The sequence below is a fragment of the Heterodontus francisci genome, chromosome 29 (genome assembly GCF_036365525.1).
Source record: "Heterodontus francisci isolate sHetFra1 chromosome 29, sHetFra1.hap1, whole genome shotgun sequence".
In the NCBI taxonomy this organism is placed as follows: Eukaryota; Metazoa; Chordata; class Chondrichthyes; order Heterodontiformes; family Heterodontidae; genus Heterodontus; species Heterodontus francisci.
Genome location: NC_090399.1, coordinates 13,838,181 through 13,899,128, shown reverse-complemented (window position 1 = coordinate 13,899,128; position 60,948 = coordinate 13,838,181). Strand labels below are relative to the sequence as shown.

The window sequence follows — 60,948 nt, the reverse complement described above, 5'->3', positions numbered from 1 at the left end:
GTAGAACACTTAATTTCAATAGATTAGCATCTAATTCATTGCGATTTAATGGGTGGGGGGTTGGATTATGCGGATGGCACTTATGTGCCTTCAGGTTCGCAACTGTTAAAAGAAGGTGGCAGCAAAGCAAGGCTTCGGTCTCGCGATGGGGAGACAGCCATGAGCAGTACTGCATTGGGGAGAGGGGGTTGCGGAGGCCATTATAGGGATGGGGTCTCGGGCTCTGCAAGTGGGGGAGGGGGCGGGTGGAGGGGACTTGGGTGGCTGTATCTGTTGAACAAATTGTTGGTTGGCATGTATGTTTGCCAATACTGCTGGATGAGAGGGTTGGCCATCTACAAGGGTGGGCACTGAGGGCCATCAGGGATTCTGCCGGGTGAAGTGACAAAACCTCAATTGCCAGGGCAGGGTTGTCTCTGCGTAGTCAGAGCTCTGTAGACCCACTGGTCACCTGGCATCATTCTCATATACCCTGTCGTTTCGGATCCGCATGGCATGATGTGGTGCCTCTGACAAAGGGAGGTCCAAGAGGCAGCAGCCGGCCATGCCAAGAAGGGCGCATCCGTGCCAGTGAGTGTACTGGACTTGCATCAGCTATTTGCAAAAGTCGGGGTGGCATTGTCAGCGAAGACTACGTCTCTCCATCACTGACATATGCGCCCTGCTGCAGGACGAGTTATTAGAACATTACAGAGCAGTACAGGCCCTTCGGCCCTCGATGTTGCGCCGACCTGTGAAACCATCTGACCTACACTATTCCATTTTCATCCATATGTCTATCCAATGACCACTTAAATGCCCTTAAAGTTGGCGAGTCTACTACTGTTGCAGGCAGGGCGTTCCACGCCCCTACTACTCTCTGAGTAAAGAAACGACCTCTAACATCTGTCCTATATCTATCACCCCTCAACTTAAAGCTATGTCCCCTCGTGTTTGCCATCACCATCCGAGGAAAAAGACTCTCACTATCCACCCTATCTAACCCTCTGATTATCTTATATGTCTCTATTAAGTCACCTCTCCTCCTCCTTCTCTCCAACGAAAACAACCTCAAGTCCCTCAGCCTTTCCTCGTAAGACCTTCCCTCCATACCAGGCAACATCCTAGTAAATCTCCTCTGCACCCTTTCCAAAGCTTCCACATCCTTCCTATAACGCGGTGACCAGAACTGCACGCAATACTCCAGGTGCGGTCTCACCAGAGTTTTGTACAGCTGCAGCATGACCTCGTGGCTCCGAAACTCGATCCCCCTACTAATAAAAGCTAACACACCATATGCCTTCTTAACAGCCCTATTAACCTGGGTAGCAACTTTCAGGGATTTATGTACCTGGACACCAAGATCTCTCTGTTCATCTACACTACCAAGAATCTTCCCATTAGCCCAGTACTCTGCATTCCTGTTACTCCTTCCAAAGTGAATCACCTCACACTTTTCCGCATTAAACTCCATTTGCCATCTCTCAGCCCAGCTCTGCAGCCTATCTATGTCCCTCTGTAACCTACAACATCCTTCGGCACTATCCACAACTCCACCGACCTTCGTGTCATCCGCAAATTTACTAACCCACCCTTCTACACCCTCTTCCAGGTCATTTATAAAAATGACAAACAGCAGTGGCCCCAAATAAGATCCTTGCGGTACACCACTAGTAACTAAACTTCAGGATGAACATTATGATCTATGGGAGCTCAGGGTCAGCCTGTGGCAATGGCCCTGAAGATCACATAAACTGTTATGCATCTGGATCATTCCAAGGATCATAGAAAATAGGAGGAGGAGTAGGCCATTTGGCCCTTCGAGCCTGCTCCACCATTCATTATGATCATGGCGGTAGCCTGTTCCGGCTTTCGCCCCATACCCTTTGATCCCTTTAGACCCAAGAGCTATATCTAACTCCTTCTTGAAAACATGCAATGTTTTGGCCTCAACTGCTTTCTGTGGTAGCGTATTCCACAGGCTCACCACTCTCTGGGTGAAGAAATTTCTCATCTCAGTCCTGAAAAGTTTACCCTGTATCCTTAGACTATGACCCCTGGTTCTGGACTCCCCCACCATCGGGAACATCCTTCATGCATCTTCCCTGTCAAATCCTGTTAGAATTTTAGAGGTTTCTATGAGATCCCCCCTCACTCTTCTGAACTCCAGCGAATATAATCCAAACTGATTCAATCTCTCCTCATATGTCAGTCCTGTCATCCCAGGAATCAGTCTGGTAAACCTTCGCTGCACTCCCTCTATAGCAAGAACATCCTTCCTCAGATAAGGAGACCAAAACTGCACAGAATATTCCAGCTGTGGCCTCACCAAGGCCCTGTATAATTGCAGCAAGACATCCCTGCTCCTGTACTCGAATCCTCTCGCTATGAAGGCCAACATACCATTTGCCTTTTTTACCGCCTGTTGCACCTGCATGCTTACCTTCAGCGACTGGTGTACGAGAACACCCAGGTCTCGCTGCATATTCCCCTCTCTCAGTTTATCACCATTCATAATCTGCCTTCCTGTTTTGCTACCAAAGTGGATAACCTCACATTTATCCACATTATACTGCATCTGCCATGCATTAGCCCACTCACTTAACTTGTCCAAATCACCCTGAAGCCTCTCTGCATCCTCCTCACAACTCACCCTCCCACCCAGTTTTGTGTCATCTGCAAATTTGGAGATATTACATTTAGTTGCCTCATCTAAATCATTAGTATATATTGTGAATAGCTGGGGTCCTAGCACCGATCCCTGCGGTACCCCACTAGTCACTGCCTGTCATTCAGAAAAAGACCCATTTATCTTTGTTTCCTGTCCACCAACCAATTTTCTATCCATCGCAATACACTACCCCCAATCCCATGCGCTTTAATTTTACATGCTAATCTCTTATGTGGGACTTTGTCGAAAGCCTTCTGAAAGTCCAAATAAACCACATCCACTGGCTGTCCCTCATCAACTCTACTAGTTACATCCTCGAAGAATTCTAGCAGATTTGTCAAGCATGATTTCCCTTTTGTAAACCCATGCTGCCTCTGTCCTATTCTACCACTGTTCTCCAAGTACTCTGCTATAAAGTCTTTGATAATGGACTTTCGAATTTTCCGCACTACTGACATCAGGCTGATTGGTCTATAATACCCTGCTTTCTCTCTACCTCCCTTTTTAAATGGTGGGGTTACATTAGCTACTCTCCAATCTGTAGGAACTGTTCCAGAGTCTATAGAATCTTGGAAGGTGACCACAAATGCATCCGCTATTTCTAGGGCCACTTCCTTAAGTACTCTGGGATGCATACCATCAGGCCCTGGGGATTTATCGGCCTTCAATCCCATCAATATCCCCAACACCATTTCTTTACTAATATTGATTTCTTTCAGTTCCTTTCTCTCACTAAGCCCTGTGTTCCCCAAAATTTCTGGTATGATATTTGTGTCCTCCTTTGTGAAGACAGAACCAAAGTATGCATTCAGTTGGTCAGCTATTTCTTTATTCCCCATAATAAATTCCCCTGTTTCTAACAGTAAGGGACCTACATTTGTCTTCACCAATCCTTTTCTTTTCACATACCTATAGAAACTTTTACAGTCAGTTTTTATGTTCCCCACAAGCATGCTCTCGTACTCTATTTCCCCCTTCTTAATCAATCCCTTGGTCCTCCTTTGCTGAATTCTAAACTGCTCCCAATCCTCAGGTCTGTTGTTTTTCCTGGCAAATTTAGATGTCTCTTCCTTGGATCTAATGCTATCTCTAATTTCCCTTGTAAGCCATGGTTTGGCTACCTTTCCTGTTTTATTTTTGCGCCAGACAGGGATAAACAATTGTTGCAGTTCATCCACGCGCTCTTTAAATGTTTTCCATTGCCTATCTACCCTCATCCCTTTAAGTAACGTTTCTCAATCTGTCATGGCCAACTCACGCCTCATACCTTCCTAGTTTTCTTTACTAAGATTCAGGACCCTTGTCCAAGAATCAACTATGTCACTCTCCATCTTAATGAAGAATTCTATCAGATAATGATCACTTGTCCCCAAGGGGTCTCGCACCATTAGATTGTCAATTATTCCTCTCTCATTACACAATACCCAGTCTAGGATGGCCTGTTCTCTAGTTGGTTCCTCAACGTATTGGTCCAGAAAACCACCCCGTATACACTCCAAGAATTCCTCCTCTACGGTATTGTGACGAATTTGATTTGCCCAATCTATATGCAGATTAAAGTCACCCATAATTACAGATGTTCCTTTATCGCATGCATCTCTAATTTCCTGTTTAATGCCATTCCCAACTTCACTACAGTTTGGGGGTATTTATACAACCCCCACTAATGTTTTTTGCCCCTTAGTGTTTCCCAGCTCTACCCATACAGATTCCACATCGTCAGAGCTAATATCCTTCCTCACTATTGCGTTAATTTCCTCTTTAACCAGCAATGCAACTCCACCGTCTTTTGCTTTTTGGCTGTCCTTCCTAAATACTGAATATCCCTGGATGTTCATTTCACATCCCTGGTCACCTTGCAGGCATGTCTCCATAATCCCGACTATATCATACCTGTTTTTATCTATTTGCGTGATTAATTCATCCACTTTATTGCGACTGCTCCGTGCGTTAAGGCACAAAGCCTTAAGGCTTGTTTTTTTAACATTACTTGTCCTCTTCCCACTATTTGGCACTGTGTCCCTGTTTGATTCTGGCCCTTGATTTTTCTGCCTATCACTTTTCTTATTTCCCTTACTGCCTTTTGTTCTTGTCTTTGATCCCCCCTCCTCTGACTCCTTGCAAAGGTTCCCAACCCCCTGCCATTTTAGTTTAAACCCTCCCCAACCACTCTTGCAAATATTCCTCCTAGGACATCAGTCCCGGTCCTGCCCAGGTGTAACCCATCCAGTTTGTACTGGTCCCACCTCCCCAGAACCAGTCCCAATGCCCCAGGAATCTAAACCACCCCACCACCCCCCCACCCCTCACACCATCTCTTCAGCCACGTATTCATCTGATATATCCTGCTATTTCTACACTGACTAGCACGTGACACTGGTAGTAATCCTGAGATCACTACCTTTGAGGTCCTACTTTTAAACTTACTTCCTAACTCCTTATATTCTGCTTTTAGGATCTCATCTTTTTTTTTACCTATGTCGTTTGTACCAATGTGTACCACGACCACTGGCTGTTCACCCTCCCCCTTCAGATCCACAGGGACATGTGGGTTCTCACAGGCAGCAGCGCACCACTGCGTCGAGGAGGTAACTGCCCTGTTCAAGACTATGTGCGCTACTGGACTGGCCCTGACAATCAGGCCAAGAGGGCCATTGAATTCGTGATTTCCCTGGGTGCAAGGTGTGATCGGCGGTATGCACGAAGCCATCAAGGCTCCAACAGACCAGCCAGCCGCCTTCATCAACAGAAAGGGCTTTCATTCCATCAACTGGTCTACAACCACTGAAAGCGTTTCCTGCAGGTGTGTGCCCTCTTCCCCGGAAGCAGCCAGGATGCCTACATACTTGGACAGTCCCAGGTGCTACAACTTTTCAGGCCACCGCTCGCCATCAGGGATGGATTCTCGGGACAAGGGGTACCCATTGAAGACATGACCTCTGACGCCTGTGAGGAACGCGCGCACTGAAGTTGAGGAGCGGTACAACAATAACCATGGCTGCACTCCAGCGACCATCGAGCAGGCCATTGGGCTGCTGAAGATGAGATTCCGTTGCCTCAATCGATGTGGTGGAGCCCTGCAGTCTGCCCCAGTGAGGGTCTCGCGTATCGTGGTGGTCTGCTGTGCTCTGCAGAATCTAGCAATGAAGAGGGGGCAGGCCTTACATGACGATGAGATGCCTGAGTAACACTCCTCCACTGACGGGGAGGACATGGAGGAGGGAGATGGGCAAGCAGCACTGGATGGTGAAGCCCTTGCACCGGAGTCCAGGCAGAATGAGCGACAGGCCCAGGAGGCAAGAGACAATCTCATAATTACCCCCTTCCAGCCACCACTGATGACCACTCATAAAGAAACCAATAAAGACTCACCTCAATGTATGTAGTCTGTCGCCTCCTTTCCATTTGTGTTCTGTGCCTAGCGCCAGCGGAAACAAGAGCTAATGCCCATGAGAGAGCCTACATTGGTATTCCAGTAAGGGGGAAGGGGGAAGTCAGCAGCTCACAATTAAGGCATGATAGAATAATCATTTTACACAATGAACGTTAGTGGCTTGAACAGAAGAACTTTATATCAAGTACCAGGTTGCAGCAAACACCTGTGAGCTCCCAAGTGTGTCTCGGTGCTTTTCTTTTCGGTTTGCGAGTGCTTCCCTGAGGTGTGAACCCAACGCTAGCTGCTGGGCTGGAGGGAGGCTGCTGATCTGGCTGCTTCTTGCATTGTGATGACTCCGGCGGCCGTCCTCTGGCTGCCTGAGGCCTGCAGGGCCCTGGCTGTCTGGCGGTTTCCCGCACTAGTGCAGGACTCTCCTTCCGGCCTCGCGGCTGCTGGAGCTGGGCTCGCTGACAGAGGGGCTGAGGAGCTGCTGCCTACACTCGGGGCACCCTGAGGGGAGCCCCCAGCTGTGGAGATCAGCCGCTCCTCCTCCCTTTCAAGGCTCACTCGAACCTCCTTGCTGCCCAGAGAAGGACGAGGAGCTGGAAAAGACTCCAGGTGCCCTTGTCCTTCTCTCGCCTTGCCACTGCTGCGTCAAGCTCATGGCCAAGGCGATGGTGTGCAGGTCTGCATGAGGGAAGCCGTGCACTCACATGCATGGTAGCAGTCATGGCGCGGATGGACTCCTCCATCGTCTGCTCATGTCACTGGACTAGTAATCTGGAGGACCAGGCTAATGCTCCTGGGGACATGGGTTCAAATCCCACCATGGCAGCCGGTGGAATTTAAATTCAATAAATAAAACAAATCTGCAATTGCAAGCTAGTTTCATTAATGGTGCCATGAAAGTGTCATCGATTGCCGTAAAAAGCCCATCTGCTTCACCAATGTCCTTTCGGGGAGGAAATCTGCCTTTCTTACCTGGTCTGGCCTACAGCAATGTGGCTGACTCTTAACTGCCCTCTGAAATAGCCTAGCAAGCCGTTCAGGGACAATGAGGGATGGGCAACCAATGATGGCCTTGCCAATGATCCCCACATCCGGCTGTTCGGACTGTCTCACTCCTGTTGTGGGCCCTCTTGTCCTGCAAAGAGGAAAGATGGAGATAGTCATACTAGGTAGAGAGACCAACATGACAGGTCTGCTACTGTCAGCCTGCATCCCCTACTGGGATATCACATGCTGCTGTCTGCTCTCAGGGGAGTTAATTGGGGAGGTGGGGGGGGGGGGGTGCGGGGTGGGCGGGGTGGTGAGTTGTGAAAGAAGGTGGCCTGTGGCCGAGATGCAGCCATGCATCTGTCAGGATGAGGTGATGCCTAACCCCCTCTTCCATCACTGTGGTAGCGCCACCCTCCCTATGCCCCGCTTCCTCCTGTGTAGCCACTTGCGATCACCAAAAAAGAGAGGGGTGAGGACCACTCACCATGGCAGAAGGTAGGAGGTCGTTGACCCTCTTGCGGGACTGCACCCAGTTCCAGAGAGTGACCCCAAGGCTGCTGACCTCCTCACCTATCTCCATCCAGGATTGCTTGGTCAGGCAGGAGGACCCCTTTCCAGTGCCGGGGAAGAGATGCTCCCGTCTTTTCTTTGCATTGCTAAACCATGAAGCCACCCAGTGTCTTGTCTCGGTTATCCTGTCAGGTCTGCCTCGGGGGGTGTTGGGAGGTCTTGGCAAAACAGTTCAGAGCTTTGAGCAGCTAGCAGCAAGTGAATGCAAGGAAGCAATGTGAGCAGGCCTGACAGGGCTTTAAATATGGAGCCAGCACCTGCTCCGGAGTTCGATGATTCTGTATCTAGCGTCTCCCCTCCCGCCCCCACTGCGTGTTTGGGGGGGGTGGGGGCTCCGCGTCTCCAGCAAGCAAAATGGCCGGCTGTCGCATGAATGCGATGGGACGGTGCCAGACCCGACCGTTGTCTCACTGAAATCAGCACGTGGATTTGATACCAAGTGCAGTCTTCAGCTAAAATGGGATAAGAGGGTGGGCATTAATCGGAGCAGAATAAACAGATGTGATCCAGTTCTCACAGAGTTTTAAAAAATTCGTTCATGGGATGTGGGCGTCACTGGCTAGGCCAGCATTTATGGCCCATCCCAAATCCTGAGAAGGTGGTGGTGAGCTGTCTTCTTGAACCGCTGCAGTCCTGGGGGTGTAGGTACACCCACAGTGCTGTTAGGAAGGGAGTTCCAGGATTTTGACCCAGCGACAGTGAAGGAACGGCGATATAGTTCCAAGTCATGATGGTGTGTGTCTTGGAGGGGAACTTGCAGGTGGTGGTGTTCCCATGCATTTGCTGCTCTTGTCCTTCCAGTTGGTAGAGGTCACGGGTTTGGAAGGTGCTGTCTAAGGAAGTTTGGTGCGTTGCTGCAGTGCATCTTATATATGGTACAGACTGCTTATATTGTGCGTCGGTGGTGGAGGGAGTGAATGTTTGTGGATGGGGTGCCAGTCAAGCGGGCTGCTTTGTTCTGGATGGTGTCGAGCTTCTCGAGTGTTGTTGGAGCTGCACCCACCCAGGCAAGTGGAGAGTATTCCATCACACTCCTGACTTGTGCCTTGTAGATGGTGAACAGGCTTTGGGGAGTCAGGAGGTGAGTTACCCATCTCAGAATTCCAAGCATCTGACCTGCTCTTGTAGCCACGTTATCTATATGGCTGGTCCGGTTCAGTTTTTGGTCGATGGTAACCCCCAGGATGTTGATGGTGGGAGATTCAGCGGTGGCTGTGCTGTTGAATGTCAGAGGGAGTTGGTTGAATTCTCTCTTGTTGGGGATGGTCATTGCCTGCCATTTGTATGGTGCGAACGTTACTTGCTGTTCTTCAGCCCTCCATTCAGTGCGAAAGCATGACCCCGAGCTTCTGGCCGCTTGCCATTTCAACACCCCCCCCCCCCCCACCCTTCGCTGCTCTCATGTCAACATTTGTGTCTTTGGCCTGCTCCAGTGTTCCAGTGAACATCAACACAAACTCGAGGAGCAGCACCCGATCTTTCGATTAGGCACTCTACATCTGTGCAGACTGAACATTGAGTTCAATAACTTCAGAGCATGACTGGCCTTTTTTTCTATTTTTCTATTTATTATTTTATTTTATTTTTTAACCATGTGCCTGTTTTTCATGTAGACAGAGCTGCTCATTATTCTGCCATTAACACTCTCTCTGAACTAATGCTTTGTCTTTCACCACAAGCATTAACACTCTCTTTGCCTTTGTCCCAGGACAGCTTTGTTATTTAATCTCTCCTGCCCTCTGCCCTATCACACACCTTCCCTTTCTTTCTCTTCCTTATCATTCCGCGCACCCCCCCCCCCCCCACCCCCCTCTCCCCTTCATTGGCTTAAAACCTAATTCTTTGCTACCCTTTGCCAGTTCTGATGAAAGGTCACTGACCTGAAACATTAACTCTGCTTGTCTCTGCACAGGTGCTGCCAGACCTGCTGAGTATTTCCAGCACTTTCTGTTTTTATAACCCACATAGCTACCCTTTCCGGCAGTACTCACTGGATAGTGATCAGGAACAGGAGTTCTATCTACTTCATCTGCACTCCAATGCTATTATTTCATAGAATTTCACAGCACAGAGGAGGCCATTTGGTCCATCGCAGCTATGCCAGCCCACTTAAAGGGATATCCACTTTGTTCCATTTCCGTCCCCTTTAAAATGTTTCTTTGCCAAATATTTATATTTATATGTTTAAGTGTTTAGCTTTTTTTCATAAGCTATTGTTCTGGACTCTGCCCTCACTGCTGTTTCTGATGGGCCACTCCACATCCAAACAACCCAGTGTGCAAAAATAAAATCTATCCTTTCTCACCAATCTTTGGAGGATGAAATTCAAGCCTCCCAGTTACAGCAGCACAAACCAGAAGGACTTTTTCCTCCTGGGTTTGCTTTATCAAAACCTCTCATATGTCCGCATCTCCTGCCGGCCTGGGAGTTGAACGTGGGAGTTTCCAGGGTGGACTAGTTGAGTTTCATGCTGGCCAAATATATTTACAAGAGGATGACTTTATGTCGCATCTCTCACAAACACAGCACGTCCTAAAGCTTTCTCACAGCCATTGAAGCACTTCTTAAAAATTGTAGGAACCACAGCTGCCAACCTACACACAGCAAGGATTCACAAATAGCTTTCGACCAGATTATCTGTTTGTTCAGGACAAATATTGGGCAGGATACCTGGAGGAACACCCTGCTCTTTCACACATAGTGTTTTTTACATCAGTTTCATTTACCATCTGAAGGACAGTGTAATGTTGCTCTCACTCCCGGCAGTGGATATCAGAGTAGCTTTTAGTGCTGGAGTGGGGTTTGAACCCACAGCTTCTCCTGAGTCATAGAGAAAACTGCTACCCACCGAACCACATAGCTCCAGCTCCATTTGCCCACTGAGCTGTTTTGTGACTGTATTGGTAGAATCCTACAGCATAGAAGGAGGGCACTCGGCCCATCGTGTCCCTGACAGTACTTTGAAATACCTATCCAAATCACTTCCTCTTCCTCTCCCCACTTTTTATAAGTCTGAAAGCATTCTGCAAATCAGAAGGGGGGAGAAAAAAAACAATCATGTATTTGAACAAAGCTCTTGGAACCCATCTGTTCTGGGTGGTAACCTGGGTTACTATCTGATCCCTGACTTTGTAAGTCTGCTCTGCGGTTGAGTGCCAGGACTTGACGTGCCATTCATTCAGGTGTCCAAGGCTACATTCCCCAAACTCCCCAATCAGCGCAGAGCCCAGGGGCGGGCAGAATCCAATCCAACCCAATTGGGAAACGTGGGGCTTTTCAACCAGCAAGCGTTCAAATCTGTCCGTCATGATGCAACGCAAAAAAAAAAGGGCAACAGCCGCTTTGATGACTAAACCAGGAGGTGTGCAGAAGTAAGAAAAGGGAGCTGAGATTCAACAGCAGTCGCTGCCCTCACACTCATGTCAGTTTCACATCTACGGGAAATCGACCTGACTTCAGTCAAGTGCTTTCATACGTTTATTTATATATGTGTGACCAGACATGACTCTTGTACTTAAAGCGTAGCAGATGACTGTGCGTCTGGATATAAGAGATTGTTCCACACTTGCTATGAAGTCAAGATTATTGAACACGTTCCGCTGCTACATAGAATCGAATCATTAGTTTGCTAAGTTTTATTTGACTTTTTATTTTTTTTTTACTGGTTCTGCCCATCTTCTCAACCGGTCTGAAACTGGAAAACTTCGACTTTGACTGAGGACTTCCGCAATCAAAAGTGAGAGTGGGACCCAGAAAGCAGAAGGCTTGTTGAAGTGGAAGTGAAAGAGAGACAAAGAGAAATCCTTTGAATTTGCCGTTGCTCTTTTCTTTTTGTTCCCTCTTCCTCCTCCCGTTCTTCCTCGATGGCTTTTCTGCTGAAGAAGAAGAAGTTTAAGTTTCTAGTCAGCCTGACCCTGGAGGAACTCTCAGCCGTGCCATTCGTTAATGGCATCCTCTTCTGTAAGATCCGCCTCCTGCACGGTGGGACCTTCAACGACCTGTCGTCCAGGTAAACAGATTCGATTGTCCTTCCTTCCCTCTCTCTCCCTCTCTTTTTAAAAAAAAATCATTTATTTTGTGCGTTTGTGCTTTCCTGTAGTTGAAAATTTGGATCGACCCAATTAAAATAAGCACATTTGCATTTATATAGCGCCGTTCTCAACCTCAGGTCGTCCCAGCGTGTTTTTGCAGACAATGAAGTACGTTTTGAGGAGTGGGCACTGTTGTAGAGACCGTGGCTGCCAATTTGCACACAGCAAGCTCCCACACACACAGCAATGTGGTAATGACCAGATAATCTTGTGGGGTTTTTTTTTGTTGAGAGATATATATTGGCCCAGGACACTGGAGAGAACTCCCCTCCCTTTTTCTTCCAAATAGTGAATTTTGGGGGCCTGAGGGCAGGGAATTGGAGCTCAGGTTGAAGATCAGGCCTGCTTGTGTTGACTGGCGGGGCAGGTTCAAGGGGCCGACGGGCCTGCTCTCTTATGTAGTGTCGCGGGATCTTTTATATCAATCCACCTGAGGGGGCAGACGGGGTCTCATTTAATGTCTCGTCCGAAAGACGGCACCTCCAATAGTGCTGCACTCTGTTAATACCGCATTGCGGAGTGTCAGCCTGGATTTTGTGCTCAAGTCCCGGACTCAAACCCTAAACCTTCTGACTCGGGCCAGAGTCTTACCAACAAGCCGTGGCTAACACCTGTAATGATAACCATTATCCAAAAGCTCGCTTCCTCTTTTTTGTTTATTCATTCGTGGGTCGTGGCCGTCACTGGCCAGGCCAGCATTTATTGCCCATCCCTAATTTCCCTTGAGAAGGTGGTGGTGAGCTGCCTTCTTGAACCGCTGCAGTCCTTGGGGTGTAGGCACACCTACAGTGCTGTTAGGAAGCGAGCTGTTTGTCACACTTTGTGCTTACCTTTTCCCATTATAATTCCTTGGGCCCACATTCACAATGGGAAATGTCTATGTAAACAGGTCACGCTGCAATTGTGCCCTCCCGCCTGTAGATTCTACATCTCCGAGATCCTCAGTCTCGACGTCAGAGGAACACTTGGGCTCTGAGCGACACTACTTCTCTCTGCTTCCCAAATTGCCTCAAGTGTTGCTATTTAACTATAAACTAATATCAAATAAAACTGGATTACACAAAATATTGTTTTAAAATGGGGACTGAATTACATCTCCAGCTTTGGTTTGATTATGCCCACCATCTAACCACATTTTGCCTGAAGACTACATTTGGTAATGGCCACAGGAGATTGACTTGTAGTAAATAATAATCCTGTCCAGATAGCACCTTGTCAGGCTCAGAGATGTCTCAGTGTTTCCTACAGTGATTGACTGTTATATATTGACAGTATCCACTCCGTACAGGTGTACGGTCCCAAAAACAATGATGGGCCATTGACCCCTGACTCTTCTTCGCCCCGCCATTGGTGGACATGCCTGCAGTTGCCAAGGCTTCAAACTCTGGGATTCCCTCCCTAAACCTCTCCACCTCTCAACGTCCCTTGTATTCCTTTATGACACAACTTAAAACCGACCTCTTTGTTCGAGCTTTTGATCATCGACTGTAATGTGTAGCTTGGTGTCAAATTTTGCCCGATTATGCTCTTGTGAAGTGTCTTGGGACATTAAAGACTCCATATAAATGCAAGTAGTTCATAGAATCATAGAACGTTTAAGGCACAGAAAGAGGCCACTTCACCCATTGTGTCTGTGTCGGCTGAAAAACAATCCACCCAGCCTAATCTCACCTTCCAGCATTTGGTCCGTAGCCCTGCAGCTTATGGCACTTGAGGTGCATATCCAGGCTTCTTTCGAATGAGTTGAGTGTCTCTGCCTCAACTACCCTTTCAGGCAGTGAGTTCCAGACCATCACCATCCTCTGGGTGAAAAACATTTTCCTCATCTCTCCTCTAATCTTTCTACCAATCACTTTAAATCTATGCCCCCTCGTCACTGACCTCTCTGCTAAGGTGAATAGTCCCTTCACCTCCACTCTATCCAGACCCCTCAAAGGTTGTATACATTTCAATCAGATCTCCCCTCAGCCTTCTCTGTTCCAAGGAGAACAACCCCAGCCTATCCAATCTTTGCTCATAGCTGCATTTTCCAGTCCCGGCAACATCCTCGTAAATCTCTTCTCTACCCTCTCTAGTGCAATTACATCCTTTCTGTAATGAGGTGACCAAAACTGCACACAGTGCTCAAGTTGTGGCCTAACCAATGAGTTTTACAGTTCCAGCATAACCTCCCTGTTCTTGTATTCTAGACCTCGCCTAATAAAGGAAAGGATTCCATATGCTTTATTAACCACCTTATCGACCGATCCTGCTACCTTCAGGGATCTGTGGATATTCATTCCAAGGTCCCTCACTTCCTCTACACCTCTCAGTATTTTCCCATTAATTGTGTATTCATTTACCTTGTTTGACCTCCCCAAATGCATCACCTTGACCTTGTTGTTTTTAGATGGTATTTTAGAGAGGAATGTTGTCCAGGACATGGGCAGATTTACCCGCTCTCCAATACTGTAACGGATCCTACAAGTACAGGTGAATAGGGCCTCATTTTAAGGCTTCATGTGGAGGAGAGCAACTCTGAAAGTTACACACTCCCTCAGAATCAATGAGGGGAGCAGAATCTAGCATAGCTTTGATAAAGGAAGAAAAATATTAGAAAGGGTTTGGAGATCGTGAATAGCTCCTTCAGTGAGCCAGCACAGGTGTGATGGGCTGAATGGTTTCCTGTGTTCTAAAAACAAGAAAGGCGTGCATTTATATAGCACCTATCATGAGCTCAGGACATCTCAAAGCTCTTTGCAATCACTGAAGCACTTTTTGAAATGCATTACCTGTTGTCAGGCAGGAGTTGCGAGAGTCAATTTGCGCACAGCAAGCTCCCACAAACTGCAATGTGATTAAAGCAGATTATCCGGTCTTTTGTGATGTTGATAGAGGAATAAAATTTGGGCAGCACACCAGAGCGAGCTGCCCCGCTCTAGGTTATGTGCCCTTGTTCTGGTCGCTACCAGTCCCACTGCTAACCTCCCCTCCCCCACGCCTCACACCCCACCAGAGGATATATGGTAGGTAGAATGAAACTATCAACTCCTTTTAATCATCTGAAAAACCTCAGTTAGATCACCCCTTAAATCAGCCAACCAAAGTATTACCATTCCTCAACAATTGTCAAATTTGCCTTTGAACTGTTCGAGGTGTGGGGGAAAGAGAGGGACCAGGTAGAGGATTCCTTAATACCATTTATTTCTCAACTACCATCATCAAAACAGATTATCTGGTCATTTCACATTGTGGGAGCTTGCTGTGCATAAATTGGCTGCTGCATTCCCTACATTACAACAGTGAGCGTACTTCAAAAATAATTTACAGTCTGTAAAGTGCTTTGGGATGTCCAGAGGTCGTGACAGGCGTTATATAAATTCTTTTTTCTTGGTTCAAACGAAACAGAGCACTAAAAGGTCCCAGGTCCAATCTACAGTCTGTTGTGAGTTAGCCTCAGGACCCTTGGGTTAGACAAATTGCAACTTCTGATCTCTGTCCAGTGATCCCACCCAACCCCAGTATTTGCTGGAAAGTTTGCATCTGTGGATGTCGGGTGAAGACAGGTTCTTGGCTGGCTGTGATGCTTTTTATGGTCGATCAGCCCACTGACACCCTCAATTCTAAGAGCATACATTACGAATGGACATAAGAAGGAGGTAACGAAGGGACCCTCCCGGAGAGCAATAAACTCCTGTTTAAAGTTCTATAAATAGGATGGTGAATGACGTGGTCAATCGGCCAATATGGATCTGCACAGGCAGTGCCAGCTGAACTCTTGCCCATCTGGATGTTTGCAGTCACTGGAGTCGGGCACAGAGTGCCTGGTGCAATAGATTCCTTGAAAGACCGTGGTCGCCATGGTGATGTGGCAGTGGTAGTTCAGAGAAGGAGAGTAAAGGTACCATCACCAAGGAAACTGTTGCTGTTCCGATCTTGGGAACACTGCATCATGGAGCGATGTGGATCTGTGGCTGCAATTCCTGACTCGGTCAATTCCTGATTCCAGCGCTGAATCTCAGTTCAGTAGACTGTGAGTGAAGCCTTAGAGACACAAGGGTCTGTAGGGCCCTTGATGGACAATAGGTGATGGGATACGAACATACGAACGTACGAATGAGGAGCAGGAGTAGACCATTCGGCCCTTCGAGCCTGCTCTGCCATTCAATAAGTTCATGGCTGAACTGATTACTCCACATTTCCACCTACCCCTGATAAGCCTCCCTTGCTCATCAAGAATCGATCTACCTCTGCCTTAAAAATATTCACAGACTCTGCTTCCAACGCCTTTTGAGGAAGGGAATTCCAAAGACTCACGACTTTCTGAGAGAAAAAGATTTCTCCTCATCTCTGTCTTAAATGGGTGACCCCTTATGTTTAAACCTAGTTCTAGATTCTACCACAAGGGGAAACATCCTTTCCACATCCACCCTGTCAAGATCCCTCAGGATCTTAAATAAAAACAAGAAATGCTGGAAATACTCAGTAGGTCTGGCAGCATCTGTGGAGAGAGAAGCAGAGTTAACGTTTCGGGTCAGTGACCCTTCCTCGGAACAGCCGCAAGTACAAACATGAAAAAAAAAACAGTGGGTAAGCAAACCGAACAAACTAAGAAGAAATAAAATAAAATAAACACAAAAAAATATAAAAAAAGGAAAAAGAAAAAATAACTAAAAATTAAAGTAAAATGGGGGACCCATCATGCTCTGAAGTGATTGAACTCAATGTTCAGTCCGGCAGGCTGTAGTGTGCCTAATCGGTAAATGAGATGCTGTTCCTCGAGCTTGCGTTGATGTGCACTGGAACACTGCAGCAATCCCAGGACAGAGATGTGAGCATGAGAGCAGGGGGGAGTGTTGAAATGGCAAGCAACCGGAAGCTCGGGGTCCTGCTTGTGGACTGAGCGGAGGGGACCACATTGTGAGCAGCGAATACAGTATACTACATTGATAGAAGTACAAGTAAATCGCTGCTTCACCGAAAAGGAGTGTTTGGGGCCTGGGATAGTGAGGAGAGAGGAGGTAAATGGGCAGGTAATTTTATTTTATTTCATCTTAGTTTGTTCAGTTTGCTTAGCCACTGTTTTTTTTTTCATGTTTGTACTTGTGGCTGTCCAATTTTCAGTCCATTAACACCCTATCTGTACTAATGCTTGGTCTTTCAACACACCATTAACATATTGTTTGCCTTTGCTCCATGACCTTCTGGTCAGCTATTCTGTGACCTTGTCCTATCTACACCTTCTCCTTTGTTATCGCTTGCCCCACCCCCGCTTTACTTGCTTATAACATTTTACATTTCTAATATTTGCCAGTTCTGAAGAAGGGTCACTGACCTGAAACGTTAACTCTGCTTCTCTCTCCACAGATGCTGCCAGACCTGCTGAGTATTTCCAGCATTTCTTGTTTTTATTTCAGATTTCCAGCATCCGCAGTATTTTGCTTTTATTCCCTCAGGATCTTGTATGTTTCAATCAAGTCACCTCTTACTCTTCTAAATTCCAGTGGATACAAGCCTAGCCTGTCCAGTCTTTCCTCATAAGAAAGGCCACCCATTCCAGGTATTAGTCTAGTAAACCTTCTCTGTACTGCCTCCAATGCATTTACATCCTTCTTTAAATAAGGAGACCAGTACTGTACACAGTACTCCAGATGTGATCTCACCAATGCCCTGTATAGCTGAAGCATGAGCTCTACTTTTGTATTCAATTCCCCTCACGATAAACAATAACATTCTATTAGCTTTCCTAATTATGTGCTGAACACCCAAATCCTGCTGCATCTCGGAGCTCTGCAATTTCTCACCATTTAGAGAATATGCTTCTTTTTTATTCTTCCTGCCAAAGTGGACAATTTCCCACCTTCCCACATTATGCTCCATTTGCCAGGTCTTTGTCCACTCACTTAACCTATCTATATCCCTTTTTAGCCCCCTTATGTCCTCTTCACTAGTTACTTTCCTACCTATCTTTGTGTCATCAGCAAATTTAGCAACCATACCTTCGGTCCCTTCATTTAAGTCATTTCTATAAATCGTAAAAAGTTGAGACCTCAGCACAGATCCCTGTGGCACACCGCTCGTTACATCTTGCCAACCAGAAAAAGACGCATTCGTGCCTACTCTCTGTTTCATGTTAGCTAGCCAATCTTCTATCCATGCCAATACGTTGCCCCCTACACCATGAACTTTTATTTTCTGCAATAACCTTTGATGTGGCACCTTATCAAATGCCTTTTGGAAATCTAAGTATAATATATCCACCGGTTTCTGTTTGTCTACAGCACATGTAATTCCCTCAAAGAACTCCAATAAATTGGTTAAACATGATTTCCCTTTGACAAAACCATGCTGACTCTGCCTGATTACCTTGAACTTTTCTAAATCCCCTACTATAACGTCTTTAATAATAGCTTCTAACATTTTCCCTAAGACAGATGCTAACTGGCCTGTAGTTTCCTGCTTATTGTCTCCCTCCCTTTTTGAATAAAGGCGTTACGTTGGCTATTTTCCAATCTAACGGAGCCTTCCCCGAATGTAGGGAATTTTGGAAAATTGAAACTAACGCATCAACAATCTCACTAGCCACTTCTTTTAACACCCTAGGATGAAGTCCATTAGGACCCAGGAACTTGTCAGCCCGCAGCTCCAACAATTTGTTCAGTACCACTTCCCTGGTGATTGTCATTTTCTTGAGTTCCGCCCTCCCTTCCATTTCCTGACTTACAGCTATTTCTGAGATGTTACTTGTATCCTCAATAGTGAAGACCGATGCAAAATATCTGTTCAATTCATCTGCCACCTCCTTATTATCCTTTATTAATTCCCCAGACTCACTTTCTATCGGACCAATGCTCACTTTGTTAACTCTTTTCTTTTTTAAATATCTAGGGAAACTCTTACTATCTGTATTTATATTTCTAGCTAGCTTTCTCTTGTATTCTAATTTTAACTTCCTTATAGTCATTCTTTGCTGTTTTTTATATTCTGTCTAATCTCCTGTCCTTCCTTCCATCTTTGCACAATTATAGGTTTTTCTTTAAGTTTGATACTATCTTTAACTGTTTCAGTTAACCATGTATGGCGGGCCCTAACCTTGGAATTTTTCTTTCTCGTTGAAATGTATCTATTCTGTATATTCTGAAATATCCCCTTAAATGTTTGCCACTGCATCTCTATTGATTTACCTCTTAACCTGATTTGCCAGTTCACTTCAGCCACCTCTGCTTTCATGCCCTTATTTAAGTTTAATATACTAGTTTTGGACCCACTCTTCTCTCCCTCAAACTGAATGCAAAATTCAAACATATTATGATCACTGCTACCTAGGGGCACCTTAACTACGAGATCATTAATTAATCCTATCTTGTTGCACAATATCAGGTCTAGTATAGCCTGCTCTCTGGTTTGCTCCAGGACATATTATTCCAGAAATTATCCTGAAAACATTCTATGTACTCCTCATCTAGGCTACCTCTGCCCACCTGATTTTTCCAGTCTATATGTAGGTTAAAATCCCCCATAATTATCGCTGTACTTTTCTGACAAGCTGCCATTATTTCTTCCTTTATACCCCGTTCTACAACGTGGTTAATGTTAGGTGGCCTGTACACCACTCCCACAAGTTACTTCTTGCCTTTCTGATTTCTCATCGCTACCCAAACTGCTTCTACATCCTGGTCTCCTGAACTTAGGTCATCCCTCTCTATGGCTCTAATACCATCATTAATTAACAGAGCTACCCCTCCACCTTTTCCTAGCTTCCTGTCCTTCTAAATACCATGTACCCTTCAATATTCAGGTCCCAATCCATGTCATCCTGCAGCCATGTCTCTGTAATTGCTATCAAATGGTACTTATTTCTACTTGCGCTCTCAGTTCATCTGTTTTGTTTCAAATGCTACGTGTATTTAGATACAGAGCCTTTAGCACAAAACCTAGCTTGACACTCTCAGTGGACTACTGAGGGGGAGTGCTGCACTGTCAGAGGTGCTGTCTTTGGGATGAGACATTGAACTGCGGCTGCAATGGTTCTCTCTGGGTGAGCATAAAAGATCCCAGGGCACTATTTTGAAGACGAGCAGCGGAATTCTTCCCGAACCAAATTTATCCCTCAAAAAACAAATTATCTGGTCATTAGCATTGCTGTTCGTGGGATCTTGCTGTGCATAAATTGTCTGCCGTGCTTCCTACGTTACAGCAGTGACTACAGTTCAAAAAGTATCTCATGGGCTGAAAGCAGCATTGGAACGTTCTGTGGTTGCGAAAGGTTGCTGCATGAACACGAGTTCCTTCTTGTATGCTCACACCTATGACTCCTCTATTCGGCACCATCAGGGCATCGAGCAGAGTACGGAGTGACAGGGTTAAAAAGGAACAGTGAAATCTGCTGGTGTGTTTATTGGTGCAATAAAAAGCTAATGCAAATGCCAACATTGGAAGAGGCCCTTTCTCCCGCTGGTGCAAAGTCTTGGTGCACCACACCTTGTCCAGTTAATGTCGCGTATAAGAATGCCACATTCAATAACTGGGAGACTTTGGCCCCATGATAACAACTGAACATCCATTGATTATGATTGCGAAATCTCTTCGGGATGTCCTGCCCACACATGCAGTTGTTATCCATGAACTCTGCCACTATGTGCCCTACCCTAGGTGGAGACTATGACAGGGTAGGGCAGCCCAGAACCAATCCTGCCCTCCCTTCCAAAGTCTACAGGATGGGCGGTGGGGTAATTTTAATTTAATTCGTTGGAGTGGAAATCCCACAGGATTGGGTGGAATGCCAGTCCTAGACCCCCACCCAATATTACCCTCCGTCCACTTCAATAGGAGTCTGCCCTCTCGGGTGAATGTCAAAGATCCCCGGGAACTGTTCCAAGAACAGCAGCCGAGTTGTCCCAATATCTATTCCTAAACCAATGCCTCAAACAGATTATCTGATCTTTTCCTACTTTACAACAGTGACTACACTTCAGAAAGTACTTCATTGGCTGCAAAGTGCTTTAAGGTGTCCGGCGGTGGTGAAAGGTGCTATAGAAATGCAAGTTCTTTCTTCTTGTTGTTGACTAATTGGGCAGTGGTTGCCTGAGACCTGGTTTTTGTCCAGGCTCTGTGCTGGATCCTTGGCACTCCGTGACCCCTCCATTCTGATAAGCAACGCCCTTCTCATTTCCTGTCAAAACAATTTCTCCTTTGCAAAGGTCTGACCCAGGGGACAGCAAGCAATTAAGGCAGCAAATGGTATGTTGGCCTTTATTATAAGGGGATTTGAGTACGGGAGTAAAGATGTCTTACTGCGACTATATAGAGCCTTGATGAGACCACACCTGGAATATTGTGTGCAGTTTAGGTCTCCTTACCCAAGGAAAGATAATACTCGCCATAGAGGGAGTGCAACAAAGGTTCACCAGACTGATCCCTGGGATGGAGGGATTGTCCTAAGAGGAAAGATTAAATTAGGTGATCTCATTCAAATATATAAAATTCGTACATGGCTCGACAGGGTAGATGCAGGAAGGATATTTCCCCTGGTTGTGGAATCTGGAACCTGGGAACATAGTCTCAGAATAAGACTGAGGTGAGGAGGGATCTCTTTCACTCAGAGGGCGGCAAATCTTTGGAATTCTCTGTGGAGGCTCAGTCATTGAGTATGTTGAAGACTGAGCGCAATAGATGTTTACATATTTAAAAACATCAAGGGATACGGGGATAGCACAGGAAAATGGTGTTGATGTGGAAGATCAGGCTTGATCTCATTGAATGGCGGAGTGGGCTCGAAGGGCTGAATGGCCTCCTCCTCCTCCTATTTTCTATGTTCTTTCACTTATCATGTTGCTCTGTCGCACTGACGTCAATGATACACCTATCAGGAGAGGATGAACAGTCTGGGTCTCTTTTTTCACTTGAAAAGGGAAGGCTGAAGGGGGGGTGCCCTAATAGAGTTCTTTAAAATTTTGAATACAGTGGATACAGAGAAAATGTTTCCACTTGTGGAGAAGAGCAAAATTAGAGGCCGTCAATATAAGATAGCAAAAAATCCGATCGGGAATTCAGAAGAAACTTCATGACCCAGAGAGGGGTGAGAATGTGGAACTCACTACCACAGGGAGCGATTGAGGCGAATGGTATAGATTCATTTAATGGGATGCCCGACAAGTATATGAGCGGGAAGGAAATAGAAGGGGATGCTGACAGAGTTAGATGGGGAAGGATGGGAGGAGGCTTGAGTGGATCCCAAATGCGGGCATTCACTTGTTGCGCTGAATGGCCGATTTCTGTGCTGTTTATTCCATTTAATTCTCCATAAAGCTGCATCGACTGCAGAAAATGGGCAGCAGGTTAATGGCCCTTAGTGAAAAATAGAAAATTAACATAAAATATCTTACTTTCACCATTTTGTTTCAGTATAAATTCCAAGTTTAATCTCTGTTTTCGCTGTATTCAAATCTTCATCCCTTTAGGCTTAGATTTGCTGATGAAATAATAGTATCTGAAACACCACAGTCACAGAGGGGGGAAAGGACAGTGTCTGACCCACTGTCCCACCCAGTCACAGAGGGGGGAAAGGACAGTGTCTGACCCACTGTCCCACCCAGTCACAGAGGGGGAAAGGACAGTGTCTGACCCACTGCCCCACCCAGTCCCAGAGGGGGAAAGGACAGTGTCTGACCCACTGTCCCACCCAGTCCCAGAGGGGGAAAGGACAGTGTCTGACCCACTGTCCCACCCAGTCCCAGAGGGGGAAAGGACAGTGTCTGACCCACTGTCCCACCCAGTCCCAGAGGGGGGAAAGGACAGTGTCTGACCCACTGTCCCACCCAGTCCCAGAGGGGGAAAGGACAGTGTCTGACCCACTGTCCCACCCAGTCCCAGAGGGGGAAAGGACAGTGTCTGACCCACTGTCCCACCCAGTCACAGAGGGGGAAAGGACAGTGTCTGACCCACTGTCCCACCCAGTCACAGAGGGGGAAAGGACAGTGTCTGACCCACTGTCCCACCCAGTCCCAGAGGGGGGAAAGGACAGTGTCTGACCCACTGTCCCACCCAGTCCCAGAGGGTGGAAAGGACAGTGTCTGACCCACTGTCCCACCCAGTCCCAGAGGGGGAAAGGACAGTGTCTGACCCACTGTCCCACCCAGTCCCAGAGGGGGGAAAGGACAGTGTCTGACCCACTGTCCCACCCAGTCCCAGAGGGGGGAAAGGACAGTGTCTGACCCACTGTCCCACCCAGTCCCAGAGGGGGGAAAGGACAGTGTCTGACCCACTGTCCCACCCAGTCCCAGAGGGGGGAAAGGACAGTGTCTGACCCACTGTCCCACCCAGTCCCAGAGGGGGGAAAGGACAGTGTCTGACCCACTGTCCCACCCAGTCCCAGAGGGGGGAAAGGACAGTGTCTGACCCACTGCCCCACCCAGTCCCAGAGGGGGGAAAGGACAGTGTCTGACCCACTGTCCCACCCAGTCCCAGAGGGGGGAAGAACACTGTCTGACCCACTGCACCGCCCAGTCCCAGAGGGGGAAAGGACAGTGTCTGACCCACTGCCTCGCCCAGTCCCAGAGGGGGAAAAGGACAGTGTCTGACCCACTGCCCCACCCTGTCCCAGAGGGGGAAAGGACCGTGTCTGACCCACTGCACTGCCCAGTCCCAGAGGGGGAAAGGACAATGTTTGACCCACTGCCCCGCCCTGACCCAGAGGGGGAAAGGACAGTGTCTGACCCACTGCCGCACCCAGTCCCAGAGGGGGAAAGGACAGTGTCTGACCCACTGCCGCACCCAGTCCCAGTGGGGGAAAGGACAGTGTCTGACCCACTGCCGCACCCAGTCCCAATGGGGGAAAGGACAGTGTCTGACCCACTGCCCCACCCAGTCCCAGAGGGGGAAAGGACAGTGTCTGACCCACTGCACCACCCAGTCCCAGAGGGGGAAAGGACAGTGTCTGACCCACTGCCGCACCCAGTCCCAGAGGGAGAAAGGACAGTGTCTGACCCACTGCCCCACACAGTCCCAGAGGGGGAAAGGACAGTGTCTGACCCACTGTCCCACCCAGTCCCAGAGGGGGAAAGGACAGTGTCTGACCCACTGCCGCACCCAGTCCCAGAGGGAGAAAGGACAGTGTCTGACCCACTGCATCACCCAGTCCCAGAGGGGGAAAGGACAGTGTCTGACCCACTGCATCACCCAGTCCCAGAGGGGGAAAGGACAGTGTCTGACCCACTGCATCACCCAGTCCCAGAGGGGGAAAGGACAGAGTCTGACCCACTGCATCACCCAGTCCCAGAGGGGGAAAAGGACAGTGTCTGACCCACTGTCCCACCCAGTCCCAGAGGGGGAAAGGACAGTGTCTGACCCACTGTCCCACCCAGTCCCAGAGGGGGAAAGGACAGTATCTGACCCACTGCCCCACCCAGTCCCAGAGGGGGAAAGGACAGAGTCTGACCCACTGCATCACCCAGTCCCAGAGGGGGAAAAGGACAGTGTCTGACCCACTGCCCCACCCAGTCCCAGAGGGGGAAAGGACAGTGTCTGACCCACTGCCCCACCCAGTCCCAGAGGGGGAAAGGACAGAGTCTGACCCACTGCCCCACCCAGTCCCAGAGGGGGAAAGGACAGAGTCTGACCCACTGCCGCACCCAGTCCCAGAGGGAGAAAGGACAGTGTCTGACCCACTGCATCAGCCAGTCCCAGAGGGGGAAAGGACAGTGTCTGACCCACTGCATCACCCAGTCCCAGAGGGGGAAAGGACAGAGTCTGACCCACTGCATCACCCAGTCCCAGAGGGCGAAAAGGACAGTGTCTGACCCACTGCCCACCCAGTCCCAGAGGGGGAAAGGACAGTGTCTGACCCACTGCCCCACCCAGTCCCAGAGGGGGAAAGGACAGTGTCTGACCCACTGCCCCACCCAGTCCCAGAGGGGGAAAGGACAGAGTCTGACCCACTGCCCCACCCAGTCCCAGAGGGGGAAAGGACAGAGACTGACCCACTGCCGCACCCAGTCCCAGAGGGAGAAAGGACAGTGTCTGACCCACTGCATCACCCAGTCCCAGAGGGGGAAAGGACAGTGTCTGACCCACTGTCCCACCCAGTCCCAGAGGGGGAAAGGACAGAGTCTGACCCACTGCATCACCCAGTCCCAGAGGGGGAAAGGACAGTGTCTGACCCACTGCCCCACCCAGTCCCAGAGGGGGAAAAGGACAGTGTCTGACCCACTGTGTGGCTCCATTCTGGACAAATTCCCATGCTGTTAAGCAGCTGGAACAGAGTTAATTCCAGGAATTACTGTGAATCTCTTGCACATGTTGCAGTAACAAATGGTCTTTGGCAGTGTTGGACTGGAGGGTGAGGTTGAGCTGGTAAACAAGGAGGTGGGTGGGTCTGGGCAAACACACAGCAGCTAAGGTAATAAGAGATGGAATTAGTGGATCAGTTTAACTGCTTTCATAATCGTTTTGTCACGAGGGTTAAGAATTTCCAAGGTAATAAGCTGTTTGGCCCAAGGTTTAAACTTGTTTTTTTCTGTCTTGGCCGGTCTCTCGTCTGCCGGCAGGGTCCTGTTGCCGTTGCTTACTGCTTCCACCCGCGCTGTTTGACCTTCGCTCCCTGACCTAGCTGCCCTTTTTATTAGTGGATGGAAGCCTGGATACTGGCGGGGGAAACCCAGCTGTCGGGGGTGGGGGCAGGTCTGCAGCGATTCCCTCGGTGCCGGGGGTGGGGGAAAGCAGATCTAATCGGGGGGCGGGGGGTGGGTGGTGGTCAGGATCCTGCAAGAGGCAGCCCAGCAAGGGCAAGCAGTGAGTAAAACGAAAAGAAAGACTCCTATTTAAACATCGCCTTTCACCACCTTGGAATGTGGCAAACACCTCACATTTACGCATTTTCTTTTGTGTGTGTGTAGTCACTGCTGCAATGTAGGCAAATACAGCAGCCAGTTTGCACACAGGAAGGTCACTGTTAAGGATTAACTGTTAGCCAACCTCCTTCCTCCTCCTCTTCACATGCTGTCCTTTGAGTAATCACGAGACATTTGATGCTGGAGTAGACGAGACAGGCTTTATTCAGGTACAGCACAGGTGATCGATCTGTATGATACGCAGAGAGTGGCTTTCATTTCCGGTACCTTCCATGCCCTCCAAAGCTTCATTATTTTGCCTAGATCCAAGGTACCTGTCACAGATAAGCCCCCATGATGTATCTGCTCCTGAATCCTTTGAAAAGTCTATTCGCGTGAACAGTCGTGCTTGCTTACTTCAAAGGTACTTTTCTCAGCCAAGTCTTCCTGACCTATCTTTCCCAAATCCTTTTGAGGAGCAAGCTTTATTAAATGCCATCTTTCTGGGCTATGGTTAACGGATCGCTCTACCTATGTCGATTGAACTAGCCGTGAACGTTGTCACTCATTGTCAATTGCATTCCAGCCACTTATTTCCTCCCACAAGCATTTCTTGTGGGTAATGCTCGGGTGTCAAAAGCAGACGACCAGTCACGGCAGGGCAGTGCTCCCTCGGTACTGCACTGGGAGTGTCAGCCTAGATTTTGGACTCGCGTCTCTGGAGCAGGACCCCAACCCACCAGCCTCTGACTCAGAGGCCAGTGCACTGAGGAGCCTAAGAATATAGATCCTGTTCTTCAGAAATGCCTCAAATGACTTCACCTGCAATTACTTTGAAGTGCAGTGAACGATGCTTTACTTGGCAAACGCAACCAAAGGGATAACGCTGCCTATCAACTTACCCACATACGGGCACAGAGGTGGGGCAAAATACCGACGAACGTAATAAAACCGATGTACCAAGTGCTTGCCAGGTCTGTGTCACTTTGTTGGGGGGGGGGGAGGGGGGAGGATGCGAGAAACTTGCAAATGTTTTGTGGTACAACCGTATTTCATTGCCAGGTATTTCTTATTTGCATGAACTTGCACCAAGTCCCGATATACACCGAGCAGGAATTGAAACCCAGTCCCCGCCCTAATCAACAGCTGCAAAGCAAATAATGGGAAATGGCTTCCAATGTTTTAAAAAAAAATCAAATCAATGCAAATTTTTTTTTTATTGACCAATCTTTTCCTCATTCTGGCACCAACTGAACTGTATAAAGCTCAGATCAAATTTCTTGCGTAATAAACTCGTGCAAAGGAAAATTGGAGAGCCATTTCCTGATAAGTCATGTCGCTTTTTACACACTACGCACCTCGAGAAGCTTTTCTGCGCTAATCATAGAATCTTACAGTGCAAAAGGAGGCCATTCTGTCCATCATACCCTTGCCAGCTCTTTGAAAGGAGCTGTCCGCTTAGTCCCACTCGCCTGCAAATTTCTCCTTTTCAAGGATTAGTCCAATTCCCTTTTGAACGTTTCTATTGAATCTGCTTCCACCGCCCTTTCAGGCAGTGAGTTCCACATCATGACAACACGCGGACAAATATTTTTACTCATTTCCCGTCCGGTTCTTTTGCCAGTTTTGCCTTAAATCAGTGTCCTCTGGTTACTGACCCTCCTGCCACTGGAAACTGTTTCTCCTTATTTAACTCGATCAAAATCCTTCATAATTCTGAGCACAAAATACGAGTCATTGTTTAAAAAAAAAATAATTGAAGTATCCAATAATTTGATTTGAGCAATTTCAAATAAGGCAAACACATGAGGGAATTTGCCCTTTGAAATCTGAATTGTCAGCTGATCTGAATCAGGCAAGTTTGGATTAAGATATTGCACGCATAAATTTTAAAAATAAAAACAAAAGGTTCTCAAGGTGTGGGTGTTGCTGGCAAGGTCAGCATTCACTACCCATCCCCCCCCCCCCGGTTACAACTGAATGGTTTGCTGGACCAGTTCAGAGGGCAACTATGCATCAGTCAGGTTGGTGCGGGACTGGAGTCACATAGAGGACAGGCCAGCAGGTTTCGGACTGAGGGAACCAGTTGGGGTTTTTATGACAATCTGAGCTTCGTGGTCACTGCTACTGACACCAGCTTTTCTATTTCCAGACGTTTTAATGATTCAAATTCTCAAACTGCTCACGGTGAGCTTTGAAAATAGTTCTAGGAGGACAAGCCTCTGAATTACTGGGTCACTACTCTACCAGTGCGCTGGGCCCTCCTTTTTATCAATGTTATACAGTTGTTTCAAAATGTTTTTTTTTTGCTCGGTACTTTTTCTGCTTCTATTTCCTCCTGTGATATTGAAATAAGAACATAAGAAATAGGAGCAACAGTAGGCCATTCAGTCCCTCAAGCCTGCTCTGCTATTCATTAAGATCATGCTTGATCTGATCTTGGCCTCAATGTTTTCCTGCCTATTCCCCACATAGTTCAAAAATCTGTCTAACTCGGCCTAGAAAATATTCAGTAACTCCGCCTCCACTGCTCTCTGAGGAAGAAAATTCCAAAGGTTAACAGCCTTCTGAGAGAAGAAATTCCTCCTCATCTCCATCTTTAAAGGGCGATCCCTTATTTTGAAACTGTGCCCCCCCTAGTTCCAAATTCCCCCATGAGAGGAAACATCCTCTCAGCATCCGCCCTGTCAAGCCCCCTCAATCTATATGTTTCAATAAGATCACCTCTCATTCTTCTAAACTCCAGTGAGTACAGGCCCAACCTGCTCAACCTTTCATCATAAGCCAACCTCTTCATCCCAGGAATCAGCCTAGTGAACCTTCCCTGAACTCCGTCCAATAAAAGCATATCCCTCCTTAAGTAAGGAGGCCAAAACTGTACACATTACTCAACGTGTGGTCTCAGCCACACTCTGTACAGTTGTAGCCAAGACTTCCTTCCTTTTGTGCTCCATTCCCTTTGCAATTAAAGGCCAACATTCCATTTGCCTTCCCAATTATTTGCTGTACCTGCATGTTAACCTTTGGTGATTCATGTACGAAGACACCCAGATCCCTCTGTACCGCAGCATTCTGCAGTCTCTTTCCATTTAAGTAAAAATCTGCTTTTCTATTCTTTCCACCAAAGTGGAAAGTATTTTCTCACATGATAATCTGCTAAAATTTTGCCCACTCGCTTAACCTATCTGTATCCCTTTGCAGACCCTTTGTGTCCTCCTCACAACTTGCTTTCCTACCTATCTCTGTATTGTCAGCAAATCTGTCTATAATACACTCGGTTCCTTCATCCAAGTCATTAATATAAATTGTAAATAGTTAAGGCCCCAGCACTGACCCCTGTGACACCCGCTATTTACAGTTTGCCAACTCGACAATGCCCCATTTGTAAACTGCGGACATATTTCCCTCTCCTTTCAGGCAAGACGTTAAACTGTGGCCAATGTCTGCCTGCTCGGGTTGGATGTAAGGATCCCACGTCCACTATTTCGAAGAAGAGCAGCCGGGAGGCGGGGGGGGTGGGATTTCTCCCCCCTGTATTCCTGCCAATATTTATATAGAAATATACAGCACAGGAACAGGCCCTTTAAACCCAACTAGTCTGCGCTGATGTTTATACTCCACACGTGTCTCCACCTATGCCATCTGCCTCATCTCAGCCTCTGCACTCAACCAACATTACTAAAAGCAGATTATCCAGTCATTATCATGTTGCTGCTTGTGGGATCTTTCTGTGTGTGGAATTGACGCCTGCATTTCTCTACATTACAGCAGTGACTGGACTTCCAAAGAAGGCACTCCATTGGCTGTAAAGAGCTTTGGGACGTACAAGGGGCAGTATAAATGCAAGCCTTTCTTATGCCACTGATCCATGTGTCTTGCAAAGATTGCACAGTGCCTGTGGGAGGGAGGGGTGGGGGGGGGGGCGGTGTGGGTGGCTTCTGTTCGGGTGCTGGTGGTTGTATTTTGACGGGTTTCACTTCCCTTCACTTTTAGGGAGGAGGTGCAGCAAAACTGCGTGCGTTGGAAGAAGAAATCGCGCTTCATGTGCAAGATGAGCGCCAGCCCAGTCACCGGGGTCCTGGATCCCAGCATCTGTCGCGTGTCCGTCCGCAAGGTTTGTGCAGCTGACGCTTTCAGTAATCTACATTTTACAAAGTATTTACAACACAGAAGCAGGCCACTGTGCCCCACAGGTCCATGCTAGTGTTTACACTCCACGCGAGTCTGCTCCTACCCCTCTTCATCTAACCCTATCTGCATATCCTTCTACTCATTTCTTCCTCGTGGGTTTATCTAGCTTCCCCTTAAATGCATTTATACTATGCACCTCCTTGTGATAGTGAGTGCCACATTCTCACCACTCTCTGGGTAAAGAGAATTCCCTTTTGAATTTATTATTGACTATCTTATATTTATGACCCCTAGTTCTGGTCTTGTTCACAAGTGGGAAACACCTTCTCTACATCTGCGTTAGTAAACCCTTTCATAATCTTCAAGATCTCCTATTGGATCACCCCTCGCTTGCCCCAGTCTGCTCAATTTTTCCTGTTCGGTATAACCTCTCAGTTCAGCATTTATTCAAAGAAATCTTTTTTTTGCACAGCCTCCAGTGCCTTTTGTACCCTTTTTATAACATGGAGACCAGGACTGCGCGCAGTAACTCAGAGTGTGGTCTAAGCAGGGTTCGATGCAAGTTTAACATAACTTCCCTGCTTCTCAATCCCATCCGTCTAGGAGTGAACTCCAGTGCTTTGCTTACTTTTGTTTTTTGAGGCCTTATTAACTTGCGTCACTATTTTTAGGTCTCTGTGCATCTGTAACCCATAATCTCGACCCCATTTAGACACGAATTTTGCAAGGAGTAAGTGGCCTCCTTATTCTTCCTACCAAATGTATTGCCTCACACCTATCCATATTTTATGAAGGGTTTTGATAGATTAAATAAGGAGAAACTGTTTCCACTGGCAGGAGGCATGACTGCAATACGGTTTCTACTTCATTCAAAATAGCTTGATTCAAGTCATCTGGTAATTCACGTTTTAGGATCTATATTTCCCTCAGCGCTGTGTTATCTGAAATTGCTTAATTCAAATGGTTGGATACTTTTTCCATTTGCCTTCAAAATCATGAATGCATTTTGATGGCGAAGGTAAGGAGAAATTGTTTCCACTGGTGGGAGGGTCGCTGACTTGAGGAAATAGGTTTAAGATAATTGGCAAAAGAAACGGGAGAAGACGAGGTGAATTTTTTTTTTAAAGACAGCAAGTCGTTATAATCTGAGATGCGCTGCCTGAAAGGGCAGTGGAAGCAGATTCAATAGTAACTTCCAGCAACAATTTGTATTTATGTAGCGCCTTTAACCGAATAAACATCCCACAGGAGTGCTATGAAGAAATTTGACATTGGGCCACATGAGACGATATTAGGGCAGATGGCCAAAAGCTTGGTGAAAGAGGCAGGTTTTAATGAGCGTCTTGAAGAAGGAAAGAGAGTCGAGAGGCAGACAGGTTCAGGGAGGGAATTCCAGAGCTTAGGGCCTTGGCAGATGAAGATGCAGCAACCAATGGTGGAACAATTAAAGCCGGGGATGCATAGGGAGGCCAGAATTAGTGGACCGCAGGTATCTTGGAGGGTTGTGAGGCTGGTGGAGTTAACAGAAATAGGTAGGAGCAAGGCCATGGAGGGATTTGAAAACAAGGATGAGAATTTTGAAATTGAGTCGTTGTTTAACTGGGAGCCAGGATATTCTAATCCAGGAAGCCATTTGGTGGAGCAAAGAACTGGAGCCAACCTGTACGCAATTATATATTTACAGAGTTATACATTACAAGCGTACAGCACCTAACCCAACAGCCACAGTTTTAGTCTGCTCTATTTAACGGGGGCTCAAGTGAATGCCCAGTTAATGTCCACCACCTGCATATAATTAAACACAATGAGCACAACACAAGGGTGATGGGTGAATGGGACTTGGTGTGAGAAAGGACACAGGTAGCAGAGTTTTGGATGAGATCAAATTTACAGCAGACAAAATGTGCGGGCGGCCGGGAGTGCATTGGAATAGTCAAGTCTACAGGTCACAAAGGTGTGGATGAAGGTTTCAGCAGCAGATAAGCTGAGGTAGAGTTGGGTGATGTTATGATTTGGAAATAGGCAGTCTTTGTGGTGACACGACTGTGTGGTTAGAAGCTTATCTTGGGGTCAAAAATGATCCCAGGGATGTGAACAGTCTGTTTCAGCCTCAGACAGTCGCCAGCGAGAGGGTTGGAGTCGGTAGCTAGGGAATGAAGCTCGCAGCGGAGATTGATGACAATTTTGCTTCTGTCTTCCCACTAATTAAATATTATTTATTAAATATAATTAATATTTTAGAAGGGAATAGGTAAAGACTTGAAAAGGAAACATTTTGCAGGGCTAATGGGAAAAGAGCAGGGGTGTGGGATAATTTGGAAAGCTCTTTCTAAGAGCTGACACAGGCACGATGGGCCAAATGGCCTCTTTCTGTGCTGTATGACTCTGTGGGCCAGTTTTAATCACTCACTTACTCCGAGTTAAAATCGGGCCCATAAAGCCTGATAACCTCTGTCCCTCCCTCTCTTCTGCCTCTTTTCCACTCACTCTTGCTCAACCTTTCCACTTTGAAGTGAACTTCTCTTGAGCTGGAGAGACCAGGTAGGCCCCAGGTTCAATCCCCGGCCTCTGCTGACCTTGTTGATCTCAGCCAGGTGGAGATAAAGCTCGGGCCTCAGCGCCCCCTGAGGCAGGGAAGGGAAAGATGATCCAGGGCTCCAGCCTGTGGCCTCACTGGAGTGACACTTGTTGGAATGCGGGTACAATTCTGGAACAACCCCGATTTTAATCGTTCCACCATTGGCGGCCAGGCCTTCAGCTGCTGAGACCCTAAACTCTGGAATTCCCTCCCTAAACCTCTCCTCCTCTCTCTCTCTCTCTCTCTCTTACTTCAAGATGCTCTTTAAAACCTACCTCTTTGACCATGCATTAGGTGACCTGTCTGAATATCTCCTTATGTGGCTCAATGTCAAACTTTTGTTTGTTAATCGCTCCTGTGAAGCGGCTTGAGATGGTTCACCACATTAAAGGCGCTATATAAATGCAAGTTGCTATTGTTGGTTGGTGGTAGGCGCATTGCTGCCTGTGGTCGAATAATCTAATTGGATTAAGTGTCCACGTCAGACTCTTGGAGGGTGTGCGAGAAATGGTACTCTGTAGGCCATACCTAGAGCGGGAGGGGAAATACAGGGGATCAGGATTGGCTGGGAGCAACGCCGCTGCAGTACTTTGCCCTGTCCTCGGGAAGCAGGATGGAAATGTGCTGGGAGAAGGGAAGGCTACTGTTTGAGTGGACCTGTTGATATCAAGGTGCCCTCTGGCTGCTCAGCTGTTGCTAAGTAGGTTTGGTATTTAACTTTGCAAGCATCGCAGTCTGTCAATGAGCTGCTGAAACAATGCACTGCAAATGCCAAGAATGTGAAATGAAAATAAAGTGCGACTCCCAGCGCAGCCGAGGCCAGAACTGCACCTTGTTGGGAAGTGAGGTTTTAACACACAACACAGGAAGGGGATGGCTGGGGGGGAGAGAACAGGTCGAATCAGGAATGCTGAATCGTGTCACAGAGAGAGATGGTTTGTAATCTGGTCCCCTTACTTTTGATGGGGACAGTGTAGAGGGAGCTTTACTCTGCATCTAACCCTGATTTCTACCCCAGGCCCCTTTTATGTCGAGGGGGCCTTTGTTCCTCAGTCCCCCTTTATATACATATTTTTAAAATAACTTTATTAAAAACAGATAAATAAACAAAAACTCAAATTAAAATGCCATTCTCGGCGTCGACGATGCACTCCAGTCCCTGCGGTGCCCACCGGTCGCGGAAGGCCTCAAGCGTGCCGGCGGACACCGCATGCTCCTTCTCCAGGGACACCCGGGCGCGAACGTAACCGCGGAAGAGGGGCAGGCGATCGGGGAGGACGGATCCCCCTGACGGCCCGCAGCCTGGACCTGTGAATTGCCACCTTGGCCAAGCCCAGGAGCAGACCGACGAGGAGATCGTCCTCCCGGCCCACACCCCTCCGCACCGCGTGCCCAAAGATCAGGAGCATGGGACTGAAGTGCAGCCAGAACGTGAGGAGCAGCCCCTTCAAATACTCAGAGGGGCTGCAACCTCGCACACTCTGTATATACATGGAACACGGACTCGTCCAGGCCGCAGAAAGTACAGGCGGCCTGGGAGTCCATGAACCTACTTAAAAGTCTATTGCATGAGACTGCCCTGTGCAACACCCTCCACCCCAGGTCCCTGATGTAAAGGGGGAAGACTCCCGCGTAGAGAGACCTCCATCGGGGTTTCCCCTCGCCGCCAGATGGCAACACGGACCACAGGGTGTGTCTGGCCGGCTGACACGGGCGAGGAAGTGGAGAGTGTGCAGGAGCAGCCCGTACAGGAAACCCCTCCGCACGGATTGGAATGGCACGGAGGGCATTTCCGAGAGGCGGCTCGGGTTGTGCGGGACCGGCTCCCGAGGAGGGTTTCGGGGCCTGGTCCGATGAGCAGTTCCGGCCGAGCCGGGGTCAGCTCGGCCGGGAGCGCTTTGCTCTCCCGAGCCCCCTCGCCACCCGCAGTGAGGGGCTTCCCGGGGGCTTCGGCTACTCCTCTGCCCGCCGGTCCGTCCCCGGAGTCGGCCGCCCGGACAGCCGAGGCGCTCTCCTCTGCCAGCGGGGGAGCATCCTGACTGGAGGCGACCATGTTCCAGACTCGGAATAGATCCTGGTAAAAGCCAGACAACTCCCTCAGAGAGGCGCGGCTAACGGACTCCACCGGGAGCTGCGTGTCATCTTGAAGGCAGTGACACTGGTGGAAAAAATACGTCACCAGCATACACCATCTGGGAGGACGCTCGACGTACAGGTATCTCTGCAGGGTCCGAAGACGGAGAGTCGCAGCCTGGGTGCGGCTGCCCTCCTCGATCGGGAGACTTAGGACCGCGGCAGAGACCCAGTGTTTCTTCTTGCCCCAGAAGAAATCGACGAGTTTCTTCTGGATCTTGGTGGCAAATACAGGGGGCGGGGCCAAAGTGACCAACCGGTACCACAGCATGGAGGCCACCAGTTGGTTTATGACCAGCGCTCGGCCCCTGTAGGAAAACACTCGGAGCAGTCCTGTCCAGCGTCCCAGCCGAGTGGTGACTTTCGCCTCCAACTCCTGCCAATTTGCCAGCCAGCCTTCCTCAGCGGGGCTAAGGTGAACTCCCAGATAGAGGAGGTGCGTGGTGCACCACGCAAAAGGTGTCAACTCCTCCGGCAGGGAGTCCACCCGCAACTGACTGACCAGGAGTCCGGAACATTTCACCCAATTGATCCTCGCCGAGGACGCGGCAGAAAAGGTCTGCTGGCAGTCGTGCATCCTCCGCAAGTCAACGGGATCTGTGACTGCGAGGAGTACGTCGTCGGCGTAAGCCGAGAGGACAACCCGCATGGCCGGCTCGCGCAGAGCCAATCCCGTCAACTCCTGTGAAGCAGGCAAAGGAATGGCTCCACGCAGATGGTGTCCAATTGGCCGGACATGGGGCATCCCTGACGCACTCCTCTCCCAAAGCAAAGGGACGCCGTCAAGGACCCGTTAACCTTGACTAGACACTGCAGCGGTGTATAAAAGTCGGACGCGGGCCACAAAATGCGGCCCGAGTCCGAAAACTCGCAGAGTCCCGAAAACGTATTCGTGATCCACCCTGTCGAGCGCCTTCTCCTGATCGAGGGAGACAAAGGCGATCGACTGACCAGTCCTCTGGGAAAGATGGATCAGGTCCCGGACCAGGTGGATGTTGTCCTGGATGGACCGGCCCGGGACCGTGTAGGACTGGTCGGGGTGGATCATGTGGGCCAGCACGGAGCCCAGGCGGGTAGACATAGCCCGGGCAAAGATCTTATAATCCGTGCTGAGGAGGGAGACCGGACGCCAGTTTTTAAGCAGGCGGAGATCGCCCCTCTTCGGCAGCAGGACGATGACTGCCCTGCGCCACGAGAGGGGCATCTCCCCGGTTGCCAGGCTTTCCCCAGGACCCGCGCGTAATCGTCCCCCAGGACGTCCCAGAACGCCCTGAGGAACTCCACGGTCAACCCGTCCAGCCCTGGGGATTTGCCCCTCGAGAGCTGGTGGAGGGCCCCGCTAAAGTGAGCGGAGCCTCCAGTCTTTCGGCGCCATCTGAGCTGACTTGCAGCAGGTCCTCCTACAAAACTCTGCGCGCGTCCTCGCTGGACGGATCCGGAGAGAACAATGCACTGTAATAAGTACGGACCAAGAGGCCCATTCCCTCCGGATCTGTGATGGAGGATCCATCTTCGGCCAGCAGCTCAACGAGCTGCTTTCAGACCCCGCGCCATTTTTCCAGCAAGTAGAAGAAGGGTGAGGCGCGGTCAAAATCTTCCAGGATCTGGATCCACGTACGCGCCTCGGGACCCTATGAGCTGCAGGTCCCTCAGCGCGCCCTTCTTCTCTTTATATGCCTGCCACAGGGCTGGGTCCGTGACGGCATGACTGAGGCGGGACTCCAAGTCGAGCACCTCCCTCTCTCGGCGTCCGATCTCGGTTTTCCGCCTCTTGGTTTACCCCTTCGCGTACTCCTGACAGAAGACGCCGATGTGAGTCTTGCCCACATCCCACCATAGCCTCAGGGAGGGGAAGCCCCCCTGCTTCCTTCTCCAGTCGGTCCAGAATTAATGGAACGAGTCCCGGAATTGCTTGTCCTCCGGCAGCCAGTTGTTAAAGTGTCAGTACGTGGACCCTGCCCGCGTGCAGAACGGAGTGAACTCCGCCCACACCAGGCGGTGGTCCGAGCACATCACCAGCCGCGTGGAGGCCACCAAGACGCGGGAGACATACGCCTGCGAAACGTAGAGGCGGTCGATTTGGGACCCTCCTCCTCCAGACCTCCACGTGAAGGCGCTGGATGGAGATTGCGCCAGACGTCCACCAAGTTGAGGGAGCTGATCAGTCCCCTCAACTTCTCCACCGACGCTTGGCCGCGCTGGGGACCGGAGCCATCCCCCACCTCGAGGGTGCAGTTAAAATCCCCCCCCCGAGGATGATGCACTCGCCGCTATCGATGGAGCTCAAGAGAGCGGACACCTCTTCAAAGAGGCGCACTTGCAATGCGCCAGGCCTGGGCGCGTACACGGTCACAAAGTGGAGCGGCACGCTACCCAGGCGAACGGCAAGGTGGAGCAAATGGCCCGGCACTAGCTCCTTGACCCCCAAGATCTCTGGCTGAAAAGACGGGGCCAATGAGATAGCCACCCCACTAGAAATAGGGGTGAGGTGACTCATGTAGACCCCACCCTGCCACTCCAGGAGCCAGGTGGCTTCGTCTCCCGGAACGGTGTGGGTTTCCTGCAGAAAGCTCACCGCGTATCTCCCTTCCCTGAGGACTGAGAGATTGTGAGATCTGCGGTGAGACCCCCTGCTGCCGTTGATGTTGAGGCTGGCTATGGTTAACTTCATTTCAAAAGGTACTTAAAACCTGTCACCAACACCTCACTGTGAGGAGGGAGTGGAAGTGGCCTTCCACTCCCCCAGCAACCCATTAAGGAACGCATTAAACCGGCGCCTCTCAACCAGTTTCATGCCCGCACCCTTGCCCGCTTTCTTGAGGGCGGCACGGACGAACTGGATGATCAGCGCCAGACTCGACCAACGGCTGAGGGCCAGCTGAACTTTATCGAGGCAACCCCTGCAAGCCGTGAGGAAATCCCGGAGTTCTGCCGTGGGGATGAGAGGAGACTCGGTGGGAGGCACGAGGGACTCCACCACCTCACTGATGATGGAATCAAGGTCATCCTCCTTGCCCCACGTCCTCCTCCGGGTCGTCACCGCCAGCGGCCGACACGCCCACCACACACTGTGGGGCGGACGCCCCGGCCGTGCCAGCTGGTCCCACCTCCGTCACGATCCCACCCCCAGGATCGATGGCGGAGGAGTCCTCTCTGGGTTCTAGGATGGAACTGAAGCCTCTGGGCGCCAGCGGTTCAGGACCCCCCTCCGTCTCCAACCCCAGGCCAATGAACGGTCCAGGGGAGACTGAAGTTCCCGACTCCGGAAATCCAGCCGGAGGCGGAGAGAGGAGGCCATCTCTCACTCCGCCAGCACCCACAGACCCAGCATTTTCAATTGTAATCGGGTCGGGTGTCCCTTGGTTGTGAGTGGATTCTGGCTGGGAGGGCCGACCCTTCTGGGCCTCCCCCTCCCCTCCACTCAGGGCACTCAACCCAGTGGCAGAATGGGAGGCGTCCCCAGGCTCCCCCACCACAAGCAGGGCTCCACTGGCTTCCCCCAGAGGGGCCACCTGTACAGGTGTCCCCCCCCCCCTCCCCTCCCCTCCCCTCCATCCTGAGGGGTAGGGAGCTCCTGCTCAGGCTTTGCAGCCTTGATGTTGGTGGTGGTGGCAGGGGGAACCTGGGGACCTGAAACAGGAGACAGCTCCCCTCCAACAGATGGGCCCCTGCACCTCAGGGCCCCTTGTTACCTCTGTGGAGGGGTGCCTTCTCCTCTTTTTCCCAGGCTCAGAGAGCTCCATGTCATCAGAGGCCTCCGCACCCTCCTTTTTTCTAGTTACCCTGGGCCTGGGCCTGAGCCCAGCCCTGGGACAGGTGGATTCCGTGGAAACGGGCCTTGGGCTGAGCTCAGGCTCAGGTTGTGTCACGGTGTCCAGGGGATGCGCCTCTTGGTGTTTATTTTTGCTCCGTGCCTTCCTTCCACCCGGACGGGCACTCCCTTCCCCGCCAGAGGCTGTGAAAACCACAGCCTCTGGAACCGACTGAGCGGTGTCTGTACGATATGTGAGGGGAGCGGGAGGAGGTGTAGTGGCGCCACCCTGGGCCACTGAGGTGGAGCTGGCGGCCGGGAGGTTGGGGCAGTTCTTACGAACATGCCCCACCCCCTTGCAGACGTGGCACCGCGCCCCGTCCGAGGTCCAAAAGACGCGGTAGGCCGTCCCCTGGAACTCCACATTAAATTGGCCCTCCGTGTCCTCCTCCCGCGCCAGCTGCATAAATAACTGGCGGCGGAAGGAGTAGACATGTTGGAGGCTGTGCTCCCGAAGACCAAGCCGGACTGGGGTGATCCCCGACCTCACCTCCCCCAGATGGTGCAGGTGGGGGAGGAGGAGCTCACTGGGAATGAAGGGTGGGACGTTGGACAACATTATCCGATGCGCAGTGGCCCCCAGAGGGTCCACTGGCAGGAAGGTCCCCCCCACAGTGAGCCCTTTACTCAGGGCCAGGGACACCGCCCGCTCGGTCTTCAAAAAGAACACAGCCTTCCCATACATCTTTGAGGCCGCAACAATGGCCGAGGGGCTGACAACCACGGCCATTGCCTTAACGCAGGCCTCAATAGACATGTTGGGGTGGGGATAGCTCTTCACCCCATGGCTGCATGTCAATAATTTAAAGGGTGACGGGGCCACGTGGGCAGCCACAGAAGCTGCAGCTGCGTAGGTAGTAGAGGGCCCCGCCACCGGTGATGAAGGGCTTGCCATGGGTCTAAGAGCTAAACCCACCCCAAATTGTGGACTTGCACACTAAATAACAGCGACTCACAGAAAAATTTGAAAAGACAAACAAACAAACAACAGGTTAGTGGAGAGGCTGAGGTAAGAGAGGAGAGGCAAAGGCAGGCTGGAAGGGATGACTTGCTTTCTGGAGGTGGTGCTCACAGTACACTTAAAACAAACAGTCTTTGAAGTTGGTCTTCCGGTCTTCTGGTTGGGGGAGTCGTCTTCACCTGGGTCAGCTGAAGCTGCCCAGGCACTATCTATCCCCTTCCGTCTGTTTAGCTGGGCAGCTTCAGCTGACCTAGGCTTGGCAATTGGGGTGGGGAGGGAGCTTCCCTGTGTGCTTTTGCAGCAGCACAGATTCCTGCTGAATTGGCAGCCCCACCCCTTGTTGTTCCAGCCACTTGTTCCTCCCCCAACAGTCCAAAGTAAATTACTGGTGTTCAGCACCCACCTCCAGACAAAGCCTTGTTTCCAAAAAATGTCCCTTTCTTCTCTTTAATGGAGACTGTTGTTGGAGTTTTCCTCTGCTTGTTGGTAGCTGCTCTCCCTTGCTCAGTACAGCTCCTCTCTCCACCTCTGCAACCTCCAACTGCCACCAGCACTCTCAGCTGCACCTCGTTGAGGCTCTCAACACTCAGGCTCCCAAATCAGAGAGCAGCCAATCCCAGTGCTGTATCTGTCCTGGGAGTGTTTGATGGGGACAGTGTGGAGGGAGCTTTACTCTGTATCTAACCCCGAGCCGTACCTGCCCTGGGAGTGTTTGATGGGGACAGTGTAGAGGGATAAAAACAAGAAATTCTGGAACCACTCAGCAGGTCTGGCAGCATCTGTGGAAAGAGAAGCAGAGTTAACATTTCGGGTCAGTGACCCTTCTTCGGAAGGGACCCGAAACGTTAACTCTGCTTCTCTTTCCACAGATGCTGCCAGACCTGCTGAGTGGTTCCAGCATTTCTTGTTTTTATTTCAGATTTCCAGCATCCGCAGCATTTTGCTTTTATTACAGTGTAGAGGGAGCTTTACCCTGTATCTAACCCCGTTTTTAAAAATCTAACCCTGTGCTGTACTTGTTCTGGGAGTGTTAGATGCCTAACCCCCGTTTTTTTTTCTTTTTTTAAAAATCTGTTTTGCTCTGTATCTAACCCCGTGTTTTTTTTTCATTTTTTTTTGATGGGGACAGTGTAGAGGGAGCTTTACTCTGTATCTAACCCCGTTTTTTTTTTTTTTTTTTTAACAAGGTGACCTTTATACCCCAGGCCCCTTTTATATTTTTCACATCGAGGGGGCCTTTATCCCTCAGGCCCCCTTTATATACATATTTACAGTTTTAAAATAACTTTATTAAAACAGATAAATAAACAAAAAAACTCAAATTAAAATGCCATTCTCGGCGTCGACGATGCACTCCAGTCCCTGCGGTGCCCACCGGTCGCGGAAGGCCTCAAGCGTACCGGCGGATACCGCATGCTCCTTTTCCAGGGACACCCGGGCGCGAACGTAACCGCGGAAGAGGGGCAGGCAATCGGGGAGGACGGACCCCCCGACGGCCTGCAACCTGGACCTGTGAATTGCCACCTTGGCCAGGCCCAGGAGCAGACCGACGAGGAGATCCTCCTCCCGGCCCGAGCCCCTCCGCACCGGGTTATCTAACCCCGTGCTGTACCTGTCCTGGGAGTGTTTGATGGGGACAGTGTAGAGGGAGCTTTACTCTGTATCTAACCCCGTGCTGTACCTACCCTGGGAATGTTTGATGTTATAATTGTACCCGGTGAGCTGTGCCAAGTATTTGAAAGGTTAACAGTTGATCCCCCTCTCTCTCTCTCTCTCTCTCTCCAGGAACTGAAAGGCGGAAAAGCTTTCATTAAGGTAAGAACCCATTCGGAGTGGGGAAACTGATATGTCCTGTATGAGATTCTGAGAGCTGCCATGGGGGGGGGGGAGTCTCGTACTGAGGGGGGCATGGGCCATGGTTTGACATGGTTTTATGATCACATGTCATCATGTGATGCTGGGACGTCACTCATGCGGCCAAGTAGTTAATGATTCCTAAAGGGTGTGAGAGGTCCCCTGGTGGATCAGCGACCTTATCCAGATGGTAGTGGAGTCACAGAAACCAGGAGGCTCCAAGTTCTGTTCCCCTGCTCCCCTCCCCCCCCCAACCCCCAATTCTGTGACTGATACCATTGTCTACAGTGGCTGGGGGAGGGTGAAGATCAGCCAGTGCCTCCCCCTCCTACTCATTCCCCATGGACTGCTCATGTTTGGGCTTAAAAGTGTGAGATGTTCAGGCTGGCCCTGATGCTTCCACAGTTGAATAGCCAGTGGAACCATTCCTCGACTTGGTGTATAGATGTGTAGTGCCCATCTGGACAGGGTGTTAAAGGGTGAAGCCTACACTGGTAAGGAGTTAGCATGTCTCCAGTCGAGGAGTAAGTTTGAACATTTATTTATAGTGTGTGTGTGTGTATTGTCATTTGGATTGATCACACACTGTTCCAGGCCAATGGTTCACTGTGCTGACGGGTTTAAACCCAAGGGAAACACGGATTTCCCAATGAGGATGTTCGGGATGAGATGAAGTGCAATCAGTTACCAGAGAATGGCCAGCGATGGAAACAGAATGAGTGGGTTTCAGAGACAGTTCAGTGTACGGACAGAGAGAGAAGTACTGAGGGTGGATAGGTGGGTGCAACACTGAGGGATAAGGTGGGGAGGATGGATGAGTTGAATACAAAATGTTGTTCAATAACCAGAGTGCAGAAACTTAGCATCTTCCCAAACAGCATCTGGTCAAAGGGAATCCTTACTGTGTGAGGCCCTCCCTCTCTCTCCATTCCACCCCACCCCCTCCCCACCCCGTCCCTCTCTCTCCATCCGCCCCCCCCCCCCCCCCCCGTCCCTCTCTCTCCATCCCCCCCCGTCCCTCTCTTTCCCCCCCTCACCCCACCCCTGCCATCCCTCTCTCTCCATCCCCACCCCGTCCCTCTCTTTCCCCCCCCTCCCCCACCCCTGCCATCCCTCTCTCTCTCTCTATCATAAAGGATGTGATGCCAGAGAATTTGGAAAGCATAAACGGGATTGGACAAAGACGGCATGGGTTTACGAAATGCCTAACAAATCTACTGGAGTCTTTTGAGGATGTAACTAGTAGAATAGATAAGGGAGAACCAGTGAATGTGGTGTATTTGGATTTTCAGAGGGCTTTTGATTAGGTCCCACATGAAAGGTTAGTGTGCAGAACTAAAGCACATGGGATTGGGGGTAATATACTGGCATGGATTGAGAATTAGTTCACAGACAGGAAACAGAGAGCAGGAATAACCGGGTCTTTTTCCGGGTGGCAGGCAGTGTCTCGTGGGGTACCGCAGGGATCAGTGCTTGGGCCCGAGATATTCACAAGATATATTAATGACTTGGGTGAGGGAACTAAATGTAACATTACAAAGTTTGCCGTTTTGGTCTCCTTATCTGAGGAAGGATGTTCTTGCCATGGAGGGAGTGCAAAGAAGATTTACTAGGCTGGTTCCTGGGTTGGCTGGATTGACGTATGAGGAGAGATTGGGTCGACTAGGCCTATATTCACGAGAGTTTAGAAGAATGAGAGGGGATCTCATAGAAACATATAAAATTCTAACAGGATTAGACAGGCTAGATGCAGGGAGGATGTTCCCGATGGCTGGGGAGTCCCGAACCAGGGGTCACAGTCTCAGGGTACGGGGTATGCTATTTAGAACCAAGATGAGGAGAAATTTCTTCACTCAGAGGGTGGTGTACCTGTGGAATTCTCTACCGCAGAAGGCAGTGGAGGCCAAGTCATTAAATATATTCAAGAAGGAGATAGATATATTTCTTAATGCCAAAGGGATCAAGGGATATGGGAAGAAAGCGGGAACAGGGTACTGAATTAGACGATCAGCCATGATCTTTTTTGAATGGCGGAGCTGACCCGAAGGGCTGAATGGCCTACTCCTGCTCCTATTTTCTATGTTTCTTCCTCTTTTACGTCTCTCTCTTTATCTCACTGTTGCTCAGTACTCCTGTTGTGACTGTACTTATTCAGCATTCCTGACCTCTCAGGTTCCCTGCCACCTGTGGCTGTAAATTCCAAGGTTGGTGTCACGCAACCACATCCTGAGCTGCCATGTCTTCCCTCCTACTCTTTTCAGCCTTGGCGTTGCTATGGACAACCAGGCTCAGGCCTTCACCTTTGTTTCCCAATATATTTTTAAAAAGAGCTCAAACAAGGTAGCCTATTAAAATAATGAATAATTAATGATATAATGACACAATAAATGGTAAGCCAGATAGCAAGTCTGAACAAATCATTTCTTTAATGAGTAACTACAGACACTAGGCACGAAATACCTTTTCTGCGAAATGTGAGTCGGCCTTTATTTCCCACGGGTGAGCTGGTTTCAGCTGGTTGAGTCTTACCTTGGGCGCTGGACACGGTGAGGCCTGTCACGGTGCCAAGTTGCCATAACAATGCAATTGTTGATTCAAGCTTCTGTCAGCCTTCCCAGCACAGGTAATCGCTCAGCAAACAGAAGCTCATGCTTGAGGGGCATGCCAGATGGAGGGAGAGGGACTGGCGGAGGGAGGGAGAGAGAGACAGACGGACAGACAGACAGAGGGAGAGAGAGACAGACGGGCAGACGGAGGGAGAGAGAGAGACAGACCGACAGACGGAGGGAGAGGGACTGACGGAGGGAGAGAGAGAGACAGAAGGGCAGACGGAGGGAGAGAGAGACAGAATGGCAGACGGAGGGAGAGAGAGACAGACGGGCAGACGGAGGGAGAGAGAGGGGCAGACGGAGGGCTAGAGACAGACGTACAGACGGAGGGAGAGGGACAGATGGAGGGAGAGAGAGCAAGAGATAGAGAAAGTGAGAGAGAGAATAAGAGTGAGAAAGAAGAGGCATTTAGGAAGGACAGGAAGCTCGGAAAAGGTGGAGGGGTAGCTCTGTTAACTAATAATGGTATTAGTGCAATAGAGCGGGATGACCTAAGTTCAGGAGACCAGGATGTAGAAGCAGTTTGGGTAGCGATGAGAAATCAGAAAGGCAAGAAGTCACTTGTGGGAGTGGTGTACAGGCCACCTAACATTAACCACATTGTAGGACGGGGGTATAAAGGAAGAAATAATGGCAGCTTGTCAGAAAGGTACAGCGATAATTATGGGGGATTTTAACTTGCATATAGACTGGAAAAATCAGATGGGCAGAGGTAGCCTAGATGAGGAGTACATAGAATATTTTCAGGATAATTTCTTGGAACAATATATTCTGGAGCCAACCAGAAGGCAGGCTATACTAGACCTTGTATTGTGCAATGAGATAGGATTAATTAATGACTTCTTAGTTAAGGCGCCCCTAGGTAGCAGCGATCATAATATGTTTGAATTTTAAATTTCAGTTTGAGGGAGAGAAGAGTGAGTCCAAGATTAGTATTTTAAACTTAAATAAGGGCAATTAAGAGAGCATGAGAGCAGATCTAGCTAAAGTGAACTGGCAAATCTGGTTAAAGGATAGGTCAATAGAGATGCAGTGGCAGACATTTAAGGGGATATTTCAGAATACACAGAATAGATACAACTCAACGAGAAAGAAAATTCCAAGGGTGGGACCTGCCATCCGTGGTTAACTAAAACAGTTAAACATAGTATCAAACCTAAAGAAAAATCTATAATTATGCAAAGATGGGAGGCAGGTTGGAAGATTGGACAGAATATAAAAAACAGCAAAGAATGACTAAAAGATTGATAAGGAAGGTAAATTAGAATACAAGAGAAAGCTAGCTAGTAATATGAAGACAGATAGTAAGAGTTTCTATAGATATTTATAAAAGAAAGTGAGCGTCGGTCCTATAGAAAGTGAGTCTGGGGAATTAATAAAGGATAATAAGGAGATGGCAGATGAACTGAACAGATATATTTCTTTTGTATTCACTATTGAGGATACAAGTAACATCTCAGAAATAGCTGTAAGTCAGGAAATGGAAGGGAGGGAGGAACTCAAGAAAATGACAATCACCAGGGAAGTGGTACTGAACAAATTGTTGGAGCTGCGGGCTGACAAGTTCCTGGGTCCTAATGGACTTCATCCTAGGGTGTTAAAAGAAGTGGCTAGTGAGATTGTTGATGCGTTAGTTTCAATTTTCCAAAATTCCCTAGATTTGGGGAAGGTTCCGTTAGATTGGAAAATAGCCAATGTAACTCCTTTATTCAAAAAGGGAGGGAGACAAAAAGCAGGAAACTACAGGCCAGTTAGCTTAACATCTGTCTTGGGGAAATTGTTAGAAGCTATTATTAAAGATGTTATAGTAGGGCATTTAGAAAAATTCAAGGTAATCAGGCAGAGTCAACATGGTTTTGTGAAAGGGAAATCATGTTTAACCAATTTATTGGAGTTCTTTGAGGGAGTTACATGTACTGTGGATAAAGGGGAACCAGTGGATGTAGTGTACTTAGATTTCCAGAAGGCGCCACATCAAAGGCTATTGCAGAATATAAAAATTCACAGTGTAGGGGGTAACATATTGGAATGGATAGAAGATTGGCTAGCTAACATGAAACAGAGAGTAGGCACGAATGGGTCTTTTTCTGGTTGGCAAGATGTAACGAGCGGTGTGCCACAGGGATCTGTGCTGAGGTCTCAACTTTTTACAATTTATATAAATGACTTAAATGAAGGGACCAAAGGTATGGTTGCTAAATTTGCTGATGACACAAAGATAGGTAGGAAAGTAACTAGTGAAGAGGACATAAGGGGACTACAAAGGGAGAAAGATAGGTAATGCGAATGGGCAAAGACCTGGCAAATGGAGTATAATGTGGGAACGTGTGATATTGTCCACTTTGGCAAGAAGAATAAAAAAGAAGCATATTATCTAAATAGTGAGAGATTGCAGAGCTCTGAGATGCAGAGGGATCTGGGTGTCCTAGTGCATGAATCGCAAAGATTAGTATGCAGGTACAGCAAGTAATTAGGAAAGCTAATAGAATGTTAGCGTTTATCACGAGGGGAATTGAATACAAAAGTAGGGAGGTTATGCTTCAGCTATACAGGGCATTGGTGAGACCACATCTGGAGTACTGTGTACAGTACTGGCCTCCTTATTTAAGGAGGGATGTAAATGCGTTGGAGTCAGTACAGAGAAGGTTTACTAGACTGATACCTGGAATGAGCGGGTTGTCTTACGAGGAAAGATTGGACAGGCTAGGCTTGTATCCACTGGAATTTAGAAGAGTAAGAGGCGACTTGATTGAAACATACGAGATTCTGAGGGGTCTTGACAGGGTGGATGTGGAAAGGACGTTTCCCCTTGTGGGAGAATCTAGAACTAGGGGTCACTGTTTAAAAATAAGGGGTCGTCCATTTAAGACAGAGATGAGGAGAATTTTTTCTCTTGGAGGGCTGAGAGCCTTTGGAATTCTCTTCCTCAAAAGGCGGTGGAAGCAGAGTCTTTGAATATTTTTAAGGCAGAGGTAGATAGATTCTTGATAAGCAAGGGGGTGAAGGGTTATCGGGTGTAGGCGGGAATGTGGAGTGATCAGTTCAGCCATGAACTTATTGAATGGCGGAGCAGGTTCGAAGGGCCGAGTGGCCTACTCCTGCTCCTAATTCATATGTTTGCATGTAAGTGAGATAGAGACAGAAAGAGAGGGTAAGGCTGAGAGTGAATGAGACAGTGGGAATCAGAGAAAAACTCGGGAAGACAGAGAGAGACAGACAGAAATAGAGATAGTAGAGAAGCCTGTAATGCAGGAAACACGGCAGTCAACCAGCACACAGCTAGATCCCCACAGACAGCAATGCGAGAATGACCAGATAATGTGTTTTGCACTGATATTGGTTGAGGGCTAAACATGGGCCAGGACACCAGGAATTAAATCCCTTGTTTCTGTCCAAAATAGGGCTGTATGATCTCTTGCGTCCAATTCAGAGGGCAGATGGGGCCTCGGTTTAGCTTCTTATCTGAAAGATAGCACCTCCGATAGTGCAGGGCTCCTTAATACTGTCCCTCCGACAGTGCAGCACTCCCTCAGCACTGTCCCTCCGACAGTGCAGCACTCCCTCAGCACTGTCCCTCCGACAGTGCAGCACTCCCTCAGCACTGTCCCTCCGACAGTGCAGCACTCCCTCAGCACTGTCCCTCCGACAGTGCAGCACTCCCTCAGCACTGTCCCTCCGACAGTGCAGCACTCCCTCAGCACTGTCCCTCCGACAGTGCAGCACTCCCTCAGCACTGCCCCTCCAACAGTGCAGCGTTCCCTCAGTACTGCCCCTCCTACAGTGCAGCACTCCCTTAATACTGTACTGGGAGTGAGCCTAGATTACGTGGTCAATCTCTGGAGAGGGCTTTGAACCCATGACCTTCTGACTCAGAGCCGACATGTATTCCCACTGAGCCACATGTGATGGGACTGTGAGGTACACCGTCGCTGGTGGGGGTGGGACAGGGATATATCCTTCTGTCGCCTGGATCTCTGTCACACAGGGGCACTGTGCTCACCTCCTTCAGATCTAACACCGATCTCTCCCTCCTTTCCTCTCCGATCAGCTGGGTTTCGTTGACCTGAACCTGGCAGAGTTTGCTGGAGCTGGTTCCACTGTTCGCTGTTACATCCTGGAGGGATATGACACCAAGAACACACGGCAAGATAACTCCATCCTGAAGGTAAGCAGGGGGTGAAGGCAAGAACATTCGGGAACGTCAAACAGACCGGGTCCGAGGTGGGGGGGGGGGATGGAATGAACCCCCATTTCCGAGGGGCACGGGGACAGATCCTTACAGGTTTGTGAATAGTGTCCACTGCTCCCATTACAGAGGAACAGCACACTGATTATCCTGCTTCAACTTGTTTTTTCTTCATTCAGTCTTGGCTTAATTATTGTACCCGTTAAAGGTTCCTAGTTCTTGTGAACGGGACTCCTTCCATTTCAGTCAGTGACTGTTGGAAACTAACACTCCCAGGTACAGCACTGGTTAGATACAGTGTAAAGCTCCCTCTGCACTGTCCGATCAAACACTCCTTTAACGTTGAGTGATATTCAGAGTGGGAGCACGTTGATTGATTGATTTTGTTGTAATGCTCCTGGGGCCAGTACATGATGGTGTCGATCCCCACACTGACCTCCTTCGAACAGAGAATGCCAATTACAGTTTAGTGCCTGCACACTGGTCTGCAGTTTGATAGATAGTGGGTGAGATGTGGACTAGCCACTCGCTGAGAAATATTTAATCTGCAGTTTCTATAAACTTGCTTTAATTTGTTCAAACCATGAATGATTTTGTCTTCTCTTTCTCCTTCTTTCCTCTCTTCTGTCTCTTTGTCTTTGTGTGCCTCTTTCTCTCTGGCTCTATTGCTGCCTGCATCTGTTTACCTCGTACTCCTTTTTCCTGTTTCTTTCGCCCTCTCTTTCTATCGCTGCTCTTTTGTCTTTTCTTGCTCTCTTTCTTTTCCTCTATCTCCTTTTACTTTTTCTCTCTCCCTATCCTTCTCTGATGCTCTCTGTCTCGCTCTCTGTCTCGCTCTCTGTCTCGCTCTCTGTCTCGCTCTCTGTCTCGCTCTCTGTCTCGCTCTCTGTCTCGCTCTCTGTCTCGCTCTCTGTCTCGCTCTCTGTCTCGCTCTCTGTCTCGCTCTCTGTCTCGCTCTCTGTCTCGCTCTCTGTGTCTCTCTCTGTGTCTCTCTCGCTGTTGGTCTGTCTCGGTCTGTCTGTCTGTCTCTTTGCCTTTCTTTGACTCTCTCGGTATCTCCCTGACTTTCTCTGTCTCTCTCTGTCTCTCTCTCGGACTCTGTGTTCACTCTCTATGCTGTCCCGATCTGTATATCCCAGGTTTCCATCAGTATGCAGCTGTTGCTGGGGGACCCTTGCTTTAAAACGTGAGTACTCGCCCCTGGCCATGTTATCTTCAATTCTGTGCCAATGTTTTATGAACTTTTCACCAACAAGTGGAGGTTGGGTGCTGTCTGTACAAGTGAATTTAACATCACTAAGACTGCCCTGCTTCCCCACTTCCCTGCCCCCCACTCTCGCCCCAGACTCCAGCTCCCTTTGCCACCCCTTCTGCTCTCGTAGCCCATGCTCTCATCAGTTCCCATATCCATAGGATCGGGTAGAGGTCGGGGAGTGGCACCAGGTAAACTGCTCTTTCAAAGAGCCAGTGCAGACACGATGGGCCGAATGCCCTCCTTCTGTGCAATAAAGTTTCCGTAAAAAAAAAAAAATCACACACAAATCCAAGTGAACGGCCCTCTGCTATGCTAACTCCATTCTTATCGGTCTCGGCTTTGGCATTTTTTATTGAGCCGCAGCCTCAACAGCTTTTTGAGGGAGAGAATTCCAGATTTCTGTTGGCCTGTGTGTGAAGACGTGCTTCCTGACTTCACTCCTGAGTAGCCCAGCTCTAATTTTAAGGTTATGCTTCCTTGTTCCTCCCATCCAGGACAAAGCAGCTGCTTGTTTGCCCCATCGACAAACATTCACTCCCTCCACCAGTGACGCACAGTGGCAGCAGTGTGTACCATCCACAAGATGCACTGCAGCAATGCACCAAGGCTCCTTAGACAGCACTTTCCAAACCTGCAACCTCTACCAACTAGAAGGTCAAGGGCAGCCGATGCATGGGAACACCACCACCTGCAAGTTCCCGTCCAAGCCACACACATATCCTGACTTGGAACTATATCGCCGTTCCTTCACTGTCGCTGGGTCAAAATCTTGGAACTCCCTTCCTAACAGCACTGTGGGTATACCTACCCCACATGGACTGCAGCGGTTCAAGAAGGCAGCTCACCACCAGCTTCTCAAGGGCAATTAGGGATGGGAAATAAATGCTGGCCTGGCCAGCGACGCCCACATCCCACGAACAAATTTTATCTATTCTATCAAATCATCTTAAACCCCTCAAGTATATTAACCATTTGGGAACCGACTCCTTTCTGGAGTGTGGTTCCACAGATGCCAGCTACCTTCTGGCGCCATGGCCGCCGATCATTCCATGTGCGTGATCCTATTGAATTCCAGCAGGCTATTTGACTGTGGAGGGCATCACAGCCGCTGCTTATCCTGCCCTCCGCCGCCATTTGACACGCACGTACTCTCTGTCACTGCATAGCACTATTGACCAAGGTACTCTTGGCTTTTGTCTCCAGTCCCAGCCTAAGGTAACTGCAGCGTCCTATCTCTTGCCATGTGTGAGATCAGCTGGACCAAAGGTGAATGTAGGGTGCGTCAGTGCTCTGTCAGGGTCAGCAGCTGTTGAGATTAATTGCGGCAGGAGGCTGAGACAGGCCATCTCCTGGGGTGGGGTGGGGTGAGAGCAACGAGAAAAGAAAGACTTGCATTTATCCAGCGCCTTGCATGACCTTAGCACTTCAAAGCCAGTTAAAACCAAAGGCATCTCTGAATCTACGGGATTCCTTTAACTTTTGTTGCTCTTGTAACACAACTGCTTTGGGCAGCAGGTGGTGGTATAGCTTTGGTTAAAGCAGGATCACAGAGTGCGGAGAACAGCGCCACATACAGACAACATGGGCATTGCATTGCAGACCATGATTGGTTGCTTATTGCAAAAGCTGTCGAGGTATTTGCAAGGTTAACCCTTTCAGTGCCGGGAGCTTATTTTCACACTGAGGATAGATTGGCAACGCTACTGATTACTTTCCTGCTTATCTCCTCCAGGCCGCCATCCAACACTACGCTGAGCACCATCATGGGGAGTGAGGACTTATTGGAGCCTGAATGCAAAGGAGCTGCTGGAAAGGAGAGTGAAACCCAAGCCCCTCGCAGACCCAACTCCCTGAGGCTCTGCAAGAGTAGGTCACTGATCATGGGACCAGGTAAGAGATTCCAGTAGCAGGTGCATTATATGAGACTGGGTGGTGCAGTGGGTCAGACACTGTCCTTTCCCCCCTCTGGGACTGGGTGGGGCAGTGGATCAGATACTGTCCTTTCCCCCCTCTGGGACTAGGAGGGGCAGTGGGTCAGACACTGTTCTTTCTCCCCTCTGGGACTGGGTGGGGCAATGGGTCAGACACTGTCTTTTCTCCCTCTGGGACTGAGTGAGGCAGTGGGTCAGACACTGTCCTTTCCCCCTCTGGGACTGGGTGGGGCAGTGGGTCAGACACTGTCCTTTCCCCCCTCTGGGACTGGGTGGGGCAGTGGATCAGATACTGTCCTTTCCCCCCTCTGGGACTAGGAGGGGCAGTGGGTCAGACACTGTTCTTTCTCCCCTCTGGGACTGGGTGGGGCAATGGGTCAGACACTGTCTTTTCTCCCTCTGGGACTGAGTGAGGCAGTGGGTCAGACACTGTCCTTTCCCCCTCTGGGACTGGGTGGGGCAGTGGGTCAGACACTGTCCTTTCCCCCTCTGGGGCTGGGTGGCGCAAAGGGTCAGACACTGTCCTTTCCTCCTCTGGGACTGGAGGGTACAAGCGTCAGACACTGTCCTTTCCCCCTCTGGGTCTGGGTGGTGCACTGGGTCAGACACTGTCCTTTTCCCCCTCTGGGACTGGGTGGGGCAGTGGGTCAGACACTGTACTTTCCCCCTCTGGGACTGGGTGGGGCAGTGGGCCAGACACTGTCCTTTCCCCCTCTGGGACTGGGTGGTGCAAAGGGTCAGACGCTGTCGTTTCCCCCCTCTGGGATTTGGTGAGGCAATGGGTCGGACACTGTCCTTTCCCCCTCTGGGACTGGGCAGGGCAGTGGGTCAGACACTGTCCTTTCCCCCTCTGGGACTGGGTGGGGCATTGGGTCAGACACTGTCCTTTCCCTCTCTGGGACTGGGTGGTGCAGTGGGTCAGACACTGTCCTTTCCCCCTCTGGGACTGGGTGGGGCAGTGGGTCAGACACTGTCCTTTCCCTCTCTGAGACTGGGCGGGACAGTGGGTCGGACTCTGCCCTTTCCCCCTTTGAGACTGGGCGGGGCAGTGGGTCGGACTCTGTCCTTTCCCCCTATGAGACTGGGCGGGGCAGTGGGTTTGAAACTTGATGGTATGACGATCCTGTCTGTCAACTTCCTTATTTTTAAATAGTGACCCCTAGTTGTAGATTCTCCCACAAGAGTAAACATCCTTTCCGCATTCAGCACCATTCGGCACCTCCGACAGTTCAGCACTCCCCCAGTCCTGCACAGGAGGGTCAGTCTGGATTCTATGTTTGTGTCTCTGGAGTGGGACCTGAACCTACAACAATCTGCCCCCAGAGGGGGTGGGGTTCTACTCACTGAGCCATGGGTTAAACATGTGGTGTTGGCTTATTTAAGTCTGGTGTTGCAAAATGCTGAGATACACCAGACTGGGGAGACTGTCAGTTCTTGACCAATAAGGGACGGAAAATGGGGGACTGGGCAGGAAAGGAAGAGCTTCTGCCTCGGAGGTGAGAGCGAGACTCACCGAGCCAAGTATTGTTCCCTGTTCTTCATGCTGTTCCCTACCTCTGATCTGTCAGGTATCTGCGAGGATTCAGACAGCACAGCCAGCACTCCGGAGGACACGGGCTGTGGGCGACGGACTCACACCTCCACCTCCAGCTTCGGGAGCCAGCATTCCAAAGTCTCCGGTGGGTGAACCTCGGGAATCTTGGCCTGTCGGTTAAACGGAACTTCGAGCGGAGGGCACACCGATCAGGAAAGAGTGAATGGGCTGGGAGAGGACTGAGGGGGTGAGCTGACGGAGGCCTTTGAGGTTCTGAAAGGCTTCGATAGGCCCTGCCTAGGCCTTAAGCTCTGGAATTCCCTCTCTAAATCTCTCCGCCTCTCTATCCCTCTTTCTCCCCTTAAGCCGAGACTTAACGCCTACCTCTTTGACCAAGCATTTGGGCAGCTGTCCTAATATCGCCTTATGTGGCTGGGTGTCTAATTTTGCCTCATAATGCTCCTGTGAAGCACCTTAAAACGTTTTATTACGTTAGAGGCGCTATATAAATCTAAGTTGTTGTTGGTAGATATAGGAGAGATGTTCTAACTTGTAGAGAAGTCCAAACCAGGGGCCATAAATATAACATAGTCACTAATAAATCCGATGGGGAATTCAGGACAAACGTCTTTACCCAGAGAGTGGTGAGAATGTGGGACTCACTACCGCAGGGAGTGATTGAGGGGACTAATGTCAAAGTATTTAAGAGGAAGCTGGATAAACACATGAGGGAGAAAGGATTAGGTCGGGTTGATAGGTGAATTAAGGTGGGAGGAGGCTCTGGCGTAGCCCTGTTGAGCTGAATGGCTCGAACCTCTGCTGCGAAGTTCTGTGTGATTTTACGCAATTCCAATTAATTCCCTGCTTGTCCCTTGTCCCCAGGTTACAGCTCCGAGCATTCCCACTCCGCCAGCCTCTCGGAGCCAACCCGAAGGCGCAAACTGTCTTCCTGCAGCAGCGGCGTCTCCTCGGGGCCCAGCAGCGCGGCAGACTTTGAGGGTGGAGCCAAGGACCTGATATTTGAGAAGCCCCCTCTTCCCTTCAGACCCTCCGATCGATCCTTGAGGTAAGAAAGGAAGGAATCCGAGGGGGTGCAGCCAATGAAGTACTTTTTGAAAGGTATTACCTGTTGTAATGTAGGAAACGCGACAACCAATTTGTGCATGGAGAGATCCCACAAACAAAATGGCGACGGTGACCAGGTCATCTGTTTTAGTGATGTTGGTTGAGGGATAAGTTTTGGCCCAGAGAGAATCGCACTGCTGTTCTCCGAAATCTTTTACACCGACCCGAGAGAGCAGACGAGGCCTTGGTTTAACGTCTCATCTGAAAGATCAGCACCTTGGAGAGTGCAGCACTCCCTCAGTACTGCAGTGGGCACTGTCAGCCTGGAGTAAGTGTTCAAGTCTCCAGAGCTGGGTTGCGAACCCACAACCATCTGACTTGGAGGCAAGCATGCTATCCACTGGACCAAACCCAGATGGAGCCGTCCGTTCCTTACCTGCTCTGTCATATTCTAACTTAAGCCGATAGTTGTTGTAATTTAATATCTGTCGAATTCTGCATGACCCGTGCCCATCCTTATACCTTACAGGCGGAAACATCAGGTGCCCGAGAGTTACCCATCGTGGATCAATGACACCAGGGTTAATGCGGATGACATTGTGGAGAGAATCGTGCAGACCCAGGACTTCACAGACTGCAGAGACTCTGACGGTAGGGGAGGCCTGCAGCCGAGGCGCTGTGTGTATAGTCCCAGGGTCAGTAATTCCCGGAGCCCCCGTCTCACTTGCTGGAGGTCTGGAATTCCCAGAGACCCCTCCCGCCTCACTATGTGGAGGTCTGGAATTCCCAGAGACCCCTCCCGCCTCACTATCTGGAGGTCTGGAATTCCCGGAACCCCCTCCCTCACTATCTGGAGGTCTGGTGAGATGGGACATGTAGCCTCCTTGTCAGGAAGCAGCTGTTGGCCCCACCTCTGCCAGGCTGGGGTTTCTGAGCAATGTCTGCCCCCCACTGAACTGGGCAATGGGTTAAAAACACTGAAGGGGAGGAGTCTGGGCAGAACAGGGGCCCGCCCGGAATTCTGGCACCATCATCTGGATTGTGCCCCTGATTACATTCACAGCCCCCAACACCCTCCCCTCCCCTCCATCCTCCACCACCACTGCCCAAGGTTTACCAATCTGACACCCTGACTATTAAGTGGGTTACACAGGGGACTGCACTGGGGAGGGTGGGTCACAGGGCAGCAGATGTTTGTGTTGCCTATTGTAGCGGTGGGGGGGGGGGGGGGGGGTGGGTTCGTTCCGCTGTGGTGCTTTGGGGAGAGGGGCTGTGACGATGGGGAGTGGGTTGTTTTGGGGAGGGAGCTATGTTGGGGGACTCGTGTGGTTATTCTGCTGGTAGTGGATTAAATGGGGACTGCAGTGTGTAATCTGCGTCAGTATAAATCGTGACTGTTTTTGTGTTTGGTTGCAGAGAGTGGATTACAGCTGTTTGTGGGACGTGATGGATCGACATTAGTCGGAGGTGTTCAGCTCAGTAACAGGTAGGAGATTCCATCAGGAGGTTTCTGTTGTGTCCAGTCACTGGGCTTCAATGCATGGTCTCAAGTGACTGCATAAATAGACAATAACCTATCTAAATAACCTTGGGACAGACAGAATGGTCAGAGTTATCGACTATAGGGATGTCGTTTTCGGGCAGAAGGTTACCTTGCTTCCTCCAAATCTGCAGTTCTCCCTCTCTTCTCTCTATCTCTTCTTTTTTCCTCCATTGACCACATCATGTGAAAACATTGCGTCAGTTTTCACATGCACTCTGACAATACCCAGCTCTACCACCTCTCTCAATCCCTCCACTGTCCAGAAATTGTCATCCAGTACCGGATAAGCAGATATTTCGTCCAATGAAATACCGGGAAGACCGAAGCCATTGTCTTCGGTCACTGCCAAAAACTCCGTTCCCCTGGCTCCCGATTCCGTTCCTCTCCCCGGCCACTGTCTGAGCCTGAACCAGACTGCTCGCAACCTCCCTGCCCAGCTTGACCCCGAGTTGAGCTTCCGACCCAATATCCGCTCCATCACCAAGACCGCCTATATCCACGTGCGTAATATCTCTACCCTCCTCAGCTCATCTGCTGCTGAAACCCGCATCCATGCTTTGGCTCCCTTAAGACTTGATGATTCCAGTTCTCTCCTGGCCTTCAGTTGCCTAGACTCTGCAGTTTGGAATTCCATCCCTAATCCTGTCTACCTCTCTCTCCTCTTTTCAGACACTCCTTAAAACCTACCTCTTCAATGAAACCTTTTGGTCACTTGGTCTATACCTTTCGGAGGTTAGAAGAATGAGAGGTGATCTTATTGAAACATAGAAGATCCGGAGGGAACTTGATAGAATGGATACCGGGAAGATGTTTCCTCTTGTGGGAGCGGGGAGACTAGAACTAGGGGGCACAGTTTAAAAATAAAAGGTCTCTCTTATAAAACAAAGACAAGGAGTGAGATAGATTCTTGATAGACAAGGGAGTGAAGGGTTATGGGGAGCAGACAGGAAAGTGGAGTTGAGGCCACATTCAAATGGTAAAGCAGGCTTGAAAGGCTGAATGGCCTATTCCTGCTCCTGTTTGTCCCTAATATCTCATCGAGTGGCTCAGTGCCAATATTATTTTGTTTGATGATTGCTCCTCTGCTGTGCCTTGAGGCGTTTTACTATGATGAAAGGCGCTATGTAAATGCAGCTGTTTATGGGGTGTCTGATGCTGATTTCATCATCGCTCTTGCTTTGTCCTTGCAGGCGATCTGTGAGTGACTACATGCCGGTGGTGATCGGGAGTCACTGAGGCGACGGGTCACTTTGGCATCGGGCTGTGCCCTCGGCGCCGGGATCCGTGAGAGGCGTCAGTCGGCGTGTGGTGGGCAAGGTGGGGATGGTGATTGGATGGACGACCGGCCTGGGAGGAGTTCAGGACGACCGCCGTGGGATGAAGAGGAAAAGAGTGACTCGGTGCAAGGGGTGGGGGTGGGGGGTGGGGGAAAGAGAACAGTTGGGAAGATCCAGAACACTAACAAATGATCTGTTCCAGAGAGCAGGGCACGTTAACCCTTTCAGGACTGCAGAGGTGCCGCTGCAGGCGAATTCAAAGGGGAATAAATGCTGCTCGTGGTGGGTGATCTAATGCAGTTGTGTGGAGTGGGGCGGTGGGGGGGGGGGGGGGGAAAAGAGGGAGGAAAAAATTAATGAGGGGTCTCCCACTCCCCCACCACCCACCCACCGCCACCTCACCTGACCCCAGTCCCTCCCGTGACTCCTGCTTGAAAGCATGCATGCGCAGATGGTATGTGGGTTGGCAGTGGGTGGGTGGGTGAGGGAAGCTCCACCCCAGACTTACAGCCCCTCCCTCCTGATTGCAGTCCAGTGACTCCTGCTGGGCTGATGTTGGATGGTCGCAATCGAGGGATCACAGTTTGATCCCTCCCCGCAGCAAACCTGGCCTGGCACGGGTTTCCCAAGTGAGTCACGGTGGGTTCCTGGGCTGGTCGGTTTGGGTCGCTGCAGTTGGCACAAATGCCCATGAAGAACGAGAGGCTTCTTGATGGTGGGGTTGACTTGGGGGCCGGGAGGCGATGGCTGATCGGAATCATGGAATGAAACAGCACAGGAGGAGGCCATTCTGCCCACCATGCCCGTGCCAGCTCTTTGGTAGAACTATCCAATTAATCTCACTGCCTTCCCTGGATCTTTCCCCATAGCCCAGGAATTTTTTTTTCCCTTCAAGTATTTATGCAATTTTTCCCTACAAATCAGTGAACAGGAGGCAAATCAAAGGTTCATCCACTCAAAAGGGGAATTTAATTTAGATCGGCTTTACGATCCGTTCTTAAAATTAGCTGCAATTGGAGCTCCATCAATATGGAACACGCAAGGCTCTCAACTGTTTTTGATTATCTTCCTGATTTAAGAAATTTTGTTTTATTGATTCATGGGATGTGGGCGTCGCTGGCCAGGCCAGCGTTTTTTACCCATCCCTATTTGTCCTCGAGAAGGTGGTGGTGAGCTGCCTTCTTGAACTGCTGCAGGCCATGTGGGGTAGGTACACCCACAGTGCTGTTCGGAAGGGAGTTCCAGGAATTTCACCCAGCAACAGTGAAGGAACGGCGATATAGTTCCAAGTCAGGATGGTGTGTGGCTTGGAGGGGAACTTGCAGGTGGTGGTGTTCCCATGAATCTTCTGTCTTTATCCTTCTTGATGGTAGAGGTCGCGGGTTTGGAAGGTGCTGCCTAAGGAGCCTTGGTGCGTTGCTGCAGTACATCTTGCAGATGGTACACACTGCTGCCACTGGGCGTCGCTGGTGGAGGGAGTGAATGTTTGTAGATGGGGTGCCAATCATGAGGGCTGCTTTGTCCTGGATGGTGTTGACCTCCTTGAGTGTTGTTGGAGCTGCACCCATCCAGGCAAGTGGAGAGTATTCCATCACACTCCTGACTTGTGCCTTGTAGATGGTGGACAGGCTTTGGGGGAATCAGGAGGTGAGTTACTCGCCGCAGGATTCCCAGGCTCTGACCTGCTCTTGTAGCCACAGCAGTTATGTGGCTGGTCCAGTTCAATTTCTGGTCAATGGTAGCCCCTAGGATGTTAATGGTCCTGCTTTCTGGGCCTGATGTTAGAATGACCTGTTTGTTGAGTCAAACTGGCTGGATCCTTCACTGTGGCTGTCCAACAGAAAATGAGGGTGTTTCTGATGCCAGGCCTGAGGCCTCTTTGAGTTGGGCGCCAACATCCTGCCCGCACTCACTGTCTGGGTACTGTCCACTTTGGCCAGGTGTGTTGGCGATGGGCACCAGACAAGGCGGCTGCACCTTCGGGAGAGGAAGGAGGGAGAAAATCAGTGGGAGAATGACTTAAATTGACACTTGTACTGTACACGGGCAGGTCCAGATGTATATTTAACACGACGTGATGTCGCAGGATCCAGATCGTAATATATTTTGATACTGAACTCAAGTGCGTGGCTTGTCAATTCATTTTGAGACTGTTGTTTGTTTATTCGATTGGGGTGAGTTGAGGTCAGGGGCTTGGGGAAGGTAATGCACTGGTCCACCACAACGCCAAGGAAACATCTCAGAATGCACGGAAAACCCATGAAAACTCTCCCCATCACCCCGCCCTCGCCCATAAAGGGCTCAGTGAGTAAAAGCTCGTGATTGACTAAGACGTAGAGATCCAGAGTAAAAGAATGCAAGAGCTTATTATTTAGATTTTATTTAGATTGGTGAAGGACAGAACTGGAGCCAATATTTACACGCTTTTATAAGTGTTTCTTTACAGAGATACACATTACGAACACCACAGTTTCAGTCCATTCCTATTTATACCTCTTTTTGGCAAAAAAAAAACAAATTAAGGGGACTAGGTATTCCTATTGAAAGGGCAGCAGTGCTATATGGGAACAAAAACAAAACAATGAAGAAAACTTAACTAAATCAAAATAAAATGTCATTGCTGGTGGTGATGTTGCACTCCGGTCCCTTGAGGCAGAAGGCCTCAAGCGTACCAGCAGACACCATGTGCTCCCTCTCCATGGACACCCAGGCATGGATGTAGCTGTGCAAGACAGGCAGACAGTATGACTTCCTCTGGACCTATTAATGGCCACCTTGGTCAGGCCCAGGAGCAGTCCCACGAGGAGGTCCTTTGACTTGTTCGCTCCCCCTCGGCACCAGCTGGCCGAGGATCAGGAGCGTGGGACTGACGTGCAACCAGTGTTTGAGGAACCGCCCCTTCAGATACTCGAGTAGGGGCTGCAACCTCGTACATTCCACATAAACATGGAACACTGACTCCTCCAGGCCGCAGAAATGACAGGCAGCCCGGGAACCCGCGAATCGACTTAATATCCGATTACACGAGACTGCCAATTCTCTGATGGGTGTAGGGAGGAACTCCCACAGAGAGTACCTCCTCTGGACAGTGACTGCGAGTTAACCCAGTATTTTAAGGGAATTAACTGGGGAAACCTGTAGGGTTTTGCTTTCTTCCCACCTTTGTATTCCTGACACTGTTGACTTGGACAATTACTATTCAGTTGTTTGGATTGAAACATTCAGCGCCTATTCAAGCCAGCCCTTGTGAAGAAAGCATTAAAACTCCCACCGAAAATCATGTTGAAATACTCCCTGTCGATCTTTGGTGAATCTTAAAAGGGTGTGGTTAACCCATAACACTGGTAGGGAGTTTTTCACTCAGGGTTTTACGGACACACAATAGAATTATACAAAACTCATCAAGGGACATAATTCCAACACTTCACCGGTAACAGCACTGTTTGTGAGCCAACACCACACTGACTGCAGCAGTATAAGGCCACAACTCAATCACCACCTTCTCAAGGGCAATTGAGGATGGGCAATAAAGAGTGGCTTTGCCGGGGACAGTCCCATTCCAAGAATCAATTTTAAAAAAAAGAAACATTCACTGCACGATCTAAAACTGAGCCAAGCAGAGCAGATGGTCCTGGGTTCCGGACCCGGTCCGTGCAGAATTAAAAGACCTGCATTTATACAGCGCCTTTCACGACCGCCGGACGCCCCAAAGTGCTTTACGGCCAATTAAGTTCATTTGAAGTGTTGCAACGTGGGAAACGCGGCAGCTAATTTGCGCACAGCAAGCTCCCACAAACAGCAATGTGATAGTGAGCAGATAATGCTTTTGCGATGTTGTTTGGCAGATAGATGTTGGACAGGACACCAGAGAGAAATTCCCGCTCTCCAGCCAAGTGGTGCCAAGGGTTCTTTTACGTTCCCCTGAGAGAGGAAGGGAGGGCCTCAATTGAACGTCTCATCCAAAAGACAGCATCTCCGACGGGGCACCACTGGAGCATCAGCCTTGCTTGTTTGTACTCAGGTCCTGGAGTGGGACTTGAATCCACAAGCACCTGGCACAGAGGAAACGTGTGCTACCAACTGAGTCACATTGGCTGATTTTCGATCACAGATCTAAATCCAAGATCGATTTTTGCTGGCCACGGATATTAAGAAATATAGTGCCAAGGCGGGTGGATGGTGTTAGAATGGAGATCAACCAGAATCTCATTGAATGGTAGACCAGGCTCGAGGGGCTGAATGGCCTACTCGAGCTCCTGTGTGAAGGTGGAATAAATCAGTCCATGGATTCCACTCTGTGACCATCACCCGGTGAACCCCATTGGGAAGTGCAGGCAGGAGGACATCGGATGTGGACCAGGATTGGACTGGATGCGAGCATGCCGGGAATATCCGAAGTAGGCTGCCTCAGTTTGAAGAGGTAAGTTAATTTACGGAAGAACAGGTCAGAAAGCAGATGGGTAACACAATGCTCTAACAGTCCCGCTCATACATCAATCTTAGCATTCATACTTGCCAATATTCCAGTACATTCCAGCGTGCTCACGATCAAATCTGCTGTTGCAGTGATTCCCAGAACTTCCACCTCA

At 49.5% G+C, this 60,948-nt stretch overlaps 1 protein-coding gene across 1 annotated transcript; it reads left to right on the top strand.

The window, feature by feature from the left end:
* The first annotated feature begins 10,868 nt into the window (after nucleotides 1-10,868).
* On the top strand, nucleotides 10,869-56,490 carry LOC137346141 (early estrogen-induced gene 1 protein-like). The gene is made up of 11 exons (XM_068009466.1): nucleotides 10,869-11,604; nucleotides 29,485-29,605; nucleotides 40,891-40,920; nucleotides 47,617-47,733; nucleotides 48,894-48,940; nucleotides 50,742-50,899; nucleotides 52,509-52,619; nucleotides 53,357-53,540; nucleotides 54,069-54,190; nucleotides 54,956-55,025; nucleotides 56,273-56,490. The coding sequence occupies exons 1-11, from the start codon at nucleotides 11,459-11,461 to the stop codon at nucleotides 56,316-56,318; spliced, it is 1,152 nt and encodes a 383-aa protein (XP_067865567.1). The 5' UTR covers nucleotides 10,869-11,458; the 3' UTR covers nucleotides 56,319-56,490.
* Nucleotides 56,491-60,948: the final 4,458 nt, after the last annotated feature.

Excerpts from the sequence above, each read along its gene's own strand:
- LOC137346141 (XM_068009466.1), top strand. The coding sequence starts at position 11,459 with ATGGCTTTTCTGCTGAAGAAGAAGAAGTTTAAGTTTCTAGTCAGCCTG. Across the intron at positions 47,734-48,893 it reads AAGATAACTCCATCCTGAAG|GTTTCCATCAGTATGCAGCT; the intron begins GTAAGCAGGGGG and ends TGTATATCCCAG. Across the intron at positions 52,620-53,356 it reads CCAGCATTCCAAAGTCTCCG|GTTACAGCTCCGAGCATTCC; the intron begins GTGGGTGAACCT and ends CCTTGTCCCCAG.